Genomic DNA, 55,378 nt, shown 5'->3' with positions numbered 1-55,378 from the left:
TTACATTTCTTCACATTTTCAAACAGTTCATTTATATTTTTCAACTGGGCTATACATTTGGGTGAGTTTTTTTCTCGCCTGAGTAGCCTCGTTTCACTGCCAAAAATAAAATTAAACCATTTGGTGTTCAGCGAAATAACAACAGAATGTCAAATACAGGTAGCCTAGTCAAATAATTAACGTCCAATCACATTAACCGTTACTCTCGCGGGAATTCCGATAACGGTCCGTAGTAGCCAAACGTAGCTGGTGCTCATTCCGTTTGCTCGAAAATGGATAGATGAAAAAGAAATGGGGGAAAAATGGATAGATGGTTAAAAAAGTTAGGCCCGCGTCCATAGAGACACATACCAGCAGTACTACACCTGCACCTGTCGACAACACAGGTTGTTCTGCTTCCACGAGCACATCCAATGCTAGCATCAGTAATTCTACATTTATTGTTAGCCCAGCTAACTTAGCATGGACACTGCCAGTTGTGAATATGATGCAGCTGAAAAGCTACTGCCCCTTTACCCGGGAAAGCCCCGAACAACAGACAGGGACGTGAGATGATGATGAGAACTACATTGATTTGAGGTTCCTTTCCTCAGCCACAGTGTGTTATATGTGCAAAAGTACTATCTCACAACTTGATAAAACCTTCACTCTTGCGCAGACAAAGAGAAACAGAACATGCCAATTTGAAAATTAAGCCACAGGATGTTTTTGAGTGAGAATGAAGACTACTTTCGAGTAGTAAGACTTATATAAAAGCAACAGCTAGCACCATTAATAATAAGAGGCTAGAAGCGTCTTATATGGTGAGCTATCGAGTGGCTAGGACAGGCAAGCCCCATACTATTGTGCGGAGGACTTAATTCTACGCGGATATGGCTGGGACAATGCTGGGGGAAAAGGCCCCAAAAAATACAGAAAATGCATCATCAAACAACACTATTTCATGACACATCAGTGACATGGCAGGAGATGTTTTGAAACAATTCTTGCTTCGCTTACAAGCCGGTGCATTCTATGCTTTACAGTTGGATGAGTCAACAGACATGGCGGGCCTGGCACAGCTCCTGGTACAAGTCCTTTACGTTTAGGAGGGGTCAATTAAGGAAGACATCCTCTTCTGCAAACCACTGTAAACCAGGACAACAGGAGACAATATTTTTAAAGCACTGGGCAGCTTTGTGACATCAAATGGACTTGGGTGGTCAAGATGTGTTGGTATCTGTACTGATGGTGCAAAAGCCATGACAGTGAGACATAGTGGAGAGGTAATGCGCGTGCAAGCAGTTGCTCCCGATGCCACTTCAGTACACTGCAGCATCCACCGAGAGGCTCTTGCTGCCAAAGGAATGCCTGACAGCTTGAAAGACATTTTGGACACTACAGTTAAAATGGTTAACTTTGTTAAAGCAAGGCACCTGAACTGATGATGATATGGGCAGCAACCATGTAACGCTTTTACAACATACAGAAGTGCGCTGGTTATCAAGGGGCAAGGTATTGACACGTTTTTTTAAATTGAGAGATGAGCTTAAAGTTTTCTTTACTGACCATAATTTTCACTTGTTTGACAGCTTGCATGATGACGAGTTTCTCACACGACTTGTCTATCTGGGTGATGTTTTTTCTCTCCTGAATGATCTGAATCTAGGATTACAGGGACTCTCCGCAACTATATTCAATGTGCGGGACAAAATTGAGGCTATGATTAAGAAGCTGGAGCTCTTCTCTGTCTGCATTAACAAGAACAACACACAGGTCTTTCCATCATTGTATGATTTTTTGTGCGCAAATGAACTCAAGCTTATGGACAATGTCAAATGTGATATAGCGAAGCACCTGAGTGAGTTGGGTGCACAATTACACAGGTATGGATGACACAAAAAACTGGATTCGTTATCCCTTTCATGATTCGTTATCCCTTTCATGCCCAGCCTCCAGTCCACTTCCCGATATCTAAACAAGAGAGCCTCATCAAAATTGCAGCAAGCGGTTCTGTGAAAATTGAATTTACTCACAGTATCCTGCCTTGGCAAATCGTGCTTTTAAAACACTGATGCCCTTTTACAACCACGTACCTATGTGAGAGTGGATTTTCAAGCACACCCTTCTCATTAACCTGTGGTGAGTTTTTCACACTTTTCTATGAACAAATAAAGTTTTATATGTAAGATGGCTAAATAAAGAGCAAAATTATTGATTATTATATTATTATTTGTGCCCTGGTCCTATAAGAGCTCTTTGTCACTTCCCACAAGCTGGGTTGTGACAAAAACTCACACTCATTCTTATGTTTAATAAATGTATCGCATAGTGTGTGTGTGGCAGGCTTACAATGATGCCAAAAAACAGCATTTGAGAGTGCGCTGACCCTGGTGCTAGAGGAAGTACACAGCTGGAGGTTGAATGTTTGAAGGGGTACGGGACTATAAAGAGTTTGGGAACCACTGTCCTAATACATTCAGTGCGGTAAAGTACTTAAGTAAACATTTTTTAAAGTACTACTTATTTTGTTTTTTTGGGTATCTCTACTTTACTATTTATATTTTTTGACTACTTTTTCTTCACTACATTCCTAAAGAAAATAATATACTTTTTACTCCATACATTTTCCCTGACACCCGTAATATATGGGTGTCACACCCTGATCTGGTTCATCTGTCCTTGTGATTGTCTCTACCTCCTCCAGGTGTCGCTTATTATCCCCGGTGTATATATCCCTGTGTTTCCTGTCTCTCTGTGCCAGTTCGTCTTGTTTGCCAAGTCAACCTGAGGTTTTCCTTGTTCCTATTTTTTCCCAGTCTCTGTTTGTTTCTAGTCCTCCTGGTTTCGACCCTTGCCTGTCCTGACTCCGAACCCACCTGCCTGACCATTCTGCCTGCTCTGACTACCAGCCTATCCCCTTGTACTGTTTTTGGACTCGGATCTGGTTTCTGACCTCTGCCTGGTCTGACCTCGAGACTGCCTATCGTATGGTACTGTTTGGACTCTGACCTGGTTTATGATCTCGCCTGTCCCCCGACCTGCCTTTGCCTACTCCCTTTGTTATAATAAATATCGGAGCTCTACCATCTGCCTCCTGTGTCTGCATTTGGGTCTTGCCTTGTGCCCTGATAAAGGGTGGCCATCGGTAAGTATTCAGACCCCTTGACTTTTTCCATATTTTGTTAGTTTACAGCCTCAATCTACACACAATACCCCCTTAATGACAAAGCAAAAACATGTTTTTACAAATATTTGCTAATTGATCAAAAAAATTCAAATTATGAAATATGACATTTATATACAGTTGAAGTCGGAAGTTTACATACACTTAGGTTGGTGTCATTAAAACTCGTTTTTCAATCACTCCACACATTTCTTGTTAAAACAAACTATAGTTTTGGCAAGTCGGTTAGGACATGTACTTTGTGCATGACACAAGTCATTTTTACAACAATTGTTTACAGACAGATTATTTCACTTTTAATTCACTGTATCACAATTCCAGTTGGTCAGAAGTTTACATACACTAAGTTGACTGTGCTTTTAAACAGCGTGGAAAATTCCAGAAAATGATGTCATGGCGTTTGAAGCTTCTGATAAAATAATTGACATAATTTTAGTCAATTGGAGGTGTACATGTGGATGTATTTCAAGGCCTACCTTTAAACTCAGTGCCTCTGCGTGACATCATGGGAAAATCAAAAGAAATCAGCCAAGACCTCAGAAAACAATTGTTGGCCTCCACAAGTCTGGTTCATCCTTGGGAGCAATTTCCAAATTCCTGAAGGTACCACGTTCATCTGTACAAACAATAGTACGCAAGTATAAACACCATGAGACCACGCAGCCGTCATAGAGCTCAGGAAGGAGATGTGTTCTGTCTCCTAGAGATGAACGTAATTTGGTGCGAAAAGTGCAAATCAATCCCAGAACAACAGCAAAGGACCTTGTGAAGATACTGGAGGAAACAGGTACGAAAGTATCTATATCCACAGTAAAACTAGTCATTTATCGACGTAACCTGAAATGCCGCTCAGCAAGGAAGAAGCTACTGCTCCAAAACCGCCATTAAAAAGCCAGACTACGGTTTGCAACTGCACATGGGGACAAAGATCACATTTTTTGGAGAAATGTCCTCTGGTCTGATGAAACAAAAAGAGAACTGCTTGGCCATAATGACCATCGTTATGTTTGGAGGAAAAAGGGGGAGGCTTGCAAGCCCAAAGAACACCATCCCAACCGTGAAGCACGGGAGTGGCAGCATCATGTTGTGGGGGTGCTTTGCTGCAAGAGGGACTGGTGCACTTCACAAAATAGATGGCATCATGTGGAAGGAAAATTATGTGGATATATTGAAGCAACATCTCAAGACATCAGTCAGGAAGTTAAAGCTTAGTCGCAAATGGGTCTTCCAAATGGACAATGACCCCAAGCATACTTCCAAAGTTGTGGCAAAATGGCTTAAGGATACCAAAGTCAAGGTATTGGAGTGGCCATCACAAGGCCCTGACCTCAACCCTATAGAAAATGTGTGGGCAGAACTGAAAAAGCGTGTGCGAGCAAGGAGGCCTACAAACCTGACTCAGTTACAGCAGCTCTGTCAGGAGGAATGGGCCAATATTCACCCAATTTATTGTGGGAAGCTTGTGGAAGGCTTCCTGAAACGTTTGACCCAAGTTAAACAATTTAAAAGGCAATGCTACCAAATACTAATTGAGTGTATGTAAACTTCTGACCCACTGGCAATGTGATGAAAGAAAGAAAAGCTGAAATAAATCACTCTCAACTATTATTCTGACATTTCACATTCTTAAAATAGATTCATGATCCTAACTGACCTAAGACAGGGCATTCTTACTAGGATTAAATGTCAGGAATTGTGAAAAACTGAGTTTAAATGTATTTGACTAAGGTGTATGTAAACGTCTGACGTCAACTGTAAGTATTCAGACCTTAACTCAGTACTTTGTTGAAGCACCTTTGGCAGCAAATACAGCCTCAAGTCTTCTTGGGTATGGCGCTACAAGCTTGGCGCACCTGTATTTGGGGAGTTTCTCCCATTGTTCGTTGCAGATCCTCTCAAGCTTTGTCAGGTTGGATGGGAAGCGTTGCTGCACAGCTATTTTCAGGTGTCTCCAGAGATGTTCGATCGGGTTCAAGTCCAGCTATAGCTGGGCCACTCAATGATATTCAGAGACTTGTCCCGAAGCCACTCCTGCATTGTCTTGGCTGTGTGCTTCTGGTCGTTGTTCTATTGGAAGGTGAACTTTTGCCCCCGTCTGAGGTCCGGAGCACTCTGGAGCAGATTTTCATCAAGGATCTCTCTGTACTTTGCTCTGTTCATCTTTGCCTCGATCCTGACTATTCTTCCAGTCCCTGCCGCTGTAAAACATCCCCATAGCAAGATGCTGCCACCAACGTGCTTCCATGTAGGGATGGTGCCAGGTTTCCTCCAGACGTGACGCTTGGCATTCAGGTCAAAGTGTTGATTCTTGGTTTCATCCGACCTGAGAATCTTGTTTGAGAGTCTTTGAATGCCTTTTGGCAAACTTTTGGCTGTTATATGCCTTTTACTGAGGAGTGGCTTCTGTCTGGCCGTACTACCGTAAAGGCCTGATTGGTGGAGTGCTGCAGAGATGGTTGTCCTTCTGGAAGGTTCTCCTGTCTCCACAGAGGAACTCCAGAGTTCTGTCAGAGTGACCATCGTGTTTTTGGTCACCTCCCTGACCAAGGACCGCCCCCATTTTCTCAGTTTGGCCATCTCTAGGAAGAGTCTTGCTGGTTCAACTTCTTCCATTTAAGAATGATGGAGGCCACTGTGTTCTTGGGGACCTTCAATGCTGCAGACATTTTTTGGTACCCTTCCCCAAACCTGTGCCTCGACACAATCCTGTCTCAGAGCTGTAAGGACAATTCCTTCAACCACATGGCTTGGGTTTTGCTCTGACGTGCACTGTCAAGTGTGGGACCTTATATAGACAGGTGTGTGCCTTTCCAAATAATGTCCAATCAATTGAATTTACCACAGGTGGACTCCAATCAAGTTGTAGAATCCTCTCAAGGCCAACTCTTTTCTCAGTATATATCAATGATGTCGCTCTTGCTGTTGGTGATTCTCTGATCAACTTCTACACAGATTTTTTATTTTTTCAATATTTTTTTAACCTTTATTTAACTAGGCAAGTCAGTTAAGAACAAATTCTTATTTTCAATGACGGCCTAGGAACAGTGGGTTAACTGCCTTGTTCAGGGGCAGAACAACAGATTTGTACCTTGTCAGCTCGGGGATTCGAACTTACAACCTTTCAGTTACTAGCCCAACACTCTAACCATTAGGCTACCCTGCCGCCCCAGATGACACCACTCTGTATACATCTGAACCTTCTTTGGACACTGTGCTAACAAACCTCCAATCAAGCTTCAATTCCATACCACACTCCTTCTGAGGCCTCCAACTGCTTTTAAATGCAAGTAAAACTAAGTGCATGCTTTTCAACCGATCGCTGCCCGTACCCTCCCACCTGACTAGCATCACTGCTCTGGACGGTTCTAACTTAGAATATGTGGACAACTACAAATACCTAGGTGTCTGGTTAGACTGTAAACTCTCCTTCTAGACTCACATTAAGCATCTTAAATCCAAAATTAAATCTAGAATCGGCTTCCTATTTCAAAACAAAGCCTCCTTCACTCATGCTGCCAAACATACCCTCGTAAAACTGACTATCCTACCGATCCTTGTCTTCGGCGATGTCATTTACAAAATAGCCTCCAACACTCTACTCAGCAAATTGGATGTAGTCTATCACAGTGCCATCAGTTTTGTCACCAAATCAAATCAAATGTATTTATATAGCCCTTCTTACATCAGCTGATATCTCAAAGTGCTGTACAGAAACCCAGCCTAAAACCCCAAACAGCAAGCAAGCAATGCAGGTGTAGAAGCACGGGGGCTAGGAAAAACTCCCTAGAAAGGCCAAAACCTAGGAAGAAACTTAGAGAGGAACCAGGCTATGAGGGGTGGCCAGTCCCCTTCAGGCTGTGCCGGGTGGAGATTATAACAGAACATGGCCAAGATGTTCAAATGTTCATAAAGGACCAGCATGGTCAAATAATAATAATCACAGTAGTTGTCGAGGGTGCAGCAAGTCAGCACCTCAGGAGTAAATGTCAGTTGGCTTTTCATAGCCGATCATTAAGAGTATCTCTACCGCTCCTGCGGTCTCTAGAGAGTTGAAAACAGCAGGTCTGGGACAGGTAGCACGTCCGGTGAACAGGTCAGGGTTCCATAGCCACAGGCAGAACAGTTGAAACTGGAGCAGCAGCACGGCCAGGTGGACTGGGGACAGCAAGGAGTCATCATGAGAGGTAGTCCCGAGGCATGGTCCTAGGGCTCAGGTCCTCCGAGAGAGAGAAAGAAAGAGAGAATTAGAGAGAGCATACTTAAATTCACACAGGACACCGGATAAGACAGGAGAAGTACTCCAGATATAACAAACTGACCCTAGCCCCCTGACACATAAACTACTGCAGCATAAATACCAAAGCCCCAAATACTACCCACCACAGCGACCTGTATGCTCTTGTTGGCTGGCCCACTACATATTCGTCGCCAAACCCACTGGCTCCCGGTCATCTATAGATCTATGCTAGGTAAAGCACCGCCTTATCTCAGCTCACTGGTCACCATAGCAACACCCCCCTGTAGCACGCGCTCCAGCAGGTATATTTCACTGGTCACCCCCAAAGCCAACACTTCCTTTGGCCTCCTTTCTTTCCAGTTCTCTGCTGCCAATGACTGGAAAGAATTGCAAAAATCACTGAAGCTGGAGTCTTATATCTCCCCCTCTATCTTTAAGCATCAGCTGTCAGAGCAGCTTACCGATCACTGTACCTGTACACAGCCAATCTGTAAATTGCACACCCAACTACCTCATCCCCATATTGTTACTTATCGTCTTGCTCTTTTGCACCCCAGTATCTCTACTTGCACATCATCATCTGCACACCTATCACTCCAGTGTTTATGCTAAATTTTCATTATTTCACCTCCATGGCCTATTTATTGACTTACCTCCCTACTCTTCTACATTTGCACATACTGTGCATAGACTTTTCTATTGTGTTATTGTCTATACGTTTGTTTATGTGTAACTCTGTGTTGTTTTTGCTTTGCTTTATCTTGGCCAGGTCGCAGATGTAAATGAGAACTTGTTCTCAACTGGCCTACCTGGTTAAATGTGCTGGTCTAATGTCCATTGCTCGTTTTTCTTGGCCCAAGCAAGTCTCTTCTTATTATTGGTGTCCTTTAGTAGTGGTTTCTTTGCAGCAATCTGAGGTGCAGTTAACTCTAATGAACTTATCCTCTGCAGCAGAGGTAACTTTCCTGTGCAGTCCTCATGAGAGCCAGTTTCATCATAGTGCTTCATGGTTTTTGCGACTGCACTTGAAGAAACTTTCAAAGTTCTTGAAATGTTCCGGATTGACTGACCTTCCTTTTTTTAAAGTAATGATGGACTGTCATTTTTCCTTGCTTATTTGAGCTGTTCTTGCCATAATATGGACTTGGTATTTTACCAAATAGGGCTGTCTTCTGTATACTACCCCTACTTTGTCACAACACAACTGATTGGCTCAAACGCATTAAGAAGGAAAGAAATTCCCCAAGTTAATTTAATTGGGGAATTTTGAAGTACATTCCAGTGGACTACCTCATGAAGCGCTGGTTGAGAGAATTCCAAGCGTGTGCAAAGCTGTCATCAAGGCAAAGGGTGGCCACTTTAAAGAAACTCAAATATAACAAATATTTTAATTTGTTTAACACTTTTTTGGTTACTACATGATTCCATGTGTTATTTCATAATTTTGATGTGTTCACTATTATTCTACAATGTAGAAAATAGTAAAAATCAAGAAGATCCATTGAATGAGTAGGTGTGTCAAGTTGACTGGTACTATATACACACTGCTCAAAAAAATAAAGGGAACACTAAAATAACACATCCTAGATCTGAATGAATGAAATATTCTTGTTACATACTTTTTTCTTTACATAGTTGAATGTGCTGACAACAAAATCACACAAAAATTATCAATGGAAATCAATTTTATCAACCCATGGAGGTCTGGATTTGGAGTCACACTCAAAATTAAAGTGGAAAACCACACTACAGGCTGATCCAACTTTGATGTAATGTCCTTAAAACAAGTCAAAATGAGGCTCAGTAGTGTGTGTGGCCTCCACGTGCCTGTATGACCTCCCTACAACACCTGGGCATGCTCCTGATGAGGTGGCGGATGGTCTCCTGAGGGATCTCCTCCCAGACCTGGACTAAAGCATCCGCCAACTCCTGGACAGTCTGTGGTGCAACGTGGCGTTGGTGGATGGAGCGAGACATGATGTCCCAGATTTTCTCAATTGGATTCAGGTCTGGGGAACGGGCGGGCCAGTCCATAGCATCAATCTTGCAGGATCTGCTGACACACTCCAGTCTTTATGTAGAGCAACAATTATTTTTTTCCAGATCCTTTGCCATGAGGTGCCATGTTGAACTTCCAGTGACCAGTCAGTATGAGGGAGTGTGAGAGCGATGACACCAAATTTAACACACCTGCTCCCCATTCACACCTGAGACTTTGTAACACTAACGAGTCACATGACACCGGGGAGGGAAAATGGCAAATTGGGCCCAATTTGGACATTTTCACTTAGGGGTGAACTCATTTTTGTTGCCAGCGGTTTAGACATTAATGGCTGTGTGTTGAGTTATTTTGAGGGGACAGCAAATTTACACTGTTATACAAGCTGTACACTCACTACTTTATATTGTAGCAAAGTGTTGTCACATGAAAAGATATACTCAAATATTTACAAAAATGTGAGGGGTGTACTCACTTTTGTGATATACTGTATATATAGTTATTATAAAACAAATTTCCATAATTTTTTTCAATGTAGTTATGATGAGTATAGGCTATGAATTTATGAATTTCACTTGTGATGATCAATTATATGGTTGCTCTAAAAAACAATGTTTATTTATTGTGATGAGTAGGTAGATTATCTTATAATAGGGTCCTTTGACAACTCTGAGCATTGCTGACGTGTGTTAATTCTCACCATAGTTTAAAACATAAATCATAGAAATTCTCTTTGTTGATTATGCACTGCATGCATGTTGCAACCACTATTTTACCACAGAAGAAGGCTAAAGCTATATTGCTACTTCCATATAGAACATTCTGTAAATTGTTATAGACTATATGGGTACTTCACCGATATTGCATTGATTTGTCACTAAATTAATATATGGTATGATCAAAAACTATTAAATTGTAAACTATAAGACAAAGAGAATGCATCTAAAAATCAAAAATCTGTATTTACACACATTATTCAATTTAATATGAGGGAGGTTCAGTTGTTTTTGACAGTAGGTTACTAGGTCATCTAACTGACATGCATAGTAGTAATGATAATAAGTCATTGTAAGCATAATGCAGAATTGATACAATAGATGTCGTCAACATTCATCTTCTGATGTATTTGTGCACACTAGACAGCATATGGCACATGACTAAACCCATTTACTATGGACAAACAAACAATGTTTTTACAATCCAATTCTATTCCCAGATTGAGTTTTGTATGATAAACTGTTTCAATTAATTCTTGACATAATAACCAATCACAAAGGGCCAGTGAAATTAAACTTCCTCGCTTTCGCCGGAAATATGGGAAGGAAAGGTTGAATGCGGAAATGAGACTCTCACTGTGAGGAGTACTTGTATAGTTGCGATCGGGTGGGTGAGAGAAAATATCAACAGAAGACGCTTGCGTTCTCGGGCAGCGCTTGAGATCAGTCACGGATGATTCTGAAAATCTTTTATTTTTCTAATGCGCTTGGAACTAATGAAGAAGTGTGCATGCTATCAACATCAACGACAATCTGCGTTATTTTGTTTTCGTTCCATTCTCTTTTTCAATCTCTTCCTTTGAAAGAATGTGGTTGACTCCAGAGGAAGTTTTGCTGAAAAACGCGCTGAAGCTTTGGGTTACCGAAAGATCTAATGATTTCTTCATTTTGCAGCGCAGAAGAGGACATGGGGATTCAGGGGGAAAATTTACAGGTAATACGCCAGCTACTCCCATTCATCTCACTGTCTTTCGTATGATTTCAGCAGCTTTAGTAGCCTATATTACCACTTGGACACACCAGTCCAACACTTAGTAACAACTCATTTATAAACAATGTTGCAAATAGCTGTGATTCAACCAATATTTTTGGAGTTGATATTTTGCTGGGAGCATAATGTCGAAAGACAATTCTTGGTTGAATTGCAGCTACCGTATGTTGCAACTTGCCATAGCCTTGGCTACAGTGTAGGATCCGTTTTTTACAAAGCTTGGAAACAAGTGTTTTCCCCATATTTGGGATTATCAAAACAATGTTTTCTTTGCAACTTAAAATAATATGTGACATGAAGCCTTGGAGCAATAACAGGCAACTTGTTAACATATCACTTGTTTTTTGGACTGTGTATTTTCTTTCAGGTCTTCATAGATTCTTTACAATTCCATACAGTCTTTGTCTGATGATGAACCATGATAAGGTGTCACCTGGTCTTGTTTTTGTGTAATCTTCATTGGGATTTTCACTTTAAGATAGAACTGTATACATCAGGCACAGGAGAGGATAGGGAGTATCATCTCATAAAAACAATATAACATTTCCTGGCAAGAGTTTAGAGGATTTCTTTGTTGCCATGGTTTCCAAAGTAAATCTGGGGGTTGAAAGGTCAGAAGAAGCCCTAGTTTTTGGCTCTTACAAAACCACACCCTAGTTTTGTTATGGGAAGAGAAGAACAAGTACAATATCAAGTGGGGAAAAATGTATCCATGATTTGATTAAGATAAAACATAAAAAGGGTATTGAGCAGCACTGAAACATCTGCAACGTCTAGTACTCTGTCACTAGCTAAAATAACTTCTGCTTCCTATTTCACAAAGAACACTTTCCTGTGAGGGACATTTAAGGTTTCCTTTCTCCCGACCTCTGAGCACACTGTACATGTCCATTGTCCACAGCCTTACAAACTCAGTGAACAATATAAGCCGAACAAAATACATGATTTACAGTGCTTACATTTTCCAATGTAAGCACTGTGAAGTAAGCGGTTAGGTGACAAATAGGTTTGTGTTGCCAGGGTACAATGGTTCAGAGCGGCAGACAGGCAGAGCTTAATAGTTGTGGTGTGGTCTGGGATGGGCAGTGCTCCAGGAGAGAGTTATTTGTCTGGTGTTCAGTTTGTCTTCCATCCCTCTCCTCTTTTGTGGCGGAGCGGTTGGGTGGGGGTGGGAATGCCAAACACTAGATAGTGATCTCACAGCGACCAGACTGTAGCCTAATGAAAGTAGTAAGCCTAATGCCTTGTCTTGCCTGCTGTGTGCTTATTACATATTTGATTTGCCAAATCATTAACAGACTGTTCTTGCAAACTTAATGTTTTATTGTAGTTGAGGCCATGTGCTGCAGCTGACTGTTAGCACTTTGATGGGACTGTTTTTCCCAGCTCTCCCTAAATGCTCCATTCTGTTGAAAATGGCTGTGCTTAGCAAAGGAAAGACAGAATTAAAACTAGACAAGAGGGACTAGTGTTTGGTGGCTTTGGCCTCAGTGGAAAATCATGATCCTGATTAGCGGTGGAGTTAAAGAGATACTATGATGATGAGTCTAGGTTCTGTTATGGTACCTCAGGATATTAGAGAGTGTATCTGGTTCATTTAAGGTGATGACTGGTGGGGTCTCAACACCTAATAAATACAAATGAGTTTGGGATGTTAGGGACTCTCTTAAGTTTGTAGTTTTTATGCCATGACTTTGGGGCTTCACATGTGGAGGATTTGTGGAGAGGGAGGGGGTCTCGATTCTAATACTGTTACCCTATGATTCTAGTGGACCAATGTAGTGACAAACAGAGAAGAACAATACTTATGTTGAACCTCTTAATAGCTTTTATGTTCTATGTAATGTTCTCACATAATGTGGCCATTATGAGACTGTTAGTGACCATTAGTGGTACCAGTTTATGTCCAATCTATTTTGTAATGCCTCAAGGCTGGAATCCAGTGCTCACTGGAATATCTGAGTCTGTTATACACATGATAATGCCTTTAGCTTTCTGGCGTTATGTGTAATAGGTGCCGTTGTGCCCCATCTGCTTAAAGGCCCAATCTGTAAAACTTCCTGCTGTTCAACTAATGATAACCATTGATTATTGTAGAAAATGCCTTATGAGCTTAGTACAATTGTCTTACCATATGAAAATATATGATATAACCGTTCATATGGGTTGGTATAATGTTGCCTCTCTCCCATGTGTCAATGAGCTCATTGATATGTGTGTGTTGTCAGGTGGTATTTCTCAGTAATTTCTGGTCTCTTTCTGTGTCTGACTGCTTTGGTCTGTCCAGGTCTTCTGGTGGGAGCTCTGGACACAGTCCTGGACTCCAACGCCCGGGTCACACCATTCCGTATTCTGCTACAGGTGCCTGGGTCACAGGTCAGCTGGACTATAGCTTGTGGTAAGCTCTGAGAAATGTCTCTCCTTTTCCTCTCGCCGATTCTCATATTTGTCGGTCGGTAGGTCCCTGCTTCCACTCTCTTTCTCTGGCTCTCTCTCTGTGTATCTATTTCTCTGTGTGTGCGCGTGTGTCTGTTGTTATACAGGTGCTGCTGTCGAGGACATGAACAGGCATTGGGACTGGCTGGTCCAGAACCTACTCCACTCTCTCTCAGTGTTTGAGAACAAGGAGGATGTCGTTAGCTTCGTCAAAGGGAAAGTCAAGGTACTGTACTATTAGAATAAGATTAACTATAGACCTGTGATACTCTGTAAATACTATGTAGGCCTACTATCAAAAACCACTGTGTTCAACTTAATCTGACTCTCAAATGTTGTCTCTTCTTGACTTTCTTTTCTATTTCTGTGTATCTTGCGCTCAAACCATGTTTTGCATTTTTGTTTCTCTTCCTCTTTTTCTTTCTCTCATTGCCCATTCATTTCTCTTTCTCCCCCAGGGCCTGATAGCAGAGGAGGTGAGGGGGAAGCAGGCGGCTCAAGAGGAGGACCCAGAGAAGTTCCGGGAGGTACTGCTGAAGTTTGAGCTGCGTTTCGGCCTGCCCTCCTCAGAGAAGCTGGTCACCACCTACTCCTGCTGCTGCTGGAAGGGGCGTGTCCCCCGGCATGGCTGGCTCTACCTCAGCATCAACCACATGGCCTTCTACTCCTTCCTGCTGGGAAAGGAAGGTCCATCCCCTTAAATTCTCCCCCTTTAATTAGCACACAGAATAGCCCCCAGTCTTACTGGTTGTGAACTGGTTGTGAACTAGTCTGAACTGGTTGTGTCTGTTAATTAGAAACTCTATCCTCTGTTTTCCAGTTGTAAAGATGACAAGCCCTTTATATGTCTTGTGAACTGTGACATACTTTCCACAGTAAACATTGTGCCTTTTCAGTTAAAGGGATGCTGCAGAGGTTTTGTATAACTTCAGCCAGTAGTTTTGAAAGTAGCCCTCGAGAAAAAACGTGTCCCTAAAAATGTTGCATAATTGTGTACAATGTCATCCATTTCATATGATATGTAACATCCTACAAAAAAAAAGAAGGGTATTATCTGTTACGAATTCCAATTTGTACTATATCTTACACATGTTGAAGTGCTGAAGATCCTGTTCAATCTCTTTAACCATTGAAATCTGTTCAGTGTCTTCTAAACCTAACCCCTGACCTTTGACCACTTCTCTCTCCCTCAGTGAAGTTTGTGATCCCGTGGGTGGAGGTGACGAGGCTGGAGCGGGTCTCCACTGGCCTTATGACGGACATGGTGCGTGTGACAACGCGGCGGCGCCAGCGGGACTTCTCTATGTTCCTGAGCCCGGACGAGGCGTTCGGGGTCATGGGTCAGCTGGCTGACATCGCACTGCGACGCCTGCTGGACAGTGGAGGTCTGGAACTGGAACAAGTCCTCCAGCAGTCCTCCAACATCACCAAGAGGTCAGGGGGCAACGCAGATTAAGTTAGATGAAGTTGTAGCGTATTGTAGTGTAAAGGAGGGCAGGGGATTTTTTTGTGGGTGTATCATTTGGTTTGTTCAGATTCATATTATCTGTTCTTTGTTGACTTGCCTCACAGTTCTGAGAGGATTGGATTGGTGTCAGCAATCTAATTGATCGGTTGCTTTCCTGATTAAATAGTTTGATAAACAGTAGTTTAATAAGTTTGTCTCATTGTTATCTGCTTTGGTCAAAAGGAACCTCATCAAGCACTTCCTGAAAATCCCTGATATCTTGACTAATTTACTTCCCTCTAGTTTCCGACCATCCTCTCCATAACCTTGCATCATAGTGTGACTGAATGTGTGTGTTTTAGTTCCACCTGTAGTACATTCACCATAACATTTTAAATTTCAGGTTTTTATGTGTAAAATGACAGTTTTCAGTGGTAAAATTGTACTTTAGAGCTGAGCTAAAACATTCAGTTATATATCTCTATGGATGTAACATACTGTTTAGTTGTATTATTTATTTGGTAACTTCCTCACATGCAACTCTTGCCAAGTGGGTGATATTTTTGTCCCTCCCCCATCATTCAGCATAGTGTAAATTCCTCATCACCATAACAGGAAGTGAAAAATGATCTGACCTAAATTACAGTGACCAAAATAGTCTGCCTGTATCTGACTGTATCTGGATTCTTTATAAGTTTTCCTTATCATAGCTGTCAGTCAGAAATGTCTGAGTCACTAAAGGTAACGAGGCCATGAGGATTCACACTCAGTCCGTCTTTTACTCTCTCTCTATCCTGGAGGAGAATTCCTAACTGCCACTCATTTTCTACAGAACAGATCTCTGTCTAACTCGTCCCCCTGTCAGCTAAGTAACCTTCTATGACTGTCACACTTTCCCCTCAGGGTTCTGGAGGAGCAGGCATTGAGGGCGTACGTCCTGGCTCTTTTCCGGCTACCGCGGGCCGAGTGTCTCCAGGAGGTGGCTCTGTGTTCAGTGTGGACGCCCCATGCCCGCTGCCACACAGCCGGAACGCTCTACACCACCGACAGCTACCTATGCTTCGCCAGTCGAGAGGAGGGCCACTGCAGCCTGCTCATCCCCCTTTCAGAGGTATCCATCGTATCATACTGCAGTTGACTCTGCTGGTTAAACTTTAATGCTGGCTTACCACTGTTTACAGTGTATAAGTGTTGTTGGAAGTGTTAGAGCTTACACCTTTAGCCTTAAGCTTTACCATGGTTAACTACATTAGTTGCTATACACCAGAGTCATGTATAGAGATGTATGGCTCTTGCATACATAAACAAGTTATTCAAAGTTTATTACTGTATTAATACCATTTTACCATATCATATTTTTCCTTACTGTACCATACTAAATCAAATCAAATTTATTTATATAGCCCTTCGTACATCAGCTGATATATCAAAGTGCTGTACAGAAACCCAGCCTAAAACCCCAAACAGCAAGCAATGCAGGTGTAGAAGCATACTACCAACATTTCCTTGGCTCTTGACCTTTTACCTCTGTCTCTTCCTGTGCTGCCAGGTGATCTCCATAGAGAAGGCTGAGAGCACCAGCCTGCTGCCCAACCCAGTGATCGTCAGTGTGAGGAGTAAAAAGGCCTTCCAGCTGATCGAGCTGCAGGACAGAGACAGCCTGGTGGACAGTCTGATGTCACGGCTCAGAGCCCTGCAATGGAAACACTCCATGTTCCACAGCAAGAAATCTCTGGTATGCTACAGCAACACTACCAGCCCATAAATGCCTGTTGTCAATTACACACATCACATCTCATGGTGATGCCCAACAGGCCTAGTCCAAGAAGCAGAATGCAACTGCACTGCAAGGACAAATATGATTACTGCTAGTATTTTTACACACAAGTTAGTCATTCATTGTGTATATTTGACTAATTCTGGTGTTTGGGTGCTCCAGACGTCCTCGTCTCCCTACTATACCTTCTACTATGACACCATGTACTGTGATGGGGAGGAGATCGAGGAGAGACCACTACGTCACACAGTGAACACAGAGGCTCTGATGGCATACTACCACCACTCTCAACCTGACTGCAACAATAGCACGGCTGTGAGTATGGAAACTAGTGCACCGTCGGCCATAACCCGGATATGGCCGGAGCCTCCTTTATTATGATGTTTACATAGCAGATACCATAATAATGGTGGCTGCAGGGATAAGAGGGCCACATTGGCCAATGTGTCTAGGCTTGACATTTAACATTGGTTGCCTGTTTCTGTTTTAAGCAACTCCTTTGTTGTTGTCATGCTAAATATTTATTAGGCTGAATTAGAATTCTAAATGTTTAGCATGACAACAACAAAGGAGTTGCTTTAACCAAAAGTGGCAACTAAACATCAAGCCTATTAGAAACAGACTGGTAACCAGGGTATGGTATATGTGATATAGTGGTAGTTCTGGGATGAGGTTGTGATTCTGTTACACCTCTTTCATTATTTAAACATGTATTGATCCCTGTTCTCCCTCTGACTGGCACACTGGGTAACTTTACCTCCCAAGGCTATTGCTGAGAATGTGCTTACAGTACTACAATACTCGGTTTGCTCAAGGGTGTGTGTGTCCTGTGTGTGTGTGTGTGTGCATCCTGTAGACCATGGAGCAGGTGAAAGAGCGTCTGTGGGATGACCATTTCTCTGCGTATGGTCGAGGTGTCCACATGTTCCGCACAGAGAAGATCCAGAAGCTGGTTGCCATGGGAATACCAGAGTCGCTACGGGGAGAGCTATGGATGACCTTCTCTGGTGAGCGGTGGAGGAGTCTGAGGTCATTGGTTGCTATAACAACAGATCAAATATACAGTACCAGTCAAAAGTTTGGACACACCTACTCATTCAAGGGTTTTTCTTTATTTGTACTATTTTCTACATTGTAGAATTTCTAGTGAAGACATCAAAACTATGAAATAACACATATGGAATCAAGTAGTAACCAAAAAAGTTTTAAACAAATCAAAATATATTTTATATTTGAGATTCTTCAAAGTAGCCACCCTTTGCCTTGATGACAGCTTTGCACACTCTTGGCATTCTCTCAACCAGCTTCACCTGGAATGCTTTTCCAACAGTCTTGAAGGAGTTCTCATATATGCTGAGCACTTGTTGGCTGCTTCACTCTCCGGTCCAACTCATCCCAAACCATCTCAATTGGGTTATGGTCGAGTGATTGTGGAGGCCAGGTCATCTGATGCAGCACTTCATCACTCTCCTTGGTCAAATAGCCCTTACACAGCCTGGAGGTGTGTTTTGGGTCATTGTCCTGTTGAAAAACAAATGATAGTCCCACTAAGCGCAAACCAGATGGGATGGCGTGTCGCTGCAGAATGCTGTGTTAGCCAGGCTGGTTAAGTGTGCCTTGAACTTTAAGTAAATCACAGACAGTGTCACCAACAAAGCACCCCCACACCATCACACTTCCTCCTCCATGCTTCACTGTGGGAACCACACATGCGGAGATCATCCATTCACCTACTCAGCGTCTCACAAAGACACGACGGTTGGAACCGGTCTAATGTCCATTGCTCGTGTTTCTTGGCCAAAACAATTAACTTCTTCTTATTGGAGTCCTTTAGAAATGTTTTCCTTGCAGCAATTCAACCATGAAGGCCTGATTCACAGTTGATGTTCAGATTTGTCTCTTACTTGAACTATGTGAAGCATTTATTTGGGCTGCAATCTGAGGTACAGTTAACCCTAATGAACTTTTGCAGCAGAGGTAACTCTGGGTCTTCCTTTCCTGTGGCGGTCCTCATGAGAGCCAGTTTCATCATGGCGCTTGATGGTTTTTGCGACTGCACTTGAAGAAACTTTCAAAGTTCTTGAAATTTTCCAAATTGACTGACCTTCATATCTTAAAGTAATGATGGACACACCTGTTCATTGAAATGCAATCCTGGTGACTATCTCACGAAGCTGGTTGGGAGAATGCGAAAAGTGTCCAAAGTTGTCATGAAGGCAAAGGGTGGCTACTTTGAAGTATGTCAAATATAAAATATATTTAGATTTTTTTTAAATACTGTTTTTGATTACTACATGATTCCATATGTGTTATTTCATAGTTGTGATGTATTCACTATTATCCTACAATGTAGTAAAAATAAAGAAAAACCCTTGAATGAGTAGGTGTATCCAAACTTTTGACTGGTACTCTATTTAAGGGTGGGGTTATCTTTAGGGTAGATACCTGTATATCCTCAAAGGAGGGTGAGCGAGTACTGTTCTGTGTTCTGCTCGACTGCCTACTTTCAGTTCCGTTCCTATGTACAATGCCTAGCATTTATGGTATGTGCCATTTTATCTTAGAGTTTGGGGAGGGGCTTTTACTAGGCAAGCAGTTCCCTTTTTTCAAAAAAAAGTCTTGATGCAACTTTATAGTCTATTCTCAGGGATCCTGCTTTGCTTTATTCTGTTAGTGTCAGAGTTGATGTCATTTGAAATCCAGATCAGCAGGATTTAGTGGGCATACAAATAGCTTGTGACCTCATCACCAATGAAAACAAGCAATTAGGCCTGTGTGAACACACTGCACAGACTGCACCAGAAACAGACTGGCAGCAGACTGGCTCCACTCCACTGTGATGGACCTGAACAGACTGTTTTCTTTGCCCCCATATCAAACTATCCCCAGTCACCTGTTTACTCCCTATCAATGTTCTAAATGCATCACATCCTCCAGGGGCAGTCAACAAAGGGTAAAGAGCTCCAAACAGGCCTTGTCCCAAAGTAACCCCTATCTTTTTGGTGTTTCCAAATCTGAAGGAACCAGATAGGTAACTTATCCATTCCTTTCAGATCTGCAAACACTTACGGGTAGGAACGAAAGAGAAGGGTTAGGGCCCAGGGGATGTTTCCAACCTGGCCTTTATGTACATGTAAGTGCTTATATGCTGTTGCTGTGTAACACCAACACCATTCCCCCTGGAAACACAGACTCATCGTCAGAGTTGGCATCCCACCCAGACTACTACTCGGGGCTGGTGACGGAGTCTATAGGGCACAGCAGCCTGGCCACGGAAGAGATCGAGAGAGATCTGCACCGCTCGCTGCCCGACCACCCCGCCTTCCAGAACGTCACGGGCATCGCTGCCCTACGCCGCGTCCTCACCGCATATGCCCACCGCAACCCCAAGATTGGCTACTGCCAGGTAAGGTATCCACTACCATACAGTAACCTATGTCACAATGTGTATACAGTGCAGGTAGAGTATAACTGACTTCCTGTCATTCTTCCTAGTCAATGAATATCCTGGCATCTGTGCTGCTGCTGTACACTAAAGAGGAGGAGGCCTTCTGGCTGCTGGTGGCTGTGTGTGAGAGAATGCTGCCTGACTATTTCAACCGCAGAGTCATAGGTGAGAGGTCAAACTGACCTGCATAGGTTTACCACTACTATTGTTACTACATTGCTATTACTACAGCGATGGTTCGTCTACTTCCACTTTTACTGACATTATAGCTAGTACTGTACATAAGATGAAGTACTAAAAATAAAGCTATCAAAACCATAGCAGATCAAACATTAGTAGGTCTATTAGTAGCCTGTCTGGTGTTTAGATGAGTTTTTTTCTCCGTCAGGGCTGTTTTTCTGCCCTGACTGCAACAGAGCCAACAATAACTCAAGGCTTTCTTTAGCCAGCGTGAAGCGTAAACACAAGCTAATTTCCTGTGCTTTGTGCCACTATTTATTTCTGGCGCATATGAAATGCATTCAAAGTAATTTCCTCTTCTGGCCTGTTCTGCTTTGAAATTGCAGTTGTTTACTTATTCTCCTTTAGAAAATAGATTTTTCATCTCCATGTGGCTTCCTGGTTCAAATAAAGTCTTAAAAGATCACTTATCTGGGATATTGCACAATGAGAACATGTCATTCTCACACGCATGTGTGGAAGTCAAGACATCATGAGTATACACGTGTATAGAGCATACATCCACGAGACCATTCATTTCCCTCTATGGGATGAAAAAGGATGTTCTGTACTTCTATAGAGGTATACGTTCATGAGTTTATCTATATTAATGTAGATTTTCACTTGTGTTTGCAGGTGCTCAGGTGGACCAGTCAGTGTTTGAAGAGCTGATCCAGGAGCGTCTTCCCGAGCTGGCAGAGCACATTCCCGGCCTCTCCCCCCTCTCTTCCCTCTCCCTGTCCTGGTTCCTCACCCTCTTCCTCAGTGTGCTTCCCTTCCGCAGCGCCCTCTGTGTGGTAGACTGCTTCTTCTTCCACGGCATCAAAGCCATCTTCCAGCTAGGGCTAGCTGTGCTGGATGCGAACGCTGCGGCGCTGTGTGCTAGTGCAGATGACGGCCAGGCCCTCATGATCCTCACTGGGTAATGCATATGGAGGAATGCATGCATGTCTACACACAATTCACATCTGAGCATAGTCTACATTCTCACACAAAACTTCTCTGCCTGCAGCTTTCTGGACCACGTGAAGTACGATGAGAATCCGTCTCCACCTGCCGCTCACCCTCCCTCGTCTCCGAGGGGGGAGGAGGAGGGCAGTACGACTGTAGAACTACACACCCTGATCACTGACCTCATCATTGACTCCTATGAGGTAAGACAGCACTGCAATACTCCCTCCACACCACCAGAGGGTAGTTGTGAAAAATGTTGCACTGATGTTTGTTCTCGTTGTGTGTCCCTGTCCTGTTTTGTCAGAAATTTGGAGACCTGACGGTGAGACAGATAGAGCGGTTGCGATGCAGACACCGGATCCAGGTTCTCCAAGCACACGAGGACATCACCAAGGAGAACGCAGTGGGTCTTTCATATCACATCTCAAACAGTCACACGCATGCATGAAATACACAATGACCAAAGGTTGAAATCTTACACTTTTCCTCTCCAAACTGCTTGACCCTTCCCATCTCTGTGTGTAGCTCAGGGTGGTGACCCCAGATGTCTCTCTCTCCCCTGAAAACCTGGCTGATGTCTACGACCTCTTCAAGGTACTTCAGTTCAATTCAATACACCTTTATCTTCCCAGGACCACTAAGAAAGGCATTGCCAGAGCACGATGATAACGTGCCTATAGTCCTATAGTCCAACTGTACAACAACACATCTGTGTCTGTTTCTCTTATAGACAGAGCACTTCATCAACCTGTACTGGGGTGATGGGAGCACCACTGTGGCTCTCCAGCACCATGACCCAGGCCAGCCCTATGTGGAGCAGTACAGAGTGGACCGGGCCCAGTTCAAAAGCCTGTACGTGCTACTGGTTCCCTGGCTGTGTGGCCTCCACACTGACACCGTGGCCCACCGGACCTTCACACTGCTGGACCAGGACAGAGACTTACTCATCACCTTCAGAAAGTTTGCCGGGTGGCTGGGTATTTTTTTTAAACGTTTATTTGAAACATGGACAATGTACAACAAAACACAAGTCTCAGAAGTGAGAAGGGTTGCGTTGCACCAGATTTAGCTAACAGCTAATTTACATATTGTGTGTGTGTGTGTGTGAGTAAGAGAGGGTGTGTGTGTTTTAAAAGAGGTAGGGAGAGTGAGTATGTGTATGCCTGAAGAGATAATGTGTGTAATATGAGTGCTTTCATATTATGCTTTCATGGGCATCTGGAATAAAGCCCACCAGGGTTTTATGGGAATCAATATGCAGACAAGGCTTTTAGGAGGAGCTGCCACTGCTGTGTACAGTACATTGACTGAAGTAGAGAAAATATGTAAATTCCCCTCTTAAACTCACAGAGCTGAAGGGCTCCCTCTGTGGTCCTCTATCATTTAGACAGACAGTATAAACACTAACTGACACACATTGTGATTTAAAGCCAATGACTGGCTGTTGGAGATGTTAATCAATTGTAATGGTGACAATTCGGTGTCTCTCTCGGCATCAGACACGCTATACTGTGAGGAACTGAATGAGAAGATCAGACTTCTGTATCGTTTGCACATACCTCCAGGTGAGTCACATAGCCTTCCTACGGTGTTTTACTCCTCTTTAAGACATGTACTTTAGCTGGACATGCAACTAGCTTTGACTAGAGATCCATTAACATTCATCGTAATGCGACTGTCTCCTGTAGCTCTGACTGAGAGTGAGGATGACCCGTCTCCACTGAAGAGCCCTCTGCTGTCCACTACCAGACCACTCCATATAGAGATGCCTAATGGTAACTATTCATGCGTCAAGTGTTCCAGGTTCACGTTTCTAGCTCTGTCCTGTTCAGATGATCACGTTGATGTAGCTCCTGTGTGTGTTCATGTTGAAGAGGAGATCAGAGACTATCAGGAACAGTTGAAGCAGATGTTGAAGGACCTGGCTCAGGAGAAGAATGTGGAGAAACCGCTACCTCTAATGAACCAGGTACATATAGCGCATTCGGAAAGGATTCAGACCCCTTGACTTTTTCCACATTTTGGTACATTACAGCTTTATTCTAAAATATATGAAACATTTTTTCCCCCTCAGCAATCTATGACAAAATAAAAAAAAATTTTTTTTTTTTTAAACATACACTATTTACATAAGTATTCAGAACCTTTGCTATGAGACTCGAAATTGAGCTCAGGTGCATCCTGTTCCCATTCATCATCCTTGATGTTTCTACAACTTCATTGGAGTCCACCTGTGGTAAATTCAATTGATTGGACATGATTTGGAAAGGCACACACCTGTCTATATAAGGTCCCACAGTTGACAGTGCATGTCAGAGCAAAAACCAAGTCATGAAGTCGAAGGAATTGTTCGTACAGCTGAGACAGGATTGTGTCGAGGCACATATCTGGGGAAGGGTACCAAAACCTCTCTGCAGCATTGAAGGTCCCCAAGAATACAGTGGCCATCATTCTTAAATGGAAGAAGTTGGGAACCACCAAGACTCTTCCTAGAGCTGGCTATCTGGCCAAACTGAGCAATCGGGGGAGAAGGGCCTTGGTCAGGGAGGTGACCAAGAACCCGATGGTCATTCTGATAGAGATCCAGAGTTCCTCTGTGAAGATGGGAGAACCTTCCAGAAGGATAACCATCTCTGCAGCACTCCACCAATCAAGCCTTTATGGCAGAGTGGCCAGACAGAAGCCACTCCTCAGTAAAAGGCATATGACAGCCCGCTTGGAGTTTGGCAAAAGGCACCTAAAGGACTCTCAGACCATGAGAAAGAAACAAGATTCTCTGGTCTGATGAAACCAAGATTGAACTCTTTGGCCTGAATGCCAAGCGCCACGTCTGGAGGAAACTTGGCACCATGCTCCGGGGATGTTCTTCAGCAGCAGGAGACTTGTTAGGATCGAGGGAAAGATGAACGGAGAAAAGTACAGAAAGATCCTTGACGAAAACCTGCTCCAGAGTGCTCAGAACCTCAGACTGGGTCGTTGTCCTGTTGCCTCAAAGCACACAGCCAAGACAATACAGAAGTGGCTTCGGGACAAGTCTCTGTATGTCCTTGACTGGCCCAGCCAGAGCCCGGACTTGAATCCGATCGGACATCTCTGGAGAGACCTGAAAAGAGATGTGCAGCGACGCTCCCCATCCAACCTGACAGAGCTTGAGAGGATCTGCAGAGAAGAATGGGAGAAACTCCCCAAATACAGCTGTGCCAAGCTTGTAGCGTCATACACAAAAATACTTGAGGCTGTAATCGCTGCCAACGGTGCTTCAACAAAGTACTGAGTAAAGGGTCTAAATACTTATGTAAATGTGATATCATTTTATTTGTAATACATTTGCAAAAATGTTTAAACCTCATTATGGGGTATGTGTGTAGATTGATGAGGATTATAAAAATAAAACATTTGGAATAACACTAATGTAACAAAATGTGGAAAAAGTCAAAGGGTCTGAATACTTTCCGAATGGACTGTACAATAAGGAAGGAATTCAATCAGGGACCCAATAAACAGTCATTAAGTCACAACAAAGATATAATAAACTTATATTGTTTTCTACAGAGGGAGTTCATCCAGTTCTGTAAGACCCTCTACAGCATGTTCCATGGCAACCCAGATGAGAACGAGCTCTTTCAGGCCATCGCTACAGTGACCAGCCTGGTGCTGCAGATCGGTGAGGTCGGCCACCGCAGCCGGTCAGAGGTCAGCAGCGAGGGCGGGGCCGGAGACGAGGTAGAGGAGGATCACAGGGAGGGGAGTCAAGAAGACCACCCTGTCTTCAGCACCAAAGAAGGAGATGGAGAGAGGCAGGAGGGGACCAGGAAGAGTTCCGAGCGGTCTGAGAGCTCGAGCGAGTGGACGGTCAGCTACGCTCAGATCCTGGCCTCGCTCCTCACAGAACAGCAGCTGGTCAACTTCTTTGAGAAACCACTGGACCTGTCAGCAAAGGTGGCTGTAGCAAAGGTGAAACAGTACCATGAAAGGGCCGGTCTGCTTATGCTTCAGCAAGGAACCAGCTGATTTAACATGACCAAGAGAATGACCATGTGACCCAATACTGGGTTTCTAATCTAGTTGCTTGTCTAGATGCCAGGCAGATTTGTCTGCAATAAATTGTCTGTGTCCTCCGTCCTACAAGGATGAGTGGGTGCCAAGAGTCCATATGTGCCTATATGAGTTGTAGGTCTGTCAAGCACGAGGGAGAAGTACTGTAGATGTGTAGGTCTTCCTATCCTGATGAAATGTGGCCTCGTCTTCTGGGACCAACCGCTCAGTTTGAAGACAGGTTTACCAAAACCAGAGGTGGCTGAGACTTGCATGATAATCAATGAAGACTACATGTATCAACCAGTCAATCATATATATATATATATATATACTACTGTGAGAACGTCCCACACATGATGCACTACATGAAACACCATGAAAAGGGATATTAACATTTCTCAGTATTTGTAGACGTTTTCATTTTCCTTCATCCAGTCTATGAAATGGGAACAAATTCAAATATTTTATTTGACATTGGCTGCCTGGTTGGTAATACAGCCTAGGCAGGATCTTGTTTACCATATCTTCCAACCTCAAGTAGAGCAGACAAGTGTTATTTTCCTGCCAAATATTTGCCTTTATTTACTGCGCAATGTTTGTCATACAATAATGAAACGTTGGAATCATGTCTTTGTGTGCAACATTGTAAATGTACACATTTTGTCCTGTATTGATCTAATTAATGTATTTTGTTCTTTAAGAATTCCTATTTTAAGTGTTCTATAACTGTTTATGAGCCTGTTATTCTACCAAGCATATTTCTTAATTCAAGTGTTAGTGACCAGTATTATACTATAGACAAGTCCTACACACCTTCTCAAAATCAGTTGAGATACCAACTACACAAATGATACCGCTGTGCCTCAGATTTTGTTAAATGGGTCTTCTATACAAAGAACTTGATTTTGCCAATAGAATCAGTAATGACATTTAGTTTTGGGTTATTCCAGAACCCGACTGTCCAGTTCACTGATGCACCTTTGATTTTTACATTTTATTTCTTAGTGCACTTTAGTTCACTTGAGGTGCATTATAAATTGGACCTTTGATCAATTCTTTAACATCAATTTCATGTCTGCTGCACAAAGTCTAACATGGTTCGTTTGTAAATCATTAAAACAATATGCCTCATCCATGTCTTGTTCTATGTCTTTCAAAGATTGATTCACTAAGGAGATTGTAGACCCTTAAAAGCCCATTGTGTAATGGAATGTCCACCAGAGCTATTGACAGAATTTGTTAATTTCTCTACCATAAGCCACCTCTGTTTTAGAGCATTTGGCAGTATGTCCAACCGGCCTCACAACCGCAGACCATGTGTAACCGTGCCAGCCCAGAACCTCCACACCCGGCTTCTTCACCTGCGGGACCGTCTTGAGTCCAGCCATACGGACAGCTGATGAAACTGTGGGTTTGCACAATTGAAGAATTTCTACACAAACTGTCAGAAACCGTCTCGGAAATTCTCATCTTCGTCCTCACCAGGGTTTTGACCTGACTGCAGTTCGGCATTGTAACCGACTTCAGTGGGCAAATGCTCACTTTCGATGGCCACTGGCACACTGGAGAAGTGCTCGTCACAGATGAATCCCGGTTTCAACTGTACCGGACAGACAGCATGTATGGCATCGTGTGGGCGAGCGGTTTGTTGATGTCAACGTTGTGAATGGAGTGCCCCATAGTGGCAGTGGGGTTATGGTATGGACAGGCATAAGCTATGGACAATGAGCACAATTGCTCATTTTATCAATGGCAATTTGAATACAAAGATACCATGATGAGATCCTGAGGCCCATTGTCATGCCACTCATCCACCACCATCACCTCATGTTTCAGCAAGATAATGCACAGCTCTATGTCAAAAGGATCTGTACACAATTCCTGGAAGCTGAAATTTTCCCAGTTCCTGGCCTGCATACTCACCAGACATGCCACCCATTGAGCATGTTTGGGATGCTCTGGATCGACAGTGTGTTCCAGTTCCTGCAAATATCCAGCAACTTCGCACAGCCATTGAAGAGTGGGACATTCCACAGGCCACAATCAACAGCCCGATCAACTCTATGCGAAGGAGATGTGTCGCTCTGCATGAGGCAAATGGTGGTCATATCAGATACTGACTGGTTTTCTGATCCACACCGTTGGGGCCAACAGATGCATAATCTTATGAATATATGGATTTATATCAGTTGACTGATTTCCTTACATTAACTGTAACTCAGTTAAATATTTGAAATTGTTGAATGTCGCATTTATATTTTTGTTCAGTGTATATCCAAACACTACCAGACAGACGCTCTAGAAATAATTTATTTTCATGTGAGAATTTCATTGGACGCGGTGTATCCCGTACATACAACTAATAACACTTGAAACTATGTAAGCATAAATTGCTCCATCAAGAATCCCAATTAGTGATTGTATAAACTTGTATATAATCCAAGACTGCAGTCTTATAAATGTATTTCAACACCAGTGAATAATTAGTTCTCATCCACATTGACTGTCTGCAGACCTGTAGAGAAAAGAAAAATCAGAATCAAGTCTTTAACAGGCAAATTAGGAAAATAACAGCACAGAACTCACTCTGACCGAAGTAAAGTTCACAGATCCTCTACTTTGTATACCCATTTGCATGCAGATGATCTGAAAATAAGGCTGCCACAACTTGTTCTTCAGTGTCACCCACAAAGGGATATTTTGCACCTTGTCGGTTACAAAAGTATAGCTAATTTCAAACACAACAGATCACCAACATCAGAATGTCAGAGTACACTTCTGGATACTAGTCAGCACAGCACATGGTCAAGCAGGTCTTGGGCTTACCTTTGTATGTCGTGACAGGGACGTATGTGACGAGGGTATACAGTTTATTGGGAGAGTCCTCATCTTCATTGCGTTTCCTTGACAGGCGCACACGCATACGGTATGGGACATTCCTGAAATAACAGAAATGATCAGTTGGCATGAAGAAACTGTGTTTAGTTTTAGTGCATTGCATCTAAGTGCATGGCATTGCACTTAGGCATCAACTTGTACTATTTGCACCAACTCTACACCCATCGTCAAGAATACCAGGATATCAGTTTGCTCTGAAGCCAGCACTGACTGGTCAGCTGTTGGTGTAACTAGCCTCTACCACTTGATATTGGGACAATACTGCATGAAGCAGATAGGAGGGAGAGTGGTTTTTATTTGTCTGAGAGGTGGAGGGGGAGAGAGACACAGAGATCCTAATGCTCAACTATCCCTTAGACTTAAAATTGGACAGAATGTGTATCACTGAAATCAACTGTCTATAGCACAAATGTATCCCCAACATCCATAGAAAAGGAATGTGAGGCCCATGAACTACAGTTTCACTGTGGCAGCCATTCTGGCCAGTACAGTCCAATGTAGAGGAAGCACTGAATTTGACAAGGCTGCAAAGACTTCAGCATAGTCTGGTTCATATTCAAGTTAAGTGCATGTCATCACAACACTCCTTGCAGCCACAGCATTAACCTGTAGTAGACTGTACCTGCAACTCATGGTCCCTCAGAGTGTTAGATGACAGTTATCAAGTATTGGTTTTAAAATTGAGCAGATCATCAAGGAAAGTCCAAAGCCAGCTGGTCCCTGGTTCAGAAAAGCTTGTGGCCTCTGATGTAAGAAACAATGGTTTGCTTACTTCACCCCCTTGGTCCACACAGCCTTGTTCAGGCGAGTGTCGATACGCACGTCAGGGGTTCCCATCTCCTTCATGGCGAACTTTCGTATCTCCTTGAGAGCGCGAGGTGCCCTCCTCTTAAAGGAGCTGAAGGGACACAGGAACAAGAAGCAATGTTAGTTGCATCACCAAACACTGCACTGGATTATCAAAAGAGGTTGATACAAAGCATCACTTGTCACAGCAAGCAAAGGCAACTTTTATAAGCAACATAACAAGGAAAGCCATTAGCGTACATTCAAACCAGACAAACTCAATTGGAGTAGTGCGTTGTGGGAAGGTCTTTGTGTTGCGTTGTCTGTCCATCAGAAATGTTGCAACGAAGTATACTATCCATCAACCAAAGCATAGAATAGCGGTTTTACCAAAATGTTCTCCTTACCCCACCACACCAAACCAAAACGTTGGACATGCGTTTTGGTTTGAACATACTCTTATGACTAGGGCCAGTACAATATCAGTATCACAATACTCGTTAGTATCATGGCAAGGAAACAAAACAAAGTAGATTTAACTTTATAAAAAGCCCTAATGTTGGAAACATCATGTTGTCATCCAGAGTCACATTTATTTATATTCCAAGATATAGAACACAATATTCTACATACAGCAGCTTTTTAAAGGACCAAATAGTTAGCTCTGCTTGTGTTTTCATTTTTGCCATGGAAAAAATTATTGCAGCCCCACTGATGACTATGCCCATAATTGCGTTCCAAAACAAGCATCCAACAATTAACTACACAGCATAAGCTGTTTTTCTCCAGCCACAACTCGAATGAAAAGTAGAGCCACAACATTTTCAGCAGCCTAAGCCCAATAACTTTGGCACCTCTTTCCCACAGGGATCAGCATACTTCCAACATACAGCATGTACAAAATCAAAACAATGCTAAATGCATTAGCACTTTACATTGAGGCAAGGATTGACATTAAGAGTTTCCCTATTGCAAGTGAACGGAGGAGTTGTGCTAGTTGAGCCTGCTCGAAGGTTGCCACATTGGGCAGGTGATACAAATCTAATTACAAAATTCTGTGAAAACCAAACTGCAAATTATTCCAGTACCCTAAAACTGATCTCTCGTTCTACCCTATAAAAAAAAAAAAATGAAAGACAGAAAATGTACGGCATTTATGGCAGTCGGGCAAGCGGAGCCTACCGATTCTTTTTTCTACTGACAACCAACATAAAACAATTCCAGAACTGATCTTTCTGGTTCCTCCTGTGTGTAAGTGAAAGGCAGGCAATAACGTATATGGCATTTCTTCACGCAAATAAGTTAATTAAAATTTTTGTGATCATAATCTTTGGGCAACCCCAAAAAATACTCCTGATATGCCTGATGGGTAAGTGCCTTTCAGACCTTTATCTCAATTGGTCAAGGTGAGACTTCCTACTTGCATTTGAGCAAAAGACCCCCGACAACTGTTAAATCTACTTGTTTAGTGCTACAGCCCAGCAAATTGACTATCCAGCAGCAAAGACATCTTGCAAGCGGAAGTAGACATACAGCACCGTACTCACACGCCATGTATGCGCTTGTGGATGTTGACTGTGTACTCCCTGGTCACAACCTCGTTGATGGCAGAACGCCCCTTCTTTTTTTCACCTCCCTTCTTGTTTGGCGCCATCTATGAAAATACATAACATAAAACATTGATAAATCTTTAGCTCACTTACATTCAGCTCGGAAGACATGCATTTCTTGTGTCCACTGTTTATTTGACTCACTACAGTGTGGCATTTCTACCAAGCCACTGACTGAGCTTGTGGCTACTTGACTGGTTATGCTTTGCCATGAAAGTAAACAGTGACAAGTGAAGTGTAATGGTACATTAAGTTACTATATGAAATATTTGTCATGGGTTTACCTGTGGTGTATTCATGAGCTGGATTCCGTTCAAAACGTTGTCTGTTACAAAACGTTTTGAAACGGAAACCGTTTATTCTAGGAACCAAACCTACCTGAATGTCCAATAGAAACTCTGGTTTTCGTTGCAAAACTTTTGCTACAGAATCCGCCTCAGATAACAAGTGAGCCAGGTAAACAGTGTTGATACGGCAATTTTGTCTGATGACGCCAGGCACTATGGCCAACTTCAGCTAACTAATGATGCCGGCATATATTGATTTGATTAGCTGGTTTCACTGTGATTGCACATTGACAACAAAAAACTGTGAACCAGAAATTGTGGGCCTCAGACAATACGTTAAACATAGCAGTTATGCGCTCTATAACGAGACATTTATGACAGAATAGCTTCGTTTAGCTGACTACTGGTTAGCATACTGGTGGCTACACATTTCCATATATATTTACAATTGATCCTTTGGGCATAACCCATCACAATTACATCGTTTAAGAAGTTCAGTGTCTCATATTGTAATTATGTGATGAAAACGATGGACTACATAAGCGCAGGGCCAGGATGAAGTTGGATAATTAACACAAATTTCCCCAAAAAATACTCACACTGCCCGAGAAATGTCGGAAAGGAAGTTGCAAGGGCTTGTGGGCACTAAAGAGAATAATAGGTTCACATCCGCGTCGTTAATAATAACATACATAATTTGTTGCAGTGCGTTTACAAACTAAAATTAATTGACACACAATTTGAAACAAATGCTTTCGCTGTAATTTGTAGACAAGTGTTGTTGTAGCCACGAAAGGTCCAGCGCAAGCAGAAAAACACGAATAATCTACAGTACTATGTCTCCCAGAATGCACGTTGTTACCGGGGACGTGTCAAAGGTCAAAACTCTACGCTCCAATGTTGTGAACGAAGTGGAAACTGATGAAAAATTTGACAGCTAAGAAAAGCTAGCTAATTTACTTCTTATTTAACCTTTGATAATAAGCAAAATAATGCTTTTAGATCATTAAGATTGTTATGTACATTTTTTGACCAAGGTCGATATTGTTAAGATGTATCATTTTGTTTTATAATGACTTTAGTCTTTACTGACAAACTAGCAAGCTAACTAGCAAGAGCTAATAACATTTACTAACGTTAATTGTTAACGTTAGCTAGCTGTCCACATCTGCACTCCGGTGGAGTTAATGGAAATGTAACGAGCTTATTTTTCAGTTTTATAGTATGAACTGAATAATGCTATTTACCTGTAATTATTAAAGACTAATAGCAAGCAGTGATTGATCATTTTAGTCACGTAGCTAAAAGCTAGCAGCTTGTTACTGTAGCCATCACTACACATAGGAAAAATGACACTCGCCCCGAAGGAGCTGTCCAACCTCTTGGGAATCATCTCTGAGGAAGCTTGCACCAACACGTTCGAAAGTCTGTCAACCGCGTTTCATCATTACTTCGCAAAGGCCGAACATTTCCGAGTGGGTTCGGTGTTGGTGATGCTGCTGCAACAGCCAGATCTTCTGCCCAGCTCTGCCCAGCGCCTCACCGCCCTCTACCTTCTCTGGGAGATGTACCGCACAGAGCCTCTTGCCGCCAACCCCTTTGCTGCTGTCTTTGCTCACTTGCTGAACCCCTCACCAGTTGGGGAGGAACAAGAGAAACAACTGTCAGGTGAGTGTGTCTAGACTCCTATCAGTGTGCATAGTGATAAGTATTGTTAAAAGTGTGTGTTTTTCATCCACAGGTAGTTAAGTAATGTCTCAACCCAGGTCTATGCTGAACATCGACATTTCAAGTACTTACTGATCATTTTACTGTCCACAGGATTCTTGCCACCCATAACACAGCCTGAGAAGTTCTTCCTCTCCCAGCTGATGCTGGCACCTCCAAGGGAACTCTTCAAGAAGACCCCCAGACAGGTGTCATGCATGGACATGGGGAACATGCCACAGTCCATAGACATTAGTGGGCTGCAGTTGGCCTTGGCAGGTACTGTACCAAAATGTATGCACTCATGTTTGTTGTATTGAGAATGGTTATAGAACCTTAAGAATTTTAGGCAGCTCAAAAATAGTTATTTGCCTGTGTTGAGACATAACACCTCTCATATCCTTACTGTAGCACAACAGACAGTTCTTTACACTTTATTCTGCTGCATTTCTAACACTTAATATGTCAACTATCTTATCTCTCTCTCTCTCCCTTCTTGACCCTGCAGAGCGCCAGTCAGAGCTACCCACCCAGAGTAAGGCCAGCTTCCCCAGCATCCTCAGCGACCCAGACCCAGATTCCTCCAACTCTGGGTTTGACAGCTCAGTGGCCAATCAGATCACAGAGTCCCTGGTCACTGGGCCTCGACCTGCACTGGAGAGTAAGTGGAGCATTTAATCAATCACGATGTTATGAGTGTATCAGTTATGTTTATGGAAAGACATACAGTACCAGTCAAAAGTTTGGGCACACCTACTCATGTAAGGGTTTTTCTTTATTTTTACTATTTTCTACATTGTAGAATAATAGTGAAAACATCAAAACAATGAAATAACACATATAGAATCATGTAGTAACCAACAAAGTGTTAAACAAAAATGTTGCTCAATTGGTTTCAAGAGACCTAACGTGTGCCAGGAAAACATTCTCCACACCATTACACCACTGCCACCAGCCTGCACCGTTGACACCAGGCAGGATGGGGCCGTGGACTCATGCTGCTTACGCCAAATCCTGACTCTGCCGTCAGCATGACTCAACAGGAACTGGGATTCGTCAGACAAAGCAATGTTTTTCCACTCCTCAATTGTCCAGTGTTGGTGATCGTGTGCCCACTGGAGCCTCTTCTTCTTCTTTTTAGGAGTAAAAAAGTATTCTTAATAGGAGTAGAACCCGGGTGTGGTCATCTGCTGCAATAGCCCATCCGTGAAAAGGACTGATGCTTTGTGCGTTCCGAGATGCCATTCTTCACACCACTGTTGTACTGCGCCATTATTTGACTGTTTGTGGCCCGCCTGTTAGCTTGCACGATTCTTGCTATTCTCATCAACAAGCTGTTTTCGACCACATGACTGCCACATTTTTTTTGTCGCACTATTCTCTGTAATCCCTAGACACTGTCGTGCGTGAAAAGCCTAGGAGGCCGGACGTTTCTGAGATACTGGAACGAGCGTGCCTGCCACCGACTATCAAACCACTCTCAATGTCGTTTAGGGAACTCGTTTTGCACATTCTAATGTTCAATCGAACAGTAACTAAATGCCTCGTTGTCTGTCTGCTTGCTTTATATAGCAAGCCATGGCCATGTGACTCACTGTCTGTAGGAGCAAACCATTTTTGTGAACTGGGTGCTGTACCTAATAAACTGGCTACTGAGTGTATATAGGATATCCCAAGTATCACGTAAGGCAAAACACATACCCATTCTGTAACAGCTACCTGTGACCCTCCCTCTCCCCAGGTCACTTCCGTCCGGAGTTCATCCGGCCGCCCCCTCCGCTGCACGTGTGTGAAGATGAGCTGGCGTGGCTGAACCCCACAGAGCCAGACCACAGTGTGCAGTGGGACCGCTCTATGTGTGTAAAGAACAGCACGGGTGTGGAGATCAAACGCATCATGGCCAAGGCATTCAAGAGCCCGCTGTCTGCCCAGCAGCAGTCACAGGTGAGTAGACAGGTACACTGTCTACTCAAACTGTATTTTATATATTTCAAATATCCTTAACCTTCGTTCGTGAATTCAACCGGAATGTCTCTCTTAATATTGCTGCCTCTTTCCCTACAGCTCCTGGGTGAGCTGGAAAAGGATCCTAAACTGGTGTACCACATCGGTCTGACCCCAGCCAAGCTGCCCGACCTGGTGGAGAACAACCCTCTGGTGGCCATTGAGATACTGCTCAAACTAATGCAGTCCAGCCAGATCACTGAGTACTTCTCCGTCCTGGTCAACATGGACATGTCCCTGCACTCCATGGAGGTGGTCAACAGGTGGGGACTTTGGATAGAATTTGATTTATACAATTCAGTTGTCTACAATCAGTTTTCAATATACGTATAGTTTTAAAATGTGTTTATTTTTCTGTTTATTTATGAGGTTATTCTTTGTGTGCACAGGCTGACAACTGCTGTGGACCTCCCACCAGAGTTCATTCATCTGTACATCTCAAACTGTATCTCCACATGTGAACAGATCAAAGACAAGTACATGCAGGTAAGGAGGACTGTGGAAGGGCCATGGCAGGAGCTTGTAGCTTACTGTTTGACCTGTCAGTCACATTGAAAAGCTTGTCTTACAGGAGGATGCATGCCACTTCCATTCTCAGAAAATTGTAACAGGAAGTTTATTTGAGGTTTGTCCCCCGTTCAGGGTGACTGTTCACTACTAATGTGAGTCAATGCTCCACTGTGTTTGCCAGTGTTCCAAATGTGTCTGTGTAAAACTTCTCTGTTTCCATTGGCAGAACCGCCTGGTGCGCCTGGTGTGTGTGTTCCTGCAGTCTCTGATCCGGAACAAGATCATCAACGTGCAGGACCTGTTCATCGAGGTGCAGGCCTTCTGCATTGAGTTCAGCCGTATACGTGAGGCAGCTGGCCTCTTCCGCCTTCTCAAGACCCTAGATACAGGAGAAACCCCCCCTGAGGTGAAACCGGCCAAATAACAGTACATAGAGAACGTGGCACTAGCCTGACCTGCCAAATAACACCCCCAAGGGAGTAAGCCCACAGAGGCATTATCCGCTAAATAGCGCCCCAACCAAGAGATACTGACCAAGGCTGTATAACCAGCCAGACAATCCTCACGATCTCATCAGTACCCACCTGGAGTCAGGTTTGAACTCAGTTACTGTTCTTCCCTCTCTTTTCTGGACAAAGATATTTTGAAAATTCATTTTGAAACAGTGTTTTTTTTCTCCCTTCAGAGATTGAAGCTTGTCGGTTTTGTTTCATTAAATGGATATGTGATGAACCATCTGGGTTTTTGGCTTATATTTTCTACAGTGAGTCATACTGTATATGCAAATATAGGATTGGTGGGTTCTGTTTTGAATGTGTACTCTGTTTTTAAGTGAACTAGATGGTTTATCACATGAGTAGATTCTTAATGCAGAACAACTATTTGTAAGTAGACTGCTCATATTGTACAGGTGTAGAGTATGTGTATTACAATACGTGTGAGCAAAACCAAGTAACAACATAATTTTTTAATACAAAAAAAATCATCAGTTTCCCTTATTTTCAGTCTGAAAGCAAAATGGTCTCTATTTAAAATTGAAAACCACATCATTAATAGCATCAATTAAAGAAGTGTAAAGTTAGAAAGAGCTTAATCTCGTGTAAAAAATAAAATGCTTGACTTTCTGATATTTGTGGTATATTTCTAGTATTATATATTTTTATCTGCTCTTCGCTATATTAGGCCTGAGTTTTGAATCCCTGATTTTTTTGACATACTAGCTATATTTTTGAAATTGTCTTGACTTAGTGAGCTAGTATCCTCTTTTCCCTGATTCTGGTTGTTGTGCTGATAATAGCTTCAGGTGGTGTGTTCTGTGGTGTCGTGACCCCTACACCCTCTTCATGCCCCGGGCCATCAGGCAGGCGAACACCGTCATCACCATCTTAGGTTTGACCTCCACCAGGTCCTCAGGCAGGGCGTACACCCGCGCGCCGATCTTCCTGGCCATGGAGATGGCATACCTGACAACAGGTAGGATTAAGAGGAGATGTGTTAGTGGGGATATCTTTACATCTGTTAACTTGAACGTTTCCTCTCTTTCATCAAGCTATTACCTAAATTTGATTATCATCACATAGTACGTACTTGGCATTATTGAGCTTCTCCTCTTCAGTCAGGTCCTCCACCTTGATTAGGTCATAGCGGATAGAGCCTGGCTGGATGGCATCAATCAGGTCCAGGACTGGCATACTGGTGGCAATGGACCCATCCTACAGAGGCACAGACACACACTGAGCCATTGCTGTGGAGTGTGATTTATTTGTATTTTCTTTACTGCTTAGTGACTAAATGAAGTCTAGAACTTCAAAAAAGGTACCACAGTCAGGAAAATGTTAAACAGCAGAAGTACAGCCTACCTTGAATCCAGAGATGGTGCCTTTGCCAGCCTGTGTGAGTGTATCGTTGACCCAGGTGACGATGGTGTCGTCATTTACCTTCTGCCCGTCACCAAGCTCCTCCAGAATGTTCAGTGTGTACCTGAGAGAAAGAGATGGATCCTTCTAAATGTGGAATTATGGAGTATGCATTGGGCCTGCATAGGGGTTTTTCCTGATCACATGACCGGAACAGGAAAAATGTATAATCTGAAGCATTTTAACAGTATTCTGTTGCATTACCTCCTCATCAGCTGCCACAGCAGGGCCTGGGTGAGTTTTCTGTTGCCTTCATTCAGGTCCTGTCCAGCGATGCCAACCAGGGAGAACTTGGCCTCCTTCTTCCCCAGCTCCACTGCATAGTTACAGTTCTCCAACTGGCACAGACAAAACAATCAATCAATCAATTGAAAAGCTTCTTTGAAAATCTATATAAAATCAGAATAAACAACAGTTGGACTGATCCTACAAACCTTCTAGACTCAACAACCTTGAAGCAATTATCAGTAGAATTTTTTTTACTAAAAACATCACCCCCACCCAAAAAAATATTAGATACTGTTAAAATGTTTGCGTGGAGAAAAACACCAGGAATGAACGGCTTTCTCATAGAATTTTATTTAACATTTTGGGTCAAAGTATCACCCTTATTTTCACAAATGACAACACAGGTCACTCAAGTCAGTGCTTCTAGTTCCATGTATCAAAAAGGTTTCAGTTATATTAAAACCAGGAGAATCTGGAGTCTACTGCTGATTACAGACCTGTAAGTTTAATAAATTGTGACAAAAAAATAACAAAACTCATAAGCAATAGAATGGGAAAAGTCTTACCAGACTTGATCCATATCAAACAGAGTTTATTAAGATTAGACACTTAAACAAACACAATAACATGTTAAAGTTTAATACAATACGCTAAAAAACAAGATATAGATTTATCTATTTTAATTTATTATTATTTTATTTCACCTTTATTTAACCTGGTAGGCTTGTTGAGAATAAGTTCTCATTTACAACTGCGAACTGGCCAAGATAAAGCAAAGCGACACCAACAACACAGAGTTACACATGGAATAAATAAACATACAGTCAATAATACAATAGAAAAAGTCTATATACAGTGAGCGCAAATGAGGTAGGATGAGGGAGGTAAGGCAATAAATAGGCCATAGTGGCGAAATAATTACAATATAGCAATTAAACACTGGAGTGATACATGTGCAGAAGATAAGTGTGCAAGTATAAATACTGGGGTGCAATGGAGCAAAATAAAATAACAGTATGGGGATGAGGTAGTTGGATGGGCTATTTACAGATGGGCTATGTACAGGGGCAGGGATCTGTAAGCTGCTCTGACAGCTGGTGCTTAAAGTTAGTTAGGGAGATATGAGTCTCCAGCTTCAGTGATTGTTGCAATTCATTCCAATCATTGGCAATTTTGGATTGGAGATGCTTAATGTGAGTCTGGAAGGAGAGTTTACAGTCTAACCAGACACCTAGGTATTTGTAGTTGTCCACATATTCTAAGTCAGAACCGTCCAGCATCACTACGGGCAGGTCTGGGCAGCGATCGGTTGAAGAGCATGCATTTAGTTTTACTTGCATTTAAGAGCAGTTGGAGGCCACGGAAGGAGTGTTGTATGGCATTGAAGCTCGTCTGGAGGTTAGTTAACACAGTGTCCAAAGAAGGGCCAGAAGTATACAGAATGGTGTCGTCTGCGTAGAGGTGGATCAGCGAATCACCAGTAACAAGAGCGACATCATTGATGTATACAGAGAAAAGAGTCAGCCCGAGAATTGAACCCTGTGGCACCCCCATAGAGACTGCCAGAGGTCCGGACAACAGGCCCTCCGATTTGACACACTGAACTCTGTCTGAGAAGTAGTTGGTGAACCAACGAGACAGTCATTTCACAAACCAAGGCTGTTGAGTCTGCCGATAAGAATGTGGTGATTGACAGAGTCGAAAGCCTTGACCAGGTCGATGAATACAGCTACACAGTATTGTCTCTTATCAATGGCGGTTTTCATATTGTTTAGGACCTTGAGCGTGGCTGAGGTGGACCCATTACCAGCTCGGAAACCAGATTGCATAGTGGAGAAGGTACGGTGGGATTCGAAATGGTCGGTGATCTGCATGTTAACTTGGATTTTGAAGACCTTAGAAAGGCAGGGTAGGATAGATATAGGTCTAGCAGTTTGGGTCTAGAGTGTCTCCCCTTTGAAGAGGGGGATGACCACGTCAGCTTTCCAATCTTTGGGGATCTCAGACAATACGAAAGAGAGGTTGAACAGGCTAGTAATAGGGGTTGCAACAATTTCGGCGGATCATTTTAGAAAGAGAGGGTCCAGATTGCCTAGCCCGGCTGATTTGTAGGGGTCTAGATTTTGCACCTCTTTCAGAACATCAGCTATCTGGATTTGGGTGAAGGAAAAATGGGGGAGGCTTGGGCAAGTTATTGTGGGGGGAGCAGGGCTGTTGACCGGGGTAGGGGTAGCCGGGTGGAAAGCATGGCCAGCCGTAGAAAAATGCTTATTGAAATTCTCAATTATCGTGGATTTATCGGTGGTGACAGTGTTTCCTAGCCTCAGTCTAGTGGGCAGCTGGGAAGAGGTGCTCTTATTCTCCATGGACTTTAGTGTCCCAGAACTTTTGAGTTTGTGCTACAGGATGTAAATTTCTGTTTGAAAAAGCTAGCCTTTGCTTTCCTAACTGCCTGTGTATATTGGTTCCAAACTTCCCTGAAAAGTTGCATATCGCGGGGGATATTCGATGCTAATACAGAACGCCACAGGATGGTTTTGTGCTGGTCAAGGGCAGTCATGTCTGGAGTGAACCAAGCGCTATATCTGTTCCTGGTTCTACATTTTTTGAATGGGGCATGCTTATTTAAGATGGTGAGGAAAGCACTTTTAAAGAATAACCAGGCATCCTCTGACGGAATGAGGTCAATATCCTTCCAGGATACCCGGGCCAGGTCGATTAGAAAGGCCTGCTCGCTGAAGTGTTTTAGGGAGCGTTTGACAGTGATGAGGGGTGGTCATTTGACCGCAGACCCATTACGGATGCAGGCAATGAGGCAAATGAGGCAGTAATCGCTAAGATCCTGGTTGAAGACAGCAGAGGTGTATTTGGTGGGCAGGTTGGTTAGGATGATATCTATGAGGGTGCCCGTGTTTACGGATTTGGGGTTGTACCTGGTAGGTTCATTGATAATTTGTGTGAGATTGAGGGCATCAAGCTTAGATTGTAGGATGGCCGGGGTGTTAAGCATGTCCCAGTTTAGGTCACCTAACAGCATGAGCTCTGAAGATAGATTGGGGGCAATCAATTCACATATGGTGTCCAGGGCACAGCTGGGGGCAGAAGGTGGTCTATAGCAAGCGGCAATGGTGAGAGACTTGTTTATAGAAAGGTGGAGTTTTAAAAGTAGAAGCTCAAATTGTTTGGGCACAGACCTGGATAGTTAGCCTGCAGAGTTCTGTCTATCTCTGCAGTAGATTGCAACTCCGCCCCCTTTGGCAGTTCTATCTTGTCGGGAAAATGTTATAGTAGGGATGGAAATTTCAGGGTTTTTGGTGGTCTTCCTGAGCCAGGATTCAGACACGGCTATGACATCCGGGTTGGCAGAGTGTGCTAAAGCAGTGAATAAAACAAACTTAGGGAGGAGGCTTCTAATGTTAACATGCATGAAACCAAGGCTTTTATGGTTACAGAAGTCAACAAATGAGAGTGCCTGGGGAATGGGAGTGGAGCTAGGCACTGCAGGGCCTGGTTTATCCTCTACATCACCAGAGGAACAGAAGAGGAGTAGGATAAGGGTATGGCTAAAGCCTATAAGAATTGATCGTCTAGTACGTTCGGAACAGAGAGTTAAAGGAGCAGGTTTCTGGGCATGGTAGAATAGATTCAAGGCATAATGTACAGACAAAGATATGGTAGGATGTGAATACAGTGGAGGTAAACCTATACATTGAGTGACGATGAGAGAGATATTGTCTCTAGAAACATAATTTAAACTAGGTGAGGTCACCGCATGTGTGGGAGGTGGAACTAAAGGGTTAGCTAAGGCGTATTGCGCAAGGCTAGAGGCTCTACAGTGAAATAAGGCAATAATCACTATCCAAAACAGTAATGGACAAGGCATATTGACATTAGGGAGAGGCATGCGTAGCCGAGTGATCATAGGGGTCCAGTGAGTAATTTGGTGGGCTGGAGACACGGCGATTCAGACAGCTAGCGGGCCGGCCCTAGCTAGCTAGCAGAAGGACCTTTGAGGGACGTCGCGACGGAAGAAGTCTGTTGTAGCCCCCTCATGCTGTTACGTCGGTAGACCAGTCGTGAAGGATCAGCAGGGCTCCGTGTGGTGAAAGGGTCCAGACCAATTGGCAAAATAGGTATTGTGGCCAAAGAATTTGTCCGATGGGCCTCTTCAGCTAACAGTCCGATATGCTCTAGACAGCTAGCGGGCTGCGGCTAGCAGATGGGCATTCAGGGAACGTCGCAATGGAGGAGCCAGTTGAAAACCCCCCTTGGGCAGATTACGTCGGTAGTCCAGTCGTGATGGATCGGCAGGTCTCCGTGTTGGCAGTTAAAGGGGTCCAGGCCAATTGGCAAAATAGGTATTGTAGCCCAAGGAGTGGCTGTCGGCTAGCCGAGAGATGGGCCTAGCAAAGGCTAGCTCCAAGCTAATTGGTTCTTGCTTCTGGACAGAGACATTAGCCAGGAGTGGCCACTCGGATAGCAGCTAGCTAGCTGAGATGATCCAGGTGAGAAGGTTCAGAGCTTGCGGTAGGAATCTGGAGATATGGAGAAAAATAAGTCCGATTTGCTCTGGTTTGAATCGCGCTGTGCAGACTGGCAAGAGTTGTTGGCTAAAGGTTAGCTGATGACCGCTAGCAGTGGCTGGCTGAGTACTAGCTAGTTAGCTGGCTAGTTAGCTGGCTAGTCTGTTGGGGGATCCGGTTCAAAAGTAAAGAAAATAGCAGATCCATACCACATTGGGTGAGGCGGATTGCAGGAGAGTATGTTGAAGTTGAGGTTAAGAAAAATATATGCGAAGAAAAAATATATATAAAAAGATATATACACGGGACAAGACGAGGACAAAGACGTCTGACTGCTACGCCATCTTGGAACGATCAATAATGGCTGTTGATGCCGAAAAGGCTTTTCATCTGTCTTGAATGGACTTTTTTATTCAAAACTTTGGAAGCGTTCAACTTTCCAGCTGAAATTGTCAATTAAAAAAAATATATATATAAATGTCCTTATGCAAAAATATACACAAACAATACATGAATTGCTGAAATTGCTTTAGAAAAATGCACAAGACAGGATGTCCTCTTTCCTCCCTCCTGTTTGCACTGGCAGTTGAACTGCTTGCAGAACGAATTAGACAGGACCCAAATGTAACATGTATCAGCATTGGTAATGTCAACTAAACTGATTTGCAGATGATCTCCTGATATACCTGGCCAATATTGAAAACTCAATGCCCCCCTTGCTAAAAATATTTTCAGAATACTCAAATCGTGATCGGGAGTCCCATAGGGCGGTGCACTATTGCCCAGCGTCGTCCGGGTTAGGGGAGGTTGGTAGGCCGTCATTGTAAAATAAGAATTTGTTCTTAACTGACTTGCCTTGTTAAATAAAGGTTAAAAAAACATCTAAAATCTTACAGGTAGAATAAACCTCTTCAGAATGGCATGGCTCCCAAAGTATTGATATTTATTCTTTTTAATACCAATTACCTCACCGAAGACATTCTTTAAAAAAGTATATTTGGTCATAACAGACATTATATGAGCAAATAAACCTCAGAACAGACTCAATGTGTCTAGGCATGGACTCTACAAGCTGTTCCAAAAGCGTTTCACAGGGATGCTGGCCCATGTTGGTTCCAATGTTTCCCCACAGTTTTGTCAAGTTGGCTAGATGTCCGTTGGGTTGTGGACCATTCTTGATACACGCAGGAAACTGTTGAGCATGAATAAAACAGCAGCGTTGCAGTTCTTGACACAAACCAGTGCACTTACCTACTGCCATGCACCGTTCAAAGACACTTATATATTTTGTCTTTCCCATTCACCCTCTGAATGGCACACACAATTCATGTCTCAATTGTCTCAAGGTTTAAAAATCCTTATTTAACCTGTCTCCTCCCCTTCATCTACACTAATTGAAGTGAATTTAACAAGTGACATCAATAAGGGATCATAGCTTTCACCTGGATGTACCTGGTCAGTCTATGTCATGGAAAGAGCACGTGTTCTTAATGTTTTGGATACTAATTGTAGTTAAATGCACTAAAGAGGACCAATGGGTACATATTGAAGACGTGCATGCTCATCCCCAGAATCTTTTTACATGTCTATTTTCAAAAAATAAAGCTAAGAACAGTAATATCTTCGTAGCTAAGAACACTATAACAATATGGAAGAAAATGAAACATGTTCCAAATGAACCAATATTACTCCATAAAATCACAACCCTGTGGAACAATCCTTGCATAGATTTTCAGAATTCACAGATAAAATTGGTCCACATGGAAAACTAAAGGCATAAACACCGTAAATTACTTGGTAATAGGAAATACATGTATTTCCATGACAGAATTAAAAGGGAATTTTGGACTGACCAATGTAGATATTTTTAAATACATGCAACTTAAGTTTCATTTTTGTGAAATTTCTATTTTAAATCTTTTGGGCGTCAGAGACATCTTGAGGGAATCCTATTTGAGTCATAAAAGGATATTTATATGATAGGCAAGTGCCGTGGGAAAAGTATATCTGTTGGATAGGATCTCTGCAAGGTTTTGTACAGTGCCTTCGGAAAATATTCAGACCCCTTGAATTTTTCCACATTTTATTACGTTACAGCCTTAATTCTAAAATGTATTAATTAAATAAAAATCCTCAGCAATCTACACACAATACCCCACAATGACAAAGTGAAAACAGGTTTTTAGATATGTTGGGAAATTTTGCAAAAACAGAAATAGCTTATATACATAAGTATTCAGACCCTTTGCTATGAGACTCGAAACTGAGCTCAGGTGCATCCTGTTTCCATTGATCATCCTTGAGATGTTTCAACTTTATTGGAGTCCATCTGTGGTAAATTGAATTGATTGGACATGATTTGGAAAGGCGTTCACCTGTCTATATAAGGTCCCACAGTTGACAGTGATTGTCAGAGCAAAAACCAAGCCATGAGGTCGAAGGAATTGTCCGTAGAGCTCCGAGACAGGATTGTTGTCAAGGCACAGATTTGGGGAAGGGTACCAAAACAAATCTGAGGCATTGAAGGTCTGCAAGAACACAGTGGCCTCCATCATTCTTAAATGGAATAAGTTTGGAACCACCAAGACTCTTCCTAGAGTTAGCTGCCTGGCCAAACTGAGCAATCGGGGGAGAAAGGCCTTGGTCAGGGAGGTGACCAAGAACCTGATGGTCACTCTGACAGAGCTCCAGAGTTCCTCTTTGGAGATGGGAGAACCTTCCAGAAGGACAACCATCTCTGTAGCACTCCACCAATCAGGCCTTTATGGTGGAGTGGCCAGACAAAAGCCTGTCCTCAGTAAAAGGCACATGACAGCCCACTTGGAGTTTTCCAAATGGCACTTAAAGACTCTCAGACCATGAGAAACAAGATTCTCTGGTCCGATAAAACCAAGATTGAACTATTTGTCATGAATGCCAAGTGTCACATCTGGAGGAAAGCTGGCACTATCCCTACGGTGAAACATGGTAGTGGCAGCATCACGCTGTGGGGATTTCTTCAGCAGTACAGAGAGATCCTTGATGAAAACCTGCTCCAGATTGCTCAGGACCTCAGACTGGGGTGAAAGTTCACCTTCCAACAGGATAACGACCCTAAGCACACAGCCAAGACAATGCAGGAGTGGCTTTGGGACAAATCTCTGAATGTCCTTGAGTGGCCCAGCCAGTGCCCAGACTTGAACCCGATCAAACATTTCTGGAGAGACCTGAAAATAGCTGTGCAGCAATGCTCCCCATCCAACCTGACAGAGCTTGAGATGATCTGCAGAGAAGAATGGGAGAAACTCCCCAAAAACAGGTGTGCCAAGCTTGTAGCGTCATACCTAAGAAAACACAAGGCTGTAATCGCTGCCAAATGTCCTTCAACAAAGTACTGAGTAACAAGTCTGAATACTTATGTAAATGTGATATTTCTGTTTTTTATTTTTAATATATTTGCAAACCTGTTTTTTCTTTGTCATTATGGGGTATTGTGTGTAGATTGATGAGGGGGAAAAAACAAGTTAAGTCAAGGGGTCTGAATACTTTCCGAAGGCACTGTACAAAACTTTGCAGAGAGCCTATCCAACAGTCAATCTCTTAGAAAAAAGAACATCTATTGGAACCAAGACTTAAAAAGAACTGATATTGGCACAAAATGGAGGGAATATTGGAACGTAATCTAACAAAATTAAAGGTTAACGAAAATGTACGCTTATTCCAGTTTAAACTAATGTATAGAATGTATTATACAAAATATAAAAATTCTTCAGCACAACGACAGAGTCATGTATTAAGTGTAAAACTAACAATAACTCAATAATCAATGCCTTCTGGGAATGCTATAAAGTCCAAAAGTTTTCAGCGGAGTTAGAAAGTTGGCTGTCATAAGTATTACAATGTAAATGTACTTTTATTCTGTCTGCATATTTCAAGCATATGAAAGTGCAGTGAGATACCCGATGGGTTGGACGATACTTTCCTCGTCAATCATCTTGAAGAAATGTAAACTTAAAAACTGTAAATCAACCAAACCTCCATCGTTAACACAATGGAAAGGTAAAACACGTTCTTATCTAAATGCTGAAAGTGCGTGGGTGACGGAGAGAAACAAAATGGTGCAGTTTGAGGCTATGTGGCGGATAGTGATGTGGGTGCTGGAGATGGGGGTGTGAGCAGGTCTGGGTAAGTGTGATGTCGTTGATATTTGTGTGCGTCTGTATGTGTATGTTTTCTACTGTTAAAAAAAACGTACAATTGATCGTTTTAATCATGATCGCACTTTGGGAGAACTCGTATTGTTCCTAGTCTCACCTTCTTCATGTTGCTGCCCAGTTTGGAGTAAGGGGGTTTGTTTACTCTGTCCCAATCCACTGGCACATTGATCTTCTCATAGAGCTGGAAGATGACCAAAGCATCATCTATGTCCCTGTAAAACATGCACACACACTTTAAATGAGTGCGGTTTCCAAATGATTGGAAATTGTGTGTAATAAGATGGAGTGACCTGTACTTACACATAGAGGTGGTTGACACGAGGGTTGACCCCCAGTGAGTTCATCCAGTTCCTGAAGGTGCGCTCCTCTCTGGTTTCACCTGGAAGTGGCCGAGACAGCATTACACACTGGTTTTGGCCTTGTATATATGGTTTATATTATAATCAGGAAGAGGGGATGCTCAGGAACTGGGTTATGGTCTGGTCCCAAAACTGACCCTCGATGGAGCTCCAGTCAATGTCCTGGTTCTCAGGCTTCTTCAGTGCAGGGTACTTGTTGAACAGGTTGGCAATGTATGCTAAGTTCAGCTTAGGGTTGCCGCGGACCACGTCGGTTGCCGTGACGAACTGCCGGCAGCCCAGACGGTCAGCCTGCTCCAACATGCACTCTGCTCTCTTTATGTCCTCTTTCTCCTGCAAGGGGGGGGGGAGATCTTTAACAGCAACATCTGATGTATCACTCATTGATAATATGGTCAATTTAGCAGGCATTTTTAACCTAGGTGGCTAGAAGAACAACACTGTCTGTTGATCAGGTTGGCTGAAACCTAAATTTAAACCTGCAACATGTAACATTTTGGGTGACCCGACCAAATTCACATAGAAATGTTAGTAATAGATGTATCATTCTCATTGATAGCAAGTCTAAGAAGGGGTAAGTGTTCTAAGTGCACTATTTCTATGGTTCCCGTTCTTAAGTTTAGTTTCTGCGTCTTTTATTTTCAGTTTTGTACACCAAGCTTCAAACAGCTGAAAACACAATATTCTTTGTTATTGAAAAAATACTTCACAGCGGTTTAGATGGTACAATGATTCTCTACACCAGTGGTTCCCAAACCTTTTATAGTCCCGTACCCCTTCGAACGTTCAACCTCCAGCTGCGTACCCCCTTCTAGCACCAGGGCCAGCGCACTCTCAAATGTAGTTTTTTGCCATTATTGTAAGCCTGCCACACACACACTATACGATACATTTATTAAACATGAGAATTTGTGTTTTTGTCACAACACGGCTCATGGGAAGTGACAAAGAGATTTTATAGGACCAGGGCAGAAATCATAATAATCAATAATTTTGCTCTTTATTTAGCCATCTTACATATAAAACCTTATTTGTTCATAGAATATTAACTCTGCAATGTTGGGTTGTGTTGGAGAAAGTCTCAGTATTAAATCATTTTCCACACACAGTCTGTATTTAGTTTTCATGCTAGAGAGGGCCGAGAATCCACTCTCACATGGGTACAGTGGTTGCAAAGGGCATCAAGGTCTTAACAGCGCGATTTGCCAAGGCAGGATACTCTGAGTAAATTCAATTATCACAGAACCGCTTGTTGCAATTTTGATGGGGCTCTCTTGTTCAGATATCGGTAAGTGGACTGGAGGCTGGGCATGAAAGGGATAATGAATCATGAAAGGGATAACGAATCCAGTTTTTTAGCCCTATCCAGAAATCTGGCAGTGGCTTCTGATTAAATTCAATTTTCACAGAACCGCTTGTTGCAATTTTGATGGGGCTCTCTTGTTCAGATATCGGTAAGTGATCTGGAGGCAGGGCATGAAAGGGATAATGAATCCAGTTGTTTGTGTCGTCCGTTTCGGTAAGTACCTGCGTAATTGGGCACCCAGCTCACTCAGGTGCTTCGCATTTGACATTGTCCGTAAGCTTGAGTTCATTTGCACACAAAAAAAAATCATGCAATGATGGCAAGACCTACAGTATGTGTTGTCTTTGTTAATGCAGACAAAAGAGCTCCAACTTCTTAATCATAGCCTCAATTTTGTCCCGCACATTGAATATAGTTGCAGAGAGTCCCTGTAATTGAAGATTCAGATCATTCAGACGAGAAAGAAAATCACCCAGATAGGTCAGTTGTGTGAGAAGCTCGTCATTATACAAGCGGTCAGACAAGTGAAAATTATGGTCAGTAAAGAAAACTTTAAGCTCGTCTCTCAATTAAAAAAAACGTGTCAATACTTTGCCCCTTGAGAACCAGCGCACCTCTGTATGTTGTGAAAGCGTTACATGGTCACTGCCCATATCATTGCATAGTGCAGAAAATACACGAGAGTTCAGTGGCCTTGCTTTAACAAAGTTAACCATTTTTACTGTAGTGTCCAAAATGTCTTTCAAGCTGTCAGGCATTCCCTTGGCAGCAAGAGCCTCTCGGTGGATGCTGCAGTGTACCCAAGTGGCATCGGGAGCAACTGCTTGCACGCGCATTACTTCTCCACTATGTCTCGCTGTCATGGCTTTTCCGCCATCAGTACAGATACCAACACATCTTGACTACCCAAGTCCATTTGATGTCACAAAGCTGTCTAGTACTTTAAAAATATTGTCTCCTGTTGTCCTGGTTTACAGTTGTTTGCAGATGAGGATGTCTTCCTTAATTGGCACCCCATAAATGTAAAGGAGATATACCAGGAGCTGTGCCAGGCCCGCCAAGTCTGTTGACTAATTCAGCTGTAAAGCATATAATTCACTGGCTTGTATGCGAAGCAGTAATTGTTTCTAAACATCTCCTGCCATTTCACTGATGCGTCGTTATACAGTGCTGTTTGATGAAGTCATTTTCTGTATAGTTTTTTTGGCCTTTTCCCCCAGCATTGTCCCAGCCATATCCGCAGCAGCAGGAAGAATTAAGTCCTCCACAATAGTATGGGGCTTGCCTGTCCAAGCCACTCAGTAGCTCACCATATAAGACGCTTCTAGCCCCTTCTTATTAATGGTATCTGTTGCTTTTATATATTATGTCTTACTACTCGAAAGTCGTCTTTATTCTCGCTCAAAAAACTCCCGTTACTTATTTTTCAAATTGTAATTTTGTTTCTAAATGTCTGCACAAGAGTGAAGGTTTCACGCGAGAGAGTAACGGTTATTGTGATTGGATGTTAAATATTTTACGAGGCTACCTGTATTTGACATTGTGTGAACTGAACACTAGATGGTTTAATTTTCTTTTTGGCAGTGAAACGAGGCAACATTTTTAAATGCGGATCACATTATTATTTGGCGTACCACCGACGGCATTGCCCGTACCTCTGGGGGTACGCGTACCCCAGATCGGGAATACCTGCTCTACACTATACATTGCTTGTATTGTCACATACATTTGATGAACTATTCGGATTTTAGCTACCAGGAAATGGCGGAAATATTGCACCTTCAATGGTTGATGTTTCTAGTGTAGGAAGAGCATGTACCCTTATCCCTGAAATGTCGATGGCAATAGGAGGGATTCCCTCCTCATCTCCCTTAGGGGCCACTTGGTTCAGGATGTTGTAGTAGGCCTTGGAATCCTGTAATGCAAAACAGAATATTAATACAATCACAAATGCACAGGAAGATCCAGGAGCGACACAGTCATATGACAATCCAGATCCGACATAGCGTGTGTGACCCACCTTTATGTCAGAGCTGAAGTTGTTGATCTTGGAGCAGCCGGCCTCCTCCAGGTGATAGTTGGCCCAGCGCAGCAGCAGCTCCTCTGGGGACAGCTTCATCAGGTCCTCCAGGCTCTCCCCATCCCTCAGCAGGGCTATCAGAGCTGCACACACACGCCATTGATATTATTATACACACACATACATTCAAACAAGGCTACAGAGATCAAGTGATGTACAGTACTGTAGATATAGACACCCTTCTGTTAAAAAGTTATAAAACACACATACATATTGAAAGCCCATATTCAAATAAACATTTAACACACACACACACACACCTTCATTCCTGCTGATCTCGATGTCAGCAAACAAACCGATCTTGATGACTTGCCAGAGCAGGCCCAGGACCAGATGCTGTCTGCCTTCCTTCAGGTCCTCTGCTCCGATGTTCACCACGTGGCAGCCAATGGCCGACGCAGAGTTCAGAGCCAGGTTCAGATTCTCCTGTTAGAGCACAGCACACACACAGCATACTGTAGATGTGTATATAATGACAAAGAAAATAAACTACTGTGTCAATGGGTTATACAAAGCTGCTGTCCTGTGATAGTCATGTGGTGTTACAGTAATGTCTTTGAAAGGTTACCTGGATGGTGAAGGGTGTGAGCTTCTTCTTGTTGATGGTTCTTTCATCGATGGTGTCCGGAACAGACTGGTTGATCATCTTACTACCAGGTGAAGGAGAGATGCATAGTTAGATATCAATGGAATATTGCCATAGGGATTGGTTTTTACTCTAAAGTAAGTCTATGAGACCAGTTAGAAAGTACCATAAAACGATCCCATCTCCGACAGCGGTGAACAGATCGTTGGTGGTGGGGTCCATGGGGAGGACATGCTTGCAGTCTGGGTCTTTCTCCAAGGCCTTATTCACCCAGTTCACAAAAGCCACCTTCTCCTCCTCTGTCAGTGGAGAAAGGTGTGGGTATGGGGGTGAATGCACAATATACATTATTTGTACTTATGGGAAATATTTATATACATTAGCCAATCAGAGACGTTCAGCTATGTGACTTCACAGACCAGGAAGAGTTGTTGTACTTATGGAATGTTCCAGACATAGAGATAGATGTGGTTCTGTATGTCTCATTTGAATGATTAGTGCTTCCTGTGTCATGTTGGCTACAGATATATCTAGAGAGTGACTCAAATAGGTAGCTTGGGGGCATTCTCATTCAGTGAAACAAGTAGGGGCAGTCACCTGAGTAGGAGTGCTGTGTGCCTGAGCTGGACTGCTCTGAAGTTCCTGCTACGGCATAGATGCCCTCCTTCTTGTTGATGGCTTTCTTGAAGGTCTTAGCAACTTCTGTACTCTTCAGTCCATGGACCACCTTAGTGAAATGAAAAACGGTGAGAGGAGACCATGTATCTCTGGTGTCATGTGAAAATGTATTAAGCTATGTTCTGCTGTTCTTTGACATTGACCTTTTGTAAATGCTATTGATTTTAACCTCTTGACCTCTGAACTTACATTAGCAAACTCGTCGAAGGTGACTTTGCCGTCATGCAGGTCTCCTGTCTTGGTGAGATCCTGGATGATCTCTCTGACTTTGTATCCCGGCAATGGCAGGTTGGCAGCTTTGAACAGGTCATTGAGCTCTTCTGTGCCAATGTGGCCATGAGAGTCCACATCTGGAACAGGATGGATAAATCAAAGGTCATGTAAAATGTAGCCTTGTTGAATGCATAATGAGTCAGTGACCCAGAATAAAAGAGAGAGTGAAGTGATTCTACGATTTATCAACTATGTTTCAGTTTCCATCTTAGTATGGGGGAATCAGGATTGGAGTTTGTTCAGGCTCCCTGTCAGGTTCTCACCGATCTTAGCAAAGGCTTCTCTCAGTTCTTCCAACTCATCTTGAGAAATCTGTGGTGGAGCTGCCATTTTGTGGGATCTGAAACCATCAAACACAACTTCAACTTTATAAACCCATACAATACTGAACATACTCAACAAGGAGGAACTTTCTGCATGTTGTCACAATGATAATTGCTACAAAATGTGATTTGCTGTACCCAGTGGTTCTGGGCTCTGATGTCTATTTCGTTCTAAAGTATCCTGCTTCTAGTGAGCTGCTTTATACTTTTTCTGGTGAGGTAATTCACACCATTCATGTGTCTCTATTACACCCCTTTGCAACTGCAAGTCATTATCACAAAACTAGCATTTCCAAGTATCCCCAACAACACACATACAAAGTCATCATGAGGATATTGCTTAAAACTTGTGTGAAATAGGGAGAATAATCTATTATGCAATTCAGAGAAGTTTGTCTTGTGACATTCTGTGTGGTTAGCCAGACCAACTCAAAGTTTGTGCGTGAGTATGTGTTTATCGGAAACTCCTCTGAATTCTTCCTCATCTGCCTTAGGACTAAGTATACATTCTAGGCCTCAGTCTGAGTTGAGAGTGGAGTACAGGTTGCTATAGTGATAACAGACAGGAAGAATGGCTGCCATTTCACTGTGTGGCTTCATCGAGAGCTCTACGGCTGTAAACCACAGACACAGTGAGAGATATAAGGTCACGTTAGATACAGAGACCCACTTTAAACTAGGCCTGCTCTGCTTGCCTCCGAGGTGTGATGTTTGGGGATGAGTAACAAATGTCTCTTTCCATTGTCACCCACCTCATCAGAACAAACCAGTTACTTGATTTGAAATCCCTAAAACCCTCATCTGTCATCAAGGATTACCTGTGGACTCAGACACTAAAATCATCAAGGGCCTTTATGGAAATAAAACTGATATACCCACAAACATCAATCATGGTACCGCAGATTTCACATGTAAATCTTGTTCTCTTTTAAACAAACAGCTTATTCATTATGTAGTAAGAAAATAATCAAACAGTAAGGTACATTTGTATGGATTAGATATAGGAAGAGAGGTTTATTGGAACAATATTATGATGTGGACATTTATCAAAGCCAATCTGTCACTCAAAGTAATCTTTATACAGCAATCAATTGTGCTTCCTCGGTTCCTCTCAATTGTTTTGTATTCAAAGGCACATTCCTTTAAGTGTAGTGTGTGTTATGGATTCTTCAAGCACAATTGAAAGCCAAAATATATATTATATTTTGTTCATCATTTTCTAATGGCTACAGCAGTGTGAGTTCAAAAGATTACAAATTCACGTGTCAGCCAATTCCATATGCTGATGCACATGTTATTCGATGAATAGTGAAGATATGTTGGAAACTTTTAGAAAATGTAAATTTATATCTGAGTTACTGTTAGCTTTCACATGTTAGAATACTTTTCAGTAGCTGCAGCAAGGCTAACCACATCCCAACATACTTCCTGTTTAATCACTGTGCAATGGTTTACTTCTGCTCTCTGTCACCATAGTCTGCTGACTTTACAGTCAAGACATGGCAATGCTACGCATTGATCAGCATCTCTCCTACACATGCTGCCCTCAGATTCCAGGACGACACGATCTATTAACACTCACAGGACTATCTGTGAACCCTTATGGACTGTTAAAGCAACAGAAATGCATCATCATCATTCATCCTCATCAGAATCAACATGCAGTCACAGACCATTTTCCCAGTAGATTCAACGTAATAACGACACATGCATAGGAACACAGTGACACTGAGAGGCCCCTAGGTCAGGAGATTGAATTACCTGAGGGAGGTGAGTTGATTGGCGGATCTGTCTGTGAGTCTGTCTGTGTCACTTTCCTTCCTTCAGTGTGTCTGCTGCTCTCACTGCTTGACAGGCAGGCAGTGCACTGTCTCTCCCTCAGAAGTCAAGCGACAATGAATCTATTCAAATAAACGAGGAAGGAAGTGACACGCGAACCAACACAACTTCACAAAGAGGAATGTCTTTATATGGCAATCTGCTGTCTGCCACAGGCCTATCAAAGTGATCAGTCTGGCAATAATATTCTACTCAGTTTTGTGTTTGTGTAGGTTTGTGTATTTTTTATTTTTATTTTTTTCAATTGAACCTTTATTTAACTAGGCAAGTCAGTTAAGAACAAATTCTTATTTACAATGACGGCCTCCCAAAAGGCAAAAGGCCTCATGCGCGGACGGGGCCTGGGATTTAAAAAAATAAAAAATAAATACAATATAAATATAAGACAAAACACACATCACAACAAGAGAGACACAACACTACATAAAGAGAGACCTAAGACAACAACATAACAAGGCATCAATACATGGCAACACAGCATGGTAGCAACACAACATGGTAGCAGCACAAAAACATGGTACAAACATTATTGGGCAAAGTCAACAGCACAAAGGTCAAGAAGGTAGAGACAACAATATTATATTGTGTATGTTCTATTCAGTCTAGTGATGTATTTTATGATGACTTTAGTGACATCTAGGGTTGTGCATTTTGGGGAATATTCAGAGGTGGAAACTTTCTGTGGGAATATATGGGAATTAACTAAAATATATGCAAATGTATATTAATGCCATTCAAATGTAGATGTTTTTTGCATTGGATATATTTACAATATCATATGGAGACAGAAATATAAACCTAAGTAGACATAATTGCACATTTTTTTCCTTCCAATAGAAATTTAAAAAACGATTTAGTTACTAATTGAACTTTAATTAAATGAGTTGACTCTTCACATGGGATGATTTCACTGAACAACAAAAGAAAGGGAATATTGAATGATCCCCAATGATCCATTGCATCTCCCAAAAACATTTTCAACATACATCTGTACTAATGATAGTCTGGAAACTAAAGCTTGGTTGTCTTCCTTTCAGGCTTCCATGTCTTCTCCCTGGACCTCCTCAATGTCCACCTCTTGAACTTCTTGGACTCTGAGGCCTCATCTCATCTTGGACTCTGAGGCTGTCACTTTCCAACCCTGTTGAGGATGGCTCATTGTCAGGCTTAAAGAGCCTAAAATTTACCCTGATGGCCACCAATTTTTCAACCCTTGTATTAGTCAGCCTATTCCGTGCTTTGGTGTGAGTGTTCCCAAATAAGGACCAGTTGTGCTCTGAGGCGGCTGTGGTTGGTGGGATTTGGAGGATGATGGAGGCAACAGGGGAAAGAGCCTCAGATCCACAAAGTCCCTTCCACCAGGTGGCTGATGAGATATGTTGGCACGACTGCCATATTGCATCTCCATCCCAAAGTCCTTGCTTGGAAGTGTACTTCGCCAGACTGCCAAGAACCTTGCCCTCATCCAGGCCAAGGTGGCGAGACACAGTAGTGATGACACCATAGGCCTTGTTGATCTCTGCAACAAACAGGATGCTCTTGCCAGCATACTTGGGGTCCAACATGTATGCTGCGGGTTGTTTGGGCTTCAAGCAGAAGTCTTCACGCGTTTTGATGTATTTCAGAACTACAGTTTCCTCTGCTTGGAGCAACAGTGAAGTGGGCAGGGAGGTACAGATTTCTTCTCTTACTGTCAAGCCCTGATCTGTTTCACCTTTCCCTGTGATTGTCTCCACCCCCTCCAGGTGTCGCTTATTTTCCCCAGTGTATTTATCCCTGTG

General features: G+C 42.8%; 4 protein-coding genes and 1 non-coding gene across 8 annotated transcripts; 2 read left to right on the top strand and 3 right to left on the bottom strand.

Annotated features, from left to right (window-relative positions):
- Positions 1–10,730: 10,730 nt before the first annotated feature.
- LOC129816530 (TBC1 domain family member 8-like) lies at positions 10,731–26,619 on the top strand. 2 transcript variants are annotated; one of them, XM_055871100.1, is made up of 20 exons: positions 10,731–11,112; positions 13,457–13,567; positions 13,713–13,831; positions 14,064–14,292; positions 14,799–15,039; positions 15,956–16,163; positions 16,602–16,787; positions 16,992–17,144; positions 17,686–17,836; positions 20,021–20,235; positions 20,325–20,442; positions 21,133–21,418; positions 21,509–21,650; positions 21,755–21,853; positions 21,976–22,044; positions 22,181–22,427; positions 22,950–23,015; positions 23,139–23,225; positions 23,325–23,419; positions 25,003–26,619. In XM_055871100.1, the coding sequence occupies exons 1-20, from the start codon at positions 10,986–10,988 to the stop codon at positions 25,459–25,461; spliced, it is 3,408 nt and encodes a 1,135-aa protein (XP_055727075.1). In that variant the 5' UTR covers positions 10,731–10,985; the 3' UTR covers positions 25,462–26,619. The 2 variants fall into 2 exon arrangements, with proteins under 2 accessions (XP_055727075.1, XP_055727074.1); XM_055871099.1 differs by having other exon boundaries at positions 23,301–23,419.
- Positions 26,620–27,780: 1,161 nt separating this feature from the next.
- On the bottom strand, positions 27,781–31,778 carry LOC129816533 (60S ribosomal protein L31). Of its 2 annotated transcripts, none has more exons than XM_055871105.1 (5): positions 31,669–31,778; positions 30,720–30,826; positions 29,159–29,284; positions 28,315–28,427; positions 27,781–28,003 (listed from the first exon to the last, which is right to left on the bottom strand). In XM_055871105.1, the coding sequence occupies exons 2-5, from the start codon at positions 30,824–30,826 to the stop codon at positions 27,972–27,974; spliced, it is 378 nt and encodes a 125-aa protein (XP_055727080.1). In that variant the 5' UTR covers positions 31,669–31,778; the 3' UTR covers positions 27,781–27,971. The 2 variants fall into 2 exon arrangements, with proteins under 2 accessions (XP_055727080.1, XP_055727081.1); XM_055871106.1 differs by lacking the exon at positions 31,669–31,778 and adding an exon at positions 31,161–31,611.
- LOC129817072 (small nucleolar RNA SNORA5) lies at positions 28,779–28,915 on the bottom strand. Its single transcript, XR_008753659.1, has one exon. It is a non-coding gene; the product is annotated as a small nucleolar RNA SNORA5 (small nucleolar RNA).
- A 164-nt stretch (positions 31,779–31,942) lies between the features above and the next one.
- Positions 31,943–36,025, top strand: LOC129816532 (CCR4-NOT transcription complex subunit 11-like). Of its 2 annotated transcripts, none has more exons than XM_055871104.1 (7): positions 31,943–32,737; positions 32,891–33,055; positions 33,285–33,437; positions 34,518–34,720; positions 34,841–35,043; positions 35,170–35,266; positions 35,517–36,025. In XM_055871104.1, the coding sequence occupies exons 1-7, from the start codon at positions 32,419–32,421 to the stop codon at positions 35,712–35,714; spliced, it is 1,338 nt and encodes a 445-aa protein (XP_055727079.1). In that variant the 5' UTR covers positions 31,943–32,418; the 3' UTR covers positions 35,715–36,025. The 2 variants fall into 2 exon arrangements, with proteins under 2 accessions (XP_055727079.1, XP_055727077.1); XM_055871102.1 differs by having other exon boundaries at positions 34,518–34,732.
- A 217-nt stretch (positions 36,026–36,242) lies between these two features.
- Positions 36,243–53,647, bottom strand: LOC129816531 (plastin-2-like). Its single transcript, XM_055871101.1, has 16 exons — positions 53,520–53,647; positions 51,699–51,775; positions 51,352–51,512; positions 51,082–51,211; positions 50,651–50,783; positions 50,467–50,548; positions 50,159–50,324; positions 49,839–49,981; positions 49,638–49,733; positions 46,650–46,845; positions 46,454–46,532; positions 46,251–46,365; positions 37,411–37,544; positions 37,150–37,270; positions 36,878–37,002; positions 36,243–36,753 (listed from the first exon to the last, which is right to left on the bottom strand). Exons 2-16 carry the CDS (start codon positions 51,763–51,765, stop codon positions 36,621–36,623), a joined length of 1,881 nt encoding a protein of 626 aa, XP_055727076.1. The 5' UTR covers positions 51,766–51,775; positions 53,520–53,647; the 3' UTR covers positions 36,243–36,620.
- Between the last annotated feature and the right edge of the window lie 1,731 nt (positions 53,648–55,378).

The sequence above is a fragment of the Salvelinus fontinalis genome, chromosome 19 (assembly GCF_029448725.1).
Source record: "Salvelinus fontinalis isolate EN_2023a chromosome 19, ASM2944872v1, whole genome shotgun sequence".
Lineage (NCBI taxonomy): Eukaryota > Metazoa > Chordata > Actinopteri > Salmoniformes > Salmonidae > Salvelinus > Salvelinus fontinalis.
This window is presented reverse-complemented; position numbering and strand designations above follow the sequence as displayed.

Coding starts and splice junctions, on each gene's coding strand:
- LOC129816530 (XM_055871099.1), top strand. CDS start 10,986: ATGTGGTTGACTCCAGAGGAAGTTTTGCTGAAAAACGCGCTGAAGCTT. Junction 16,788..16,991: donor TCCACAGCAAGAAATCTCTG/GTATGCTACAGC, acceptor TGGGTGCTCCAG/ACGTCCTCGTCTCCCTACTA. Junction 22,428..22,949: donor AAAGTTTGCCGGGTGGCTGG/GTATTTTTTTTA, acceptor TCTCGGCATCAG/ACACGCTATACTGTGAGGAA.
- LOC129816533 (XM_055871105.1), bottom strand. CDS start 30,826: ATGGCGCCAAACAAGAAGGGAGGTGAAAAAAAGAAGGGGCGTTCTGCC. Junction 28,428..29,158: donor GTGTGGACCAAGGGGGTGAA/GTAAGCAAACCA, acceptor CTGTTATTTCAG/GAATGTCCCATACCGTATGC. Junction 28,004..28,314: donor CCCTGTCACGACATACAAAG/GTAAGCCCAAGA, acceptor TTTTCTCTACAG/GTCTGCAGACAGTCAATGTG.
- LOC129816532 (XM_055871102.1), top strand. CDS start 32,419: ATGACACTCGCCCCGAAGGAGCTGTCCAACCTCTTGGGAATCATCTCT. Junction 32,738..32,890: donor ACAAGAGAAACAACTGTCAG/GTGAGTGTGTCT, acceptor TACTGTCCACAG/GATTCTTGCCACCCATAACA. Junction 33,438..34,517: donor GCCTCGACCTGCACTGGAGA/GTAAGTGGAGCA, acceptor CCCTCTCCCCAG/GTCACTTCCGTCCGGAGTTC.
- LOC129816531 (XM_055871101.1), bottom strand. CDS start 51,765: ATGGCAGCTCCACCACAGATTTCTCAAGATGAGTTGGAAGAACTGAGA. Junction 50,784..51,081: donor CACACAGCACTCCTACTCAG/GTGACTGCCCCT, acceptor CTCCACTGACAG/AGGAGGAGAAGGTGGCTTTT. Junction 37,271..37,410: donor CTGTGGCAGCTGATGAGGAG/GTAATGCAACAG, acceptor TCTTTCTCTCAG/GTACACACTGAACATTCTGG.